The sequence below is a fragment of the Patiria miniata genome, unplaced genomic scaffold (genome assembly GCF_015706575.1).
Source record: "Patiria miniata isolate m_02_andy unplaced genomic scaffold, ASM1570657v1 HiC_scaffold_25, whole genome shotgun sequence".
NCBI lineage: Eukaryota > Metazoa > Echinodermata > Asteroidea > Valvatida > Asterinidae > Patiria > Patiria miniata.
The window spans coordinates 3806274-3876974 of record NW_024037064.1 but is presented as its reverse complement, the minus strand read 5'-3'; the positions used below and the strand labels follow the sequence as shown (position 1 = coordinate 3876974).

The following is a 70701-nucleotide window of genomic DNA, read 5'->3' as shown; positions in this document are numbered from 1 at the left end:
ATATAGCATTTGAAAGTCTCATCAAGAGAAACAATGGGCAGATCATACAGCGTTGCCACATGCATATCACTCATCTTAAAACCACAAATGGCGTTACCAATCTACTCTGTAGCAGACCGTAGCAGTGACGAAGATATAATGACAGAATACTTGATGCGTGAAAATGTATTATAAGGTTTTGCCAATGTTCTTTGTTCTAGTGAAGCATTTTAAAATCATCCAGAACAGCAGTGTGTGGAGTGAAGGGCATATCCCTGCTCATGTTTTCCCTCTCCTAGTTATAACCTCTATGCTCCGTATCAGAGTCTGAACGTCCATACTCATTATTTACTGATGGTACATTTATCATAAGAACCTGTCTGGAAGGGACCCTCATCGTGCCAATACATGTGTGAACTTTGGACAGAGCTCACCCGCCTCCCCAACCGCACCTCCCAGGGTAAGAAAAATATTTCTTTCTTGGGGTTGATTACAGTTAGAAGTCAGTCCGTCACAAATTATAGCAAGAGAAACGGCAAAATGGGGGGCCTGAAAGCTCAAAGCCACAATGGCGTACTTTCAGGCTCTACTGTTTAAGTAAAGAAAACCACCCTCAGCTCACATGTAATTATTCAGTCAAAAAGTTGCAGATGGAAATTAAATTAAAAAGGTTCCTTGATCTTTGTAGTTTCCTTTGCAGAGCTTTTTGTTGATGGACTCTTGCACCCCCTGCAACAATAAAGTTCTACAAGCTTTTAGCCTCCAGATTCAACACATCCTGAAAAGTCTAAATTTCCTCTTTGGTAAATTTCATTATAGCGGGGCAACATGTAATGGTAGAATGAACTACAATTAGAAAGTTGTCAAACATCCCAGTTTGCCTGAAACGATTTTGTTATTTATTACAGAATAAAGTAACATTTTTTGAAGTATAAAGTTTATTTCAGCAGGGTAGCCTTTTCAATTATTTAAACTGTTATTCTTTTACTGGGCCCTGACATGGAGGTCTACATGCACATTCATAGCCAAGTTACCAGTATCTGTGAAGCCAAAACTTGTTTATTTTGTCAAAGAGAAATTACCACTCCTCCAAAACAAAGTACCATGACCTGTATACATGTTACTCAACTCAATAACAGCAACAAAAAAAACACACCTGTATTAGCCACAGAGCACGTACAATCGGTTTATGAGAAATAAACTGAATTCCCAGACGTTATTGTTGATAGTAAAATGGTATTCACCAATAGTTTACCTACAGCCAGCCAGAGAGCTTAGAATCTATTCAAGTTCAGCATTCCTCGATCCAACGTCACTACCCCATTTATTGGGTTTGTATTCTCAGGTCATCCACCATTGACTCTCACAGATCTTGATGCAATTTCTGCCAACAATACTGAATGAAAAAGCTGCCACAAACAATCCCATATTTGGTGCTGCCCCGCTGCTTATGCCTTACGGATAATAATTACCACACCCTGCAGGTGAAAGATACAATGGCGATATGGAACTACATGCATTGCAGGTGCTTTTCATTTCATTTGGAGAACTCACCTCAGTGAAAAATACTGTATTAGGCAAACCATGGACCACAATGGTCCGTGGGCAAACTCAACATTTTTTTCTTTGGTAAATTGGCTCACAGCATTAGCAGCCTACATGTACATCGCCTTTTATAATTTGCACACAGTTAAATTAGAAAAACACATGTACTTTTTGTTATTAAACTATAACTTACAAGTAGAAAATCCATTAGGATAAAATATTCCCACATCGCAGTATACTCAACAATGGTTCTAATTTAACTTCACATTTTCACACAATTGTGACGAGCTCAGTAGGCATCTCAAATAAACTTAAAGTAAATTTATATAGAACCATCATCATATGATTTCACTGCAGATTATCAAGAAACTATGCAGCAGGATGTCATAATTATATGAACTGTTCTCTGTATGTTTTCCCTTGAACACTGCTCATAGTTCATGATGTGGTCTGAATAAGATTTCATTCCTACATGTACCGGTACATGTAGACTTGGATTTAAATAGCTTAATTAGAATCAATCATTTAACTTTGACATGTTTGACTAGAATACAATGTAGCTGGATTTCTGGAAAAAGACCAGACTCAATTGGACTCATTCTGCTTGGCCTCGACTCATGGTGGCCTAGCCTGTACATGTTACTCAACAACAGCCACAAAAACACACACTTGTATTTAATAGCAATAGAGCGCGTAAAATCAGTTTATGAGAAATAAATTGTACCCAGACTATATTGCTGATTGTACAATGGTACATTCACCAATAGTTTACCTACAGCGAGCCAGAGAGCTTAGAATCTATTCAAGTTCAGCATTCCTCGATCCAACGTCACTGCCCCATTTATTGGTTTGTATTCTCAGGTCATCCACCATTGACAGGCATGCAACTGGGAAATCACAAAAAAAAAGGAAATTCAAATTTTTCCCAGACTTTGTACAGTGTTTTTCTATTTTCAATGGCACACATGGGAAGTAAAAAAAGAGGAAATTAGCTGATCCGAGGAAAAGTTGCATGCCTGCATTGATTCTCACAGACCTTGATGCAAATTCTGCCAACAATACCCAATGAAAAAGCTGCCACAAACAATCCCATATTTGGCGCGCTGCCTCGCTATGTATGCCTTATGGATAATATACACGTACATGTGCCACACCCTGCAGGTAAAACTTGTATACACTCAACCAAAACAGAAAGTCCCCCCCATACTTGTTTGTCTTTAACTCAAGAACTACTAGGCACCTCTCGCTCAAATAACGACTAATCAGTACAGAAAGTCCTTAGCAATCCAGCCATACTCTTAATTTGGCTCCAAAACAGTGATAATGTGTACACATTTATACAACTTATGACAAATGATACCGACACAAATTTGCACTTTTGTACAGCTGCAAGTTGAGTGTGAACATTTTGTCTCGAACGCTCTTTCATCTCTTCCAACAAAAAACTGTACTCTTGTAAAAATTGATTTCTTAAAAAAAAAAATTCACTGCATTCTTTGCATGTTCTTCCAGGTTCAGTAAAGGAAAGGGTAAAAAGATAACCAACAAAACTGGAAATTATTTTTATGAAATTTTTGTTGGAAGATTGCGTTCGAGGTGAAATGTTCACACTCAACTTGCTCGTACACAAAACTGCATAATTTTGTACACATTAACACTATATTTTGTACCAAATAAAGAGTATGGCTGGATTGCTAAGGAATTTCTGTACTGATTAGTCCATTATTTGAGCAAAAGATGCTCAGTAGTTTCAGAGTTCGACAAAAAAACTATTGGGGGAGGGGACTTGCTTGTTTGGTTGAGTGTATAATGGCGATGAGGAACTACATATATTGCCTGTGCTTTTCATTTCGTTTGGAGCACTCACCTATTAAGCGAAAAATAGTGTATTTAAAGGCAAACCATGGACCACAATGGTCCGTGGGCAAACTCAAACATGTTTTTCTTTGGTAATGAGTGATTGGCTCACAGCATTAGCAGCCTACATTGCACATGTACATGTACATCTCACGAATTAATTTGCACACGGTTAAAGATATAGTCTATCATTTATAATTTGCGCATTCTGTTCATTTGAAGCAACAAAAGTGCTCAAAATCTTTTAAGAAGGGTGCTGAACAACTAACCTGATGAAGTTTCAGCTCAGCTTCAGCTGTATATTTCAAGAAAAACAACATTCTATGATCTCGATTTCGAATCAAAAGTTGCTACATGTAAATCATGTTTTGAATCAGGCCTGATTTCAGCGTCCGAAACAGTTCTCACTGAGCTGATTGCAGCTACGCGATGTCGAGCACCGATCAGACAAATTACAGCAACTGCGCACGCGTGTGCATCGTGTCAACGCTTGCACGCGCTTCGCTGAATAAACGAACTACTAGTGAACAGAAATTTCCAACGGTGCTTCTTAAGACGTTGGAAAGGCCTTCTTTTTTTGATTTCTTTAAAATGACAGCTTGCCAGAAAGAATAATTTCACAGGGAGTTTAGTCCCTTACTATCTTTCAATCAGTATGTTTTTCACCAGTTACTTTGTGGATAGCTGCAAATGATGGACTCTGGCTTTAAAATAGAACATGTAGGCCTATACTTTTTTCGTTAAATTATAACTTACAAGTAGAAAATCCATTATAATAAAAAATTCCCACATCACAGTATTTGATAATTGTTAAATGACTGCATTTAACTTCACATTTTCACATAATTGTAGACAAGCTCAGTAGGCGTCTCAAATAAACTTATAGAACCATCATCACACTATATTCACTGCAGATTATAAAGCAATTATGCAGCAGGATGTTATAATTACACAAACTGTTCTCTGTATGTTGTCCCTTAAACACTGCTCATGGTAAGTGATGTGGTCTGAATGTGTTTTCATGCCTAGGCTTGGACTCAATCATGAAACTTTGACTTTAATAGCTCGACTTCTGGAAAAAAAGACTGGACTCGATTGGACTCCATCTGCTTGGACTCAACTCGGTGGACTACACTATAATACTGCTGACAGGAGTTCAACCCCATGTGACAACAAAAGTTTTAGCATTTCCCGTACCAAACACGATCACACTTTAAACCTGAAACCCTTTGCCAATTTGTCACGGTGACTACATTTGTACATGTAGGACACCAGCATACGACTAGCTATGATGTCATTTGAAGTGACTGGTAACTGGTATCAAATCGACTGGCGAACCAAATCCTTGATAAATAGATTATCGGTAAATTGGAAACTGCACTCAAACGTTGTACACAATTTCTGACCCTGTAAACAGCAGTCCTACTAGCAGCGGCGGCGGAACGGGTTTGAAACTGGGGGGGGGGGGGGGGGGGGGGGCAGCACCCAAAAGGGGCACTTGCAAACCAAAAGGGGCACTTGCAAACCCGTGCTGAAATGTCGCCACATTTTTTTTCACCGGACACTTGGCCTCCGGGGGAGGGGGGGGGGGGGGCTGGTACCATCTACCAACAGAGGGGGCGCTCTTCAAAACCAATGATTATATGCTAAACATACATTATGTGCCCATTTTCAGGGCGTCTTGTATGGGTTTTGGGACTTGGTTTTCATATTTCTCATTTATATCAAAAATATCTCTACCATTATTGGGAAATGGTTACTTCTCAGAAATAATAAGATACTTTAAGGGCATTTTTGATTTATCTCGAGGGGACACTTTAATGCTCGAAGGGGCACATTTATGGCCGCAAATGGGGCACTGGGGAAAATCTGGGGGGCAAAGGCCCCCCCCCCCCCCCAGGTTCCGCCGCCCCTGCCTACTAGCAACATGAATTGTCACTAAATGATTCCACACACAAAAAGAAAGAATGGCTACTCACCATCAGAAACTCCTCCCCTGTATACAGCACTACACACACAACCGTGGCTGGCCTCACAAACAATCAATGCTAAACACTTCCAGAAACCAAATCTAAGATTGTAATACTAAAAAGGTGCAGTGCGGAATCGACAAGAACAGAATCCAAGTTTACTCTCAAAGGTGAAGGCGCGCAAATGATAGAACCACTTCCGCCCAGCCCCTATTTATAGTCCCGCTGACGTCACACTCCGAGGGATGGGCAGAATTGGGCAATTCTCAGACCCCTATGGGTCCCGGGTCCCACAAAAATTGTAACTAGTTCACTTTCTTTAGCAAACCTAGGGATAGACTGGAGACCTGACCTCAAACACGTATGTAGATGATGACAGGCAATGGCCTTGTGCTTCTGATATCTTATTGGTTGTCATGCGTCTGTGCTGTGCCACCCTGTAGTTTGATTGTCCTATTTCTCCTGCACTTACTCATGGTCACACTGAACAAAGCACCCTAAAGGTGCACACGTAGATATTTAAATTTGGTTGACCCCTAGGTTATTCTGGCAATCTAAGCTTCGCCATAGAGCATGTACAATTGGTTTATGAGAAATAAACTGAATACCCAGACTATATTGTTGATTGTGCAATGGTATATTCACCAATAGTTTACCTACAGCGAGCCAGAGAGCTTAGAATCCATTCAAGTTCAGCATTCCTCGTTTCAACGTCACTACCCCATTCATTGGGTTTGTATTCTCAGGTCATCCACCATGGACTCAAACAGACCTTGATGCAAATTCTGTCAGCGATACCGAACAAAAGCTGCCACAAGCAATCCCATACATTTGGAGATATAGTACACCAGGTTAAAGGAACAATGGTGATATGGAACTATTGTAGGTGCTTTTCATTTCATTTGTGGAGTACTCACCTCGGTGACAAAGTACATTTTGAAAATGAAAAAAAAAAGGGTCTTCGCTATGGGCAATTCCGTAAATTTGAAAGTAAATGTCAGACACTATATGAGCTGCTGTTGGAAAAGTGAATGTGATACATCACTAATAATGTGACATCTAATGAGTAGAAAACAATTACAGACCAAACAAACGTACCACCACCTTAATGACCTATGCACTTTATATCTTACGGTATTGCCCTTATATCAGTCTTTTGGCGTGTTGTTGGTTAAATTAAACAATTAAACAGGTTAATTGAACAGAATACTGGTGAAGGTACAATGTACCCTAAAATAAACAAAGTAAAAGTATAACAGACTGACAGACAAACAAAAAGAAGTTAAAAACCAAATAATTTTCCCACCTACCAACCTGGATAATTGTGAGGCTGTTACCGTAATCATGCACACACATATATTCAGCCTATTGCGAACCTACCATGATACGGGTCTTGACACACATGGCTTGGCCGTGTCAATTCTTGCTGTCCTCTTTGGAGGTTTGTGGCCATGAACTTCCTGTATGCATCTTCATCGATCTCTGCAAGCTCATTCAGTATTGACCAAAAGCACTGTGCCTGCTTCATCAGGTCATATGTTGGACATCTGTTGCCATAGTTTACTGAAATTGAAAATAATTAAGGAGAAAATTTTTTTTAAATGGAGTCCGCGCGATATTCGCAACAGAGCCCTAGCCAACAAACTGTAAATGTTACTTTTCATCCAGATCATAAGAAAACCTTAGTACCTTCAACCTTGATCTTAATCAACGATCTCAACTAATCTCAGGTGGCGTATTTAGTACTGCAGTGTTGTAGTACTCGTACTTGGTACTTGTACTCCAGTACTACTCGAGTGCCATTTTTAGAGTACTCGTACTTGTACTCGGAAGTAAAAGTACTTGTACTCGAAGACCTGTTTATGTACTCGTACTCGGAAGTACAAGTACTCGTTGGCCTACTCGTACTCGGCAACCTAAGTACTTGGTACTCAGAAAAAGTACTTTGTACTCGGAAAAAATTACTCGACTACAACACTGCTTTAAATGCACTATAGATTAATTGTCTGACCTAAAGTTTCATGGAAAACACTTTGATTTGAGACAGCTACTCATTAGGCAAATAAAATAATTTAAAAATGTACTAGGACATGTACCCCGTTCCTCTGAAATACAACTACAAGTACTCGTTCTCGTACTCAAAGACCAGTACTTGTACTCGGGAGTACTCGTACTCATACTCATACTCAGCAACATCAGCAGTACTCGGTACTCGGTAAAAATACTTGACTACAACACTGGAAATCTGATGTTTTGTCCGCCCAGACTGTGTCGTTGCGCGCTACTATTCGTTGAGAAATTGTACACAAAAAAAGCCGTCACATTGCAACTCACGCGCTGGAGCGACAAAATCGATTTGCATATAAACTCTTCCTCCATGCTGCCGTCAACGGACGTTTTATCTCCAGAAAGACGGCAAAATTTCTTGAAGAATTGGATACAAGATAACCTAATTAACCTGGAGGTCAAAAGATGAGACATCATAGAATACAACCGTAAGTGCAATTTCAGGTGCAGAAAATCACTCTCTCCTCGTTGGGTTGGTGACCATGGATGTGTGGCATTGGTACAGCGCAGCATATGCCACACTAGTGCTATTAGAAGTCATGTAACGTTAGGCCTACTTGATATAATAACTTGTACTTGGGTCAGAAAGTTTAGAAGAGGATATTTGTTCTCTACGGGGTCCTCAACTACACAATCCCCGCCTCTGGAGGATTTTTTTTCAAGGTAAGTAAAGTAATATACCCTACAGAATCGACTGAAAGCCAAAGCGATCGCACATCGACCAATCGCACCCAAATATAAAACCTTTAAAAAGGGCGATGATCGGCCAGGCTACTGAAGATCTCACAATCAGTTGAATACCATATGCCTCTGGAAGTTTTCACAGACTTAACCGACAAGACTGTCCCTTTGTGATGAACTTGTTAGGAGTTTCATCCTCAACTTACCGGCCAAGTTTCTATAAAGTAATTATAAGGGAACAAAATCCACTTTTTAAACTATTTGTCCTACCAAACTAGTTGGCGACATTAAGAACATGCAGGTATGTCATAGTTAAAGGGCAGGTTTTTACATTTTTGAGGGAAATCTGGGGGTATGTCAGTAAGTAATGAGCCAATTTTGATGATCTTGGTGTCAACTTATGTTTTTTGGGGGTGCCGAATCTATTTGCAAGGCTTTGAAAACGGTTTTGATATGCACCCAATACTCTGGAAATCATAAAATATGGCCTGGGGAAAAAACACCTTAGTTATACTAATATGTTTAGAGTCATGGAATCGATTGGTGGTGGTTTAGAAGTAAACAGAGGTCATTGTCTTGCTCCAAGGGCACGAGTCAAGGGCATTTTGTTGAAAAAATTAATTCAATGTTTTCATTTTCCATCACTCACATTGATATGGTAATAAAAGCTCAATGTTTTGAACATTTTTTGACCCAAAGAAAATTGTATGAAGTCTTTTTTCATACTCTACACCAAAAAGTACCACAGTAAGGGAATTTCAATGTACTTATTTGTGCATGTCGTAATCCTTACTCACAACACGGCACATATTACGACAAGTGCATAAACGAATCAGTTGGAAATACCTTACATTTTCCACCCGAACAGGTATCTCATTGTTTTTAGTCCTATTTTAAACATTTTCAGCATCATAAATATGTCAAAACATTAAAGATATTGCACAAATGAAGGATAATTCCACAGTAGGCTTACAGTAAAATGTTTCACTGTTTGAAGTATTTGTGCACAAGATGAAAAATGACTACTTTTACATAATTGGCATTTTCTCAGTAACCCAAAGTGCTACTTTCATGATTTGTTTTCAGTATGTGAAAGAAAAACTCTCAGCTTTAATGTGATACCCAAACCATAAAAATCCACCAATCTTTTTTTTTTAAAGGCAAATGTTAGGGTTGCATTTTGTTGGGTCACCCTGTATAAGCACTTTCATATGGAAAGGATTAATTCCGGATTTTCATTGCTTACCCATATCAAATGAAAAAATATTGTCGCTGAGGAGGAAGAGAAAATTAAGTGTGCATGTATGTAACACAAAAACATTCACTGATCATGAGTGTATCCCGGCAACCATGATACTAAAAATTTATATTCATATCAAAAATGATTTCTGCTCATATGCAGCACAAAGCGACTAATGTAATGTAAATCCCATTTTGACCACCCTCAGGGGCGGATCCAGGATTTTTTCAGGTGGGGGGGGGGGGGGGGGTCGTCAACAAATCAATGCAGAAACCGTAGACAGGGATTTTGTCTGGACACTTGTTGGCTCCGAAAAATCAATATAGGGGTCTCGTACCATACTTTCAATGGGGGCGCTGTTCAAATCCGACTATTCTTAACACTAAATTAAAGGATAGTGTACACATACCCCCGTAACCCTGCAGGCTCTGTGCGTATTTTGTGCACTGGTGTAAATTAATACCAGTATAGTTGTTTTGGGGTGTCAGAGCAGGGTGTTTTTTTAGCATTATTTGTCATGAATTTCTATGGAAAAAAAATTGACAGAGCTGGTTTGTTTTTTTGACATCCCCCCCCCCCACGCCTGCCCCTCCCAGGATCTGTCACTGTCCACCAGTAAAACGGATCTTGGTTTTGAAAATTACACTTGACTGCAATTCAAACTTTGTTATACTTGTTCAGATTACCCTATAGGGTGCATACCTGCAAATAAACTCCCATAGACACTAGTGCTAAATGCCCGTACTTCAAAATTCTTTTAAAAATACTCAAAACTCTCACAGGTATTCAAGCTGCACAGAAAAATGATGATCAATGTGTCATCTTTCATTTTCTTTTCAATTTATGGTGGGTTGACCATTGACTTTGAGATATTTTCACGCAAAGAAGACGACCCCTATTTTCCCCAAAGCGGAAAAGTAGCCATCTTGAAAAACGATCCCTCCACAACATGGCAAAATAGCGCCACTTTCGAGCCCAATAGCATCCAAAATGCTCAGAATTGGAAGCCCCAAGTCCGGGCCAGAGGTTCACTACCATATCTCTTCAATTCCCCAATTTTACGGCGCTCAGAACTCTCTAATATAGAATATTTTGAGGGTATAACTTTTATTCATGAGCTTGGCGGATCGATTTACCGGTGTGTACCCCTCCTGTCAACCGATGTTGCTGTTGTATTATATTCTTTTTTGGAAGCTATGCAAAAAAATCATTTCAGTCTGAACATTTCGGTTGACTTTGTGAAAAGGCAAAATGAAACCCGTACATGACGTTTCAACTAAATTATAACGAAATCATAACCAAATAATAAAATATTAAATTGGATATTATTAGTAGTGCTATAAAACCTCTTTTTTTTGTTTGACCTAACTTCATTTCTTCAAACATGGACGAAAACACAACAATACTTGCACTCTTAAGCCCCAAATTTTAACATGCATGCAGCGCTACACCAGCAATTTATTAATAGTAATACATGTAGGTAAAATAGCTACAATAGGTAGCTTTACATTTACTTTTAACGTGTTGTAAGATGTGCTTAAGTCACTACAATTTATATTTAGTAAGTCTAAAAGTATAACCTTCTAAAGATATTACCTTCTTTCTAAATGCAAACCATGTAATTATAAACAAATCTATAAATGTTTTTGGTACTATATATGCTGGAAAATCAATGGACTATTGTTTTGAAGTTATGTTTAAATATGTCACACATGACGGTTGACAGGGTTCGACCTTAACTTTTTTCTCACTAGTCAGCCGGGCTGCTGAATCAGACTGTTTAAACTCATCGCGGGCATTTTCACTGGCCTGCATGTTTTTCTTTTATAGAGTGTCTCACTCTGTAATACTTGCTTTTCTTTCTGTAAAAACAACCCCTCTTTTTTATACATCGCAAATATCAGAATATTTTGCATAAATTTGTATTTAAGTCTCAGAATATATTTGTTTCACTAACAAAATACATTTAAACATACATACGGCCCTACTGAGCAATTTATCGTTTCCAGCTAACACTTCTTCCTTTTTGGTTACAGATCATAAATCTATTGTTTTCTTGATTTATATAATCAAATCTGTGTTTTCCCTTTTTCCCGATGTGATAAAAAAATATTTCCTTTAATAAAAGAAAAAAGTAGTGTGAAGGAAAGAAATACAGATACTCAAACATGACATTTTTCAAACTATGTTTTGCTAGAATTGAGTAAGCAGTAAGTTGCTGTAAAATCATAAGTGTGAAAAGGCGGGAAGAAAATTAAACATACATATAATGTCAATTTGTATAATTGCTTTGCATCTAAAAGTTTTGAGAAAAGTGATGAAATATTCGTTAAAATGGAAAGCTTTGCAGATATAAGAAACTAAAGGATGTAAAGTTACACTTCATTTAAAGCTATTGTAACGAAATGTACTCTTTATATGTTTCGCTTGCCCGCCATAATTATGTGCTATTTTTAGAATGGGGTATAAAAGCAAGCGTTTGCGCGGATTCTGGTCAGATTGTTTTGGCGCGCCGTAGAGTGGCAGACTAAGAAAAGCTTCGTGGAGACAGACAGAGCGTTGTGTCGGGGAGTGACGGCAAAGCTTACCGTGAGTGTAGAGCAGCTGTATTGTTAATGTTACACACTCCTTTTCTTTTATAAATAGTGGTGGAATTGATCCTTGGGTTTACTTGATTAAGTGAAGCTTAATACTCGTTCGATTGAAGACAGCATATTTGGGTTTATTATTGTCACCTCTGTGCAGGAATTCTCCATTTGCTTTCCTAGACATAATTGGCAGATCTTGTTAGTGAAGCATGTTTATTGTTGAATTATCGATAAGAAAATCTCCTTCCCTTAAGGAAATCCTTTCCCTTAAGGAAACCATTTCTCTTTAAGAAACTCACTTTCCCTTACGGAAACCCTTCCCCTAAAGTAAATCCCTTTCCATTAAGGAACTCCCTTTCCCTTAAGGAAACCCCTTCCCTTAAGGAAACCCCCTTCCCTTGAGGAATCCATTTCTAAGGTATCCGGAACGACAACTGCCTCGCGGGAGACGAAGGGTCGAGCTCATCAGGACGATCAGCATCTGCCTTCGAGAGACCTCGGAGGGTCGTCTGGAGCCAAGGAAACCCCTTCCCTTAAGGAACTCCCTTCCCTTAAGAAACCCCTCACCTTAAGGAAACCCCATCTTTTAAGTATTTACTTTTTGTTGAGGCATTCTTAATAAAGGAACTTCAGTTGTTGCATGGCTGAATAAAAAGAGACTTCTTGAAGCTTGAGCTTGTGTGTCTGGGTCCCATTTCTTGTCTGGTTGGGTAGATTTGTCGTTCGAATAATATAAGGGAAAATTAGTTACGCGCGGCGACAGACAGTCTCCAAACGGATTATCGCCCTAGGATCATCTGGACTGCCGCTCATCTGGAAGGTTTTCGAGACAGTCAAACACTCGAGGAAATCGAGATCCGCCATGCGATTAATCATTCGCAGCAGTTTAAAACAATGTTGGCTATTTGTATATAGTTGAAGTTGTTGAAAAGTTTTGACCAATTTCCGGAAGCTCCACCAACACATAATTTCAACATGCAGGGTTTTCAACTAAAAATTATTGTTTTGTGGCCAAATGAGCGGAATCGATTCAATAGCTTTTTGTTTCAATTATCAATGAAAAGTAGCAACTTGTTTTATATTAGCTCTTATTTCAAGAAGTTTGCAAAAATGAAACAAAAAAAAAACGAGTTAAAATTCTATAAAACCAATGTTTAAAACTACAGTTGACTCTTAATCTACATAACTATTTCAAAACAAACTACTTATTTTCAATATATAGCAAATATGTAATGTAAGACTCTTTGCAATTTTCAGAGAATATTTTTCCAAGTATAATAGTAAAAAAAAACTAAACAATTACACGGGCGAAGCAAACTAAAGTACTGTAAAACTGTAATACTTGCTTTTCTTTCTGTAAAAAAAAAACCCTCTTTTTTATACATCGCAAATATCAGAATATTTTGCATAAATTTGAACTGAAGTCTCAGAATATATTTGTTTCACTAACAAAATACATTTAAACATACATACGGCCCTACTGAGCAATTTATCGTTTCCAGATAACACTTCTTCCTTTTTGGTTACAGATCATAAATCTATTGTTTTCTTGATTTATAGAAGTTAAGCAAAAAATAAAAAAAATCGTCTTAATGTATGCATCTCAATTAGCCAACTACAACCACGGCCACAACTTTCGGACACCGAAAACTTATGAAAAACTCACTGAAAATTCATGTGAGCTATCAAGCCTGTCTCAAGAACTGTGTTTTGGACAATCTTTTATGAGGTGAGATGAATAGGGAAACCGAGTGTCACGAAAAGTTATGTCAAGGATTGTAGGTTTGTTTGCTCCTAGTTATCAAACTGCCTTTTCTACAGGCTTTGTTTCAATTCGGAGAGCACGACAATGTTAGCAATCTTCCTTGCGAAGTCCACAGCCGCAAGGACAATGAGGGCAATCTCAGCTATCAGAGCAACCCCGTCGGTAGCCAGAGCAGCTATAATCATGGCGGTAACTTTAGCTGCAGCTTCAAGCCACTCATACCAAGCCATTTCGCTGCATACGGTCTTGATGATGGTCCAGAGGATGCCTGCGGCGTAGCTGTCTTTGATGAGGTTGAAGAGTGCTTTAGCTTTCGAGAAGGCACTACCACCTTCATTCCAGGCTTCGACAAAGACTTCCAACGCCTTCTGCAATTTTGAGGATGCTTGGATCGCGTCAACTGCTTCCTCAACAGCGCGCCCAATCACCTTTGAACTTGGACTGACTGATATTCCCGCAGCTGACATAACAAGCAGTACGGCTTCCACAAGAACACTGCCATACTGCTTGATGGTCGCCCAGTCGATGTCAACAGATGTTGCCAGTGCTCGTGCGGTAAGAAACTGCTCCCCACCACGGGTGAACTGTGCCAAAGAGTTTCCAGCACTCTTGGTTATGTCCATCCGGAAGGTTGGAATGCTTAGTCCCCCTTGAATCAGCTTGATTCTCTCTCCGGACAGGTGTTTTGCAAGTCGTTCGGCAATGTTCTCGTGTGGCTTGTCGGCAAACTCCTCGGCCAGTTTCACACATTCAGTCGCTGCGGAGTTTGCAGCTTGAATGAGTTTGGCCTTTTTATCAGGATCAGCATTCAGTTTGGCGTACTCTGCAGGAGCTTTCTTCTGGATTTCTTCCAGTGCCCCATTGCACGCCTTGGTGATTATATCGCTCTGGGTTGCCATGTCATTCAAACAAACTGTAAGAGGGACAATTTCAACACGTCAAATAAATCAAATAGAAAACAAATTAAAGAGTAATGAAAGGTTTGCGGAAACACCATATGCGAATAATTTCTCAACTAAGAGAATGGTTCTGAAAAGAACCAGAGGTATAAACTCGACGTTCCGGTCAGTATGCTCTGAGCCTCTGACCGTCTTCAGGACTCTCCTGAAGACGGTCAGAGTATACTGACCGGAACGTCGAGTTTATACCTCTGGTTCTTTTCAGAACCATTCTCTTAGTTGAGAAATTATTCGCACATGGTGTTTCCGCAAACCTTTTATTATTCAGTATCTCCACCATGCAAAGCCTCAAATCTTACTTAAATTAAAGAGTCTCAATAAAAAAAATCACATTGAAATCTACTGCGACTGTAACAGTGGCGGATCCATAAAAAATATATAATAATTTCTAAAAACACAAAAAGGCCTGTTTGGTACATTTCTTTTATAAATATGTCCCACCCCTAGTTCATTATTGATCTGCGAACGGAACATATGTGGTGAAGCACAGCATTTTGTGATAAGCAGATATAACTGGACAAAGCAGATACGGTGATATGGCTGTGGTTGCCTTTTCTGTGAATTAGGACAGCACTGTCATATCGTAACCCCTACGATCATGACACTTTTTGTGGTAAATTTGTTTTCACTTGAAGACGTAATGAAATCTAAATGAAATTATTTTGACGTCATTCTGACGTCATCAGCAGCAACACTGAATTGTTACAAGCTCTTAGTGGGGTCTTGTTATATGAAAAATCATAAGATTCCTGTTCTATTACTATTCTAATCTCTTCTGTAATAACACAGATTTTTTATCAATCTGTTTTGTTTGGATTTTTAAAAAATGATGCATTTCTGAACACTTTTTGTATTCTTTACTTTAATGTATTTTGAGAAGGTGTTAATTGTCCTTTAAAACAATTTTGTGTTAAAGGTGTATTTTTGACATTTGCATTTTTTAAGTGCCAGTTTCTGTTAATTTTGATTTTGAATAGTGTATTTTTTAAACTACATGTTTTGGGGTATGGGCTTGTTCTTACGATAATGCCAATTCAGATCACGGCTTGAACACATTTCAATGTTTATTTGACATCATTGGTGCATAAAGTTACAAAGAAATAACTTAATATTAAAAAACGGAACAGCTCTGTGATTATCTGTCAAAGACTCAAGAGAAAAGACAAGACCTCCTGTTTTATTTTATTTTTGACCCAAACTACATTGAACAAGTATGCAGGGTCATACTGTTTCAAATCACCCAATGGGTTCAACCCCACCCCCTTCAACTTGGTTCATATTGATATTTAGCGTATGAGGTAATTTAGAATGAAAAAGCCGAAAGTTCTACTTTTAGTGCCATTGTTTTGCTATATCGGTCAAAAGGAGCTTCACCGTCAATTTCCAAATGATTCTATTTCCATAACCTGTGGGCCAAATTTGTTAATCTTAAGTTTGTTTTGGAAAGGTCACATCATAAGGAATCCAAATTTATCATTGTTTTCCATATTGGAGGTCAATTCCGGCGTGACAGAGGGGACAATTTTCACTACCTTTTTTTTTTCAAACGATTACAATAACCAAAATGTAAGGTGTAACCATCTAAGATGTACCATACAAAGTCAAAGTCAACACTCTATATTTCTAACTAAAAAACAATCAATGAAACTAGAGGATTCAGTGGCTGCATAGTGACAAAGTGAAATCAGCGTGACGGACGGGACGGAAATTACACTCCATATTTTGAAAACGACTTTCATTGGAGAAAAGCTATCTGTTCCCATGGGAAATTTCATGTTTTTTTTCTTTTAAAGTTAATCACTTTTATGCCAATAAGCAGTGAACACTTTACTTAGTAATTCAAACATGGAACTGGAAACACCAGGCTCATTAATGTTGTGACAGACGGGACATGACAGACGGGACATATTTATGCTGAATAAATGTAGGCATAGGCCCTAAGCATTTATTATCTTTAAGAATGGCATGTAGTATATTAAAAACGAGAAGAATCTACAAAAAAATATGTTAAACTTGTTTTTAACCTCGAGCATGTCGAGTTGATTGAAAAAAATTGTGACAGACGGAGCGACAGAAGAGACAGTGTAAAGTAACGGATCACCTTTACATCAAAAGATATTTTTATTTTACATTCTAGGTGAGGTCACCTTGATAGAAGATAAGAATTCAAGTTTGAACCAAAATTATCTTTTTCATGTAAAAAAATACACAACTTTTTCATGCTTTGAGACAGATTGGACATTGCAACGTGTTTTTTTTCTTGAAAGGGTGCAAGACTTTCATGTTTCATTTTTTAGTTTGGAGTAATTGAATCAGCCATTCTGAGCTACAGAATCCAATCAAGGCTACAATGGGTTTTTTTTCAGGGACGAAAAAAGTGGGGGACAAGCGATATGATACCCCCACTTTAAAAAGGGGGATATATGACATTTTTATTAATTTTCAGATTGTACAGGTTGAGTAAAAATAAAGGAAACCCAAATGTCACGACCAATTTTTAACCCTGCGGGCTGCGCAGGGGCTCACGCGCTAGTCCCTTTTTTTGGTTTCTTAACCTTTTTTTATGAAGCTATCGCCCAATTCCCTTAAAACTACATGTAATCTTAAAGTGAACATTGTGGTTTGAGATGGTATGGTCGCTTTTCTTGTAGGAGTTCACTTGGGGGTCAGCCGCCCCTGGGAAAGTTGGGCCTCCAGCCAAAGCCCATTCACTTGTGCACAAAAAAAGTTCTCTGTGTTTTACATACCGCCGTCACAACAATGTCATCAATCATCCTCTACTGCTGGCCCAGTGACAGCTGTCTAGAGCCACAGAAAGGCTGTCTCGACTGTTTCATGTCCATCTTTTTTGGGGGGGGATCCAACATGTAATGGTCGATCCAACATGTTGTGACAATCCAACATGTAATGGTCACAGTGCATGCAGTGTATATGTACATGACTGTGCAGCCACAATGTCTGTGAGTGACCTACTGGAGGGGATTCAATCTTGTGTGGGTTCGGGGGACCTGCATTCATAATATTTAGACCATTAGAGAAAGGTTCGTGTCCACAAAATAGTATTTTATACGCGAAATCAAAACTGCCTCACGCATGAGCACCTCAGCTACACGGGGTAAGTTTTTACACTTCGCAGCTTGCAGGGTTAAATGAAGTTCAGTCCATGGATCACAAAAAGGGTTTTAGCAAGTTTACAGCAAAACGTTGCTGAAAGAATGCTTACCTATTTTTGTGATCCATGGACAGAACTCTAAAACAGTGCTTGACTAAAGTACATGACCAATTTGAATGATTCTTGTACTAGAAGAAAGCTTATTAATTGGGCTTTCATATCCTCCATTTTGAAAGTGTGACATGCAGAAACTCTTTATGAACTTGGTCCTGACATTTGGGTTTTCTTTTTTTTTACTCACCCTGTATACTTTGTTTTATTTACACAATGAACGCACATATAGCTTCCGCATACCTAATTCATTGCCTTCTAATGCTGCCGTTACACAGAGAAGATTAAGCCGTGTCCGCACTGGACTTTTTTTTTTAAGGTTTTACCGAGACGATAGTAAAATGAGAAATGGTCAAATGTGACCACCGTCCGCACTTGGACTTTCGACACGGGAAAATTTACCCAGACCGCGTGGGAGAAGTAACCGAGCTGTCACAGTGTCAGTGAAATGACTCACCGTACACAGAAAACAAATTGCCTATCACATTTTCAGCCGCCGATACCCACAGTAATATTACACACGCCATTTGCATGCACAACATAATCGTTTACACGATATTATTTCATCTTGACACGCTAAATCTTGACGAAAAGGCATATAATTCTGACGCATTTGTGATGCACGTCGTCGAAGCCATGCCGCTGTACGATGTTCCGTGCGGCAGCAGTGCCATCAGTATGCGTTGGTTCCCATCGCATGCTTACAGAATCAAAGCTATGATGTGGGCCAGGAATCAGTGACTACGGCCTACGTACGGTATCGGACCATGATGTTCCGTGCATGACTACAGTAGCGTATCAGGACGAATTTGGATCGTAGAAAATAACATACATCGGTAGAGAAAGAGAATTTCCGCAAATTAATTCTCAGAACGTGATCTCTCTTCTCTGTGTATGTATGTGTCCGTTGAAATATATATTTTAACGAGATTTTACCGCTCGAACTTGATGATACACCGCAGCGTGTTTCTACAAAATGTTCGGCCACTGCACGTGCAGGTTCATGTGGTCTCTGTATGCATAACAGGGCGCTCGGGCCGGATGTACGCTTTCCTGATAGTCAGGTGGCATATGGTCGGAATCGTGACCGACTGGTCCAAAGTACCAAACTTGGCAGATAGATTCTTATAGACCTAGAGAAGATATTTAGAAGGGGTGACACCTGAAATTCTTTTGGGAAGGGTGCCTAATTTGCATAAATCGTTAATCCCTGCCGTGTAATATATTTTTTCCCATATTTGGGTATATTTTAATTATTATTTTTTTGAAAAGTGTATTTTGGTGATTCTACTTGCATATTCTTACTTCAATAACATTTTGTAAAGCATGTAAGTGACTGAATAATTAGGAGGACATAGTAAATCACCAAAATTGCTACTATTTTACCCTAAAGTTACGCGCATTTACCTTTTCCTCAGATATCATCAACTAGTGTCCCCAATCGTGGGTATTGATGAGCTTCAAATTCACAAAGGTACTTACTGGCATAGTTAACCTAACAAAAATAAGTGGGAAATCATGTGAAAATTGATATCATCTTGATGTTTGGCCCAAAACACCAAAAAGGGGAGAAAATGTGGTGTCCGTAAATTGGGCTACTACGGAAAGGGTAACGTGGGGACTAGAACAAGTTCAACAAAATCCCCCAAAATAAGAGATTATTGTTGTTTACAATAATTTTGTCTACGCCAAAACGTTTTCTCAACAATAATTTTGGGAATTTCCTTGAACTTGTTCCAGTCTTCCATGTTAGGCAACCCTTCACCTTACTTGTTAGCCCAATTTATGGACACCTCGTTTTTCCCCAGTTTTTGTTTTCTTGGCTAAATATCACAATGTTCTCATTGTTCACATGATTTTGCATAAGGTTTCAATAGGGTAACTGTACCAGTAAGCTACGTGGTGAATTTGAAGTTCATCAATGCTGATGTTTGGCAAGACTAATTGATGATATCTGGGGACAAGGTAAATGAGTGCAATTTAGGGCATAATCGTAGCCATTTTGGATCGTTACTATGTCCTCATAATTATTCAGTCACTTATATGCTTTGGAAAATGTTATTTAAGTAAAGATATGTAAGTAGAATCCCCTAAATACACTTTTCAAAAAAATAAAAAAATAAAAATATACCTAAATATGGGAATAAATATATTACACGGCAGGGATTAACGATTTATGCAAATTAGGCACCCTTCCCAAAAGAATTTCGGGTGTCACCCCTTCTAAATATCTTCTCTAGGTCTATAAGAATCTATCTGCCAAGTTTGGTGCTTTGGACCAGTCGGTCACGATCTTGACGAAAATTAGATCTAATTATAAGCCACCTGACTATGAGCCGCTTTTACCGACTCGCACTGTCCGCACTGGACTTATCGTCTCGGGAAAAGTGACCTGGTCAGTTTTCCTGGGCGCGTGGGAAGTTTTCCTGGGCAGCAGTTGGCCAGTAAAAGTAACCGCTGGACTCAGGAAAAGTAACCGAGAGGAAAACGTCCTAGGCTGTCCGCACTGGACTTAAAATGGGAAAAGTACCCATAGTCTCGGTTAGTTTGACCAAAAAAAGTCCAGTGCGGACAGGGCTTTAATTAAGCCATTCTTACTTTTTCCATTACTCATTTCAATTCATTTCAATTCATTTCAATTCAATACATTTATTTCTATCAACCACCAACAAAAGACAATTCATTGTACATTGAGGGAAATCAAGCTAAAGCATGTATAGGAAAAACAAATATGGAAACAAAATGCAATGAATGAATAGCCATAATGGCAGGTGCTGAAAGATCACTGAAAACTCAGAAGCAAGCAAAACATTCTCTTACTGTACCACCAGCAGAGAATCAATTACACGAGTACATGAATGTACCCTGAATGCCAACTGTGAAGAAGACATTCCAAATACAATTTCAGAATCGTGTAACTACAATGTACATGTATTGAACCACGAGACTTTCTCATCGGATAAGCAGCTTAAAACTCTTACCTTTCTGGGCAGAACGGCGGGCTATACACTGTAAAGGATGCAAGCACTCCCGTCCAAGTACAGCTCAACGTTTGCGAGCAGACTTCGTAAATGAAAGCATGCAAAGGCTGAATGCCACGTCGTCAATCTGATGAAACCCTCGCATGCAAAATCTTATATATGATGGCTTTGGGTATCGAAATGTGCATGTTGAATGTGCACGTGATCTCTTTGTGCCGCACCCACTCGATATCCACCAATGAAACCGATGGATTTTTAAAGTTATCACCAGCTACAAATGTAGTTGTGTGATACCCAGGGGCCAAGGTCTCAAACTGGACTGAACATTCACTCACTCCCTGGACGTTGCATCCTGCAGGGATGGTACACAGTTCAGTCACCTGACTCCATGAAACATGAAATCGAACGGCACGTACGCTCACTTCAAGGAATGGTACACAGTTCAGTCACCTGACTCCAGGAAACCTGAAATCGAATGGCACGTACGCTCACTAGCTTCCAGGGACGGTACCGGTCCTACCCCTGATCAGCAGTAATGTGTGACACCAGGAACCTAAAATGGGGCGGCAACGAAAGGTCACTGCCAGGGATGGTACATGTACATTGGTTACCAGTAACGTGTGACACCAGGAACCCTATTGCACATTAAACTCGATGAAACGTTCAGTTCCAGATGCTGGTTTTATCTTAAAAGTTGCATACCAAAATGTCATAGATACCAGTGATAAATACCCCAAATTCCAAAAATCAGGAAAAATACTCACAACTCTACAAGGTGTAGAGAAAAACTTAAAGCTTACCTTTAAAAAAAAAATATATTAAGAAAGCCTGTTGTTTCGGTCTTAACAACATCTACACTCTGAAATTGGGAGTCATGTTGGTAAAATGAAGATTGACATCACCAAGTGTTCATGCCATGCATGAGGGAGGGGGAAGGAAGGTTTCTTGATCCCCTCAAGCGTATTAGTAAGAAGAAGTTTCTTCAATACACTCATTAATGAGAGGGGAAGACTGTCAACAGCCACACATTATCTGGGGCTTGAAATAACAATACATTTGGGGGCTGTGTATGGACTTTAACTAGACTGCACCATTTCGTTGAATGTAAACTGATATTCTAAAGGTTAGTTGGGTCAAAGAAAGTCAATCTGAGTAAACATGTTATTTCCCATGTATAGGGATTTCCCTGTACATATTTCCTGTCACAGGCTGGTACTGAAACTGAAAACCAGGCTACGTGATGTCGCGCACTGATCCGACAAATTATAGCAACCCCGTGTGCGTGTGCGTCGTGCCAATGCTTGCGTGTGCTTCGCCGAATAACAAAACGAAGTACTAATTTAAATTTCCTACGGTGCATCTTAAGAAGCACCATTGGAAATGCCTTCTTTCGTTGATTATTTCAAAGTGACAGCTTGCCAGAAAGAATAATGTCACAGGGAGTTTAGTCACCTTAGTATCTTTCAACCAAGTATGTTTTTCAACAATAATTACACCAATTACTTTTCGGATAGCTGCAAATGATAGACTTTTTGAACACGCCCCTTTCAGAGAAACTCATCATTTGCCAACCATGAACTCAGAAAACAACTAAAGGCGTCCATTAATTCAGCCTGTAGACCGCATCAGTTGAAAACATTGTGCCAGACTTCCTGTAACAGCCTGAGCATAGTGTCAATTGTAAGGAAATGGGGGTTGTCCAGAAATCTTATCTCATCCGGCAAATGTTTTCCTTTCTTTTTAACATTCCCTGAAAATGTTAAGAAATCCAGATGTTTATTGACCCCGACCAAAAAGCAGGGCAGCATGACATTAAAAAAGTGTTTTTTTTTGCGCCAATAAACGGCTCAGATAAATTCACTTTCTTTTTCATATTTGAACAGCTCACCCAAGTGCTACATCACGAGATTTAAACAATTTCATAATTTTGCTTTTTGCAGGATGGGGTCACATTTTATAAAAAGTAGGGGGGGGGGTAAATGGTGTTAACAGAAAATCTATCAGTCATAGGCAATCTTGGTGTGTTTTTTCCCATCCAGTATATAGTGGATGGGTGTGGACAGAATGTGAACATGTATGTCATTTCATAAACTTTTTGTTCGCTTTGGGGGCCGGGTGTGTCACAACTTTTTCCTAAAAACAAAAATTTGGATTAAGGCCAAAAAAAAAAAGTCTCCGGTTTCTGGCATGCGCGCGCGTCGCCGTAGCCATGCGCGTCGGCAAAATGAAAAGTTTTTTTTTTTCAATGAAAGATGATGTCTCAAAACCGCCAAACTCACTGGTTTGACTGGAATCCTGCTGCTGCACAATTTTAACGTGTTTTTAGATGATCGAGAATAAGCTTTATGTGGCCTCTCTGGACTCCCATATATTTGCACTAAGTTTAGAAGGGCACCATTTGCAGTCATCAGCCGACATTTGAAGCAAAAAAGTCAGGTAAAAAAAAAAAAAGCCGTGTCGCCGCACCACTTTTTGGACAAGCTCCATACCAGAAACCGGAGACTTATTTTTTTTGGCCTAAGACAGTATTAGCTCATTATTGTTTCCACGAAATCTTAGCTGGTACCGGTAGGCCTACATCATCGTGTTTAGGAGTAAAAACTAAGATTTCCAGAAGTGTCTACAGGAAAAGAGTGATTTCATATAAAAAGCCAAATTGATGTTGTTGTTCGGTCTGAAATCAGTGAAATAATAGTTTATATTACTATACATTTGTAAATGTATCTCAAATTGTTCATTTGACAACTGATATTGACATTCAAATTTGATTGTTACATCAAATTTACTTATTTTCCTGGGGTGTTGTGTTTTTTTGTTCCTTTCCTTTAAATTTTTTTTATTTTTCTTAATCCGCCCCAAATATTCCCATTTTCATGTACCTGATTCGCTCAAACAATAGACATTCTGGCTCTTTTTTTTTTACCAGTAACGTGTGACACCAGGAACCCTATTGCACATTTGACTCGATGAAACGTTCAGTTCCAGATGCTGGTTTTATCTTAAAAGTTGCATACCAAAATGTCATAGATACCAGTGATAAATACCCCAACTTCCAAAAATCTGGAAAAATACTCACAACTCTACAAGGTGTAGAGAAACACTTAAAGCTAATCTTTAAAAAAAAATATTAAGAAAGCCTGTTGTTTCCGTCTTAACAACATCTACACTCTGCAATTGGGAGTCATGTTGGTAACATGAAGATTGACATCACCAAGTGTTCATGCCATGCATATAACTCACAAGAAGAAGTTTCTTCAATACACTCATTAATGAGAGGGGAACCTCTAAAGACTGTCAACAGCCACACATTATCTGGGGCTTAAAATAACATTGGGGAGGGCTGTACATGGATTTTAGCTAGACTCTAGCTGCACCATTTCCTTGAATGTAAACTGATATTCTAAAGGTTAGTTGGGTCAAGGAAAGTCGATCTGAGTAAACGTGTTGTTATTTCCTATGTATAGGGATTTCCCTGTACTTATGATATTTCCTGTCACAGGCTGGTACTGAAACTGAAAACCAGGCTACATGGGAAAACAACACATGATGCTCACAAAAGCTGCAGTTTACGCCGTAAAGCTAGAAAGCTCACTGAACACACTTGTATCTTGCTGTATTGAAGCGCCGATGTTGTAGTATTATTGTGCGGACCTTTTTATACAATCTCAATAGCAACGTCCAAGATTTGAATGTTGGCATGTTTGGCGTTGGGTTTCTTTAAAGATATAGTCCATCATTTATAATTTGTGCATTTTGTTCGTTTAAAGCAACAAAAGTGCTCAAAATCTAAAGAAGAGTGCTGAACAACTAACCTGCTGAATTTTCAGCTCAGCTTCAGCTGTATATTTCGAGAAAAACAGCATTCTAGGATCTCAATTTCAAATCAAAAGTTGCTAAATCATGTTTTAAATTGGGCCTGAATTCAGCGTCCGAGACACTTCACCAAGCATCTTGAACACACCCCTTTCAGACAAACTCATCATTTGCCAACCATGAACTCAGAAAACAACTAGGCATCCATTAATCAGTGTTGTAGGTCTCGAGACCGGTCTCGGTCTCGAGACCGGTCTCGAGACCACTTTTTGCTGGTCTCGGTCTCGGTCTCAGAAGCTGTGGTCTCGGTCTTGGTCTCGGTCTCGGTCCCCTTTGGTCTCGATATTTTGGCTGGTCTCGGGTCGAGACCGGCAATATGTAGCTTTTACAGCTCGATCGATTACTTTGTGCTCTATGAAGCCTGGGAAGGGACAGGGTGGAATTTTTTTTGGCATTTGCTAATTCGTTCGCACGAATTAGTAATTCGTTCGCACGAATTAGTAATTCGTTCGAACGCATTACTAATTCGTTCCCACGAATTACTAATTCGTGCGAACGAATAACTGGAGTTTGCTAATTCGTTCGCACGAAATACTAATTCGTTCGCACGAATTACTTATTCGTTCCCCCGAATTAGGAATTCGTGCGAACAAATTAGGAATTCGTGCGAACGAATTACTAATTCGTGCGAACGAATTAGGAATTCGTGCGAACGAATTAGGAAATTCCAAAAAAAAAATCTACCCTGTCCCTTCCTGGGCTTCATAGTGTTCACTTCGTTCAGTACCGTTGTTATTTAAAAAATTTGCTAGCCCGTAGATCAAGCTTGTTATCGCGGTCGGTTTGGGCTCGACTGCACGTTGGAAAGTCCCCAAAGTACAACTGCAGCAGTACCAGTCACTGAACGATTTGGAACAAGTTCGGCATTTGTCTGTTGAGTCGGCCACATAAAGCAAAGTATAAACTTGTAACAATTTATGCAATAAGGGTCAACCATTTTCGGGGATTGTGTAGTTTAGCCCACCCCTGTGTGGGCGTAATCACTTGCATTTTGTATTCTGATAATAAATGAGGTGCTTCAAATTAGTTATATTTTCGACCCCACACAATGTTCTCTTCAATTTGGGACAGTATTTTGAAGAAAAAGTAATTTTTTTCTACCTGATTTTCCAGCTTTGAACTCACACACTCTTACCAGTTACCACTCACTGTTGCCATGAGAGTGTATGATGCGACCCCATTTTCTGGCTGCTCATTTTAAAGTACCCCATTATTCCTCAAAAATTAAAAATCCCGTTCAGAAAAAAATTAAAAATCCATATCTGGCACATTCTCGCTACCCCCTCGCAACTTGTGGGTCTACATGTACAAGTCCACATTCTATGACAAAAATTAAAAAAATAATTCAACATTTTCTAGCTCCCATTTTTTAAAATCAAGTACACAATTCTTGTTAGAAGTTAAGTCCTATATTTATTTTAGGAAAAAAGAGGCACAATGTAAAATTAAAATTGCATCTTTAAATATCCGTAAGAAGTCATAGCTGAAACCAAATGGGGTGACTGTGGAGTTTAGGATCCGAGTTCCTATAACAGATGAAACATCTACCTTTAACTTTTTACTTTTGTCACGATTGGGTGTAGACAACATGTCAAAGCCCATATTTCTTAAGTGTAACTACTGTTTGCTCAAGTAAGGTGTCATGTATCAATTTGTAAACATTGCCACTGGTCAAAATTTGGTCTGTATTCTTTGTGAATAGAAAGGTTACATTTTTCAACTATAATAACATGTCTTGTTTTTTTTAATTTCGACTATTGTTATTTATTATCAGCGGTCTTGGTCTCGGTCTCGGTCTCGGACCATATTGGTCTCGGTCTTGGTCCGCCCTGAAGGGGCTGGTCTCGGTCTTGGTCTCGGTCTCGGACTATCCGGTCTCGACTACAACACTGCCATTAATTCAGCCTGTAAACCGCTTCAGTTGAAAAAGGAAATGGGGGTTGTCCAGAAATCTTATCTCATCCGGCAAATGTTTTCCTTTCGTTTTAACATTCCCTGAAAATGTTAAGAAATCCAGATGTTTATCGACCCCGACCAAAAAGCAGGTTAGCCCTGCCTATCAGGAATGGGGTATGTAGGGGTTGTCACACTGGTATAATGTTGCAAAAAACAACGATTTGGGCTTCAAAGAAAGGAGAAACATGTAGGCTATAGTGTTCTATAGTCACAGGTTCAAATCCCACTGCAGTCTATTTCCTCATTCAACCTAATAGTCAGTGGGCTTGTGGAGGCCCATGCATATAGTGTTCTAAAGTCACAGGTTCAAATCTCACTGCAGTCTATTTCCTCATTCAACCTAATAGTCAGTGGGCTTGTGGAGGCCCATGCATGTTAGTGTTCTAAAGTCACAGGTTCAAATCTCACTGCAGTCTATTTCCTCATTCAACCTAATAGTCAGTGGGCTTGTGGAGGCCCATGCATGTTAGTGTTCTATAGTCACTGGTTCAAATCCCACTGCAGTCTATTTCCTCATTCAACCTAATAGTCAGTGGGCTTGTGGAGGCCCATGCATGTTAGTGTTCTATAGTCACAGGTTCAAATCCTACTGCAGTCTATTTCCTCATTCAACCTAATAGTCAGTGGGCTTGTGGAGGCCCATGCATGTTAGTGTTCTATAGTCACTGGTTCAAATCCCACTGCAGTCTGTTTCCTCATTCAACCTAATAGTCAGTGGGCTTGTGGAGGCCCATGCATATAGTGTTCTATAGTCACAGGTTCAAATCCCACTGCAGTCTATTTCCTCATTCAACCTTATAGTCAGTGGGCTTGTGGAGGCCCATGCATGTTAGTGTTCTATAGTCACTGGTTCAAATCCCACTGCAGTCTATTTCCTCATTCAACCTTATAGTCAGTGGGCTTGTGGAGGCCCATGCATGTTAGTGTTCTATAGTCACTGGTTCAAATCCCACTGCAGTCTATATCCTCATTCAACCTAATAGTCAGTGGGCTTGTGGAGGCCCATGCATGTTAGTGTTCTATAGTCACTGGTTCAAATCCCACTGCAGTCTATATCCTCATTCAACCTAATAGTCAGTGGGCTTGTGGAGGCCCATGCATGTTAGTGTTCTATAGTCACTGGTTCAAATCCCACTGCAGTCTATTTCCTCATTCAACCTATAACAAATAATACGAATGACTTACAAATTCCAACATTTCTCTACTCATAGTTCACGGCCGTTTCAAACGCAGCGCTTACAGAAAAAGTGCGCCCTCTGTTGGTTGAAACGCTCCAACTGAGAAAACGGCAGTTATGGAGCCGACGGCTCTTTGCTGTTACCGCGTCGGTACTTTTTTCGTCGGGATGCAAATTTTGACCTACGCGATTTCTGGCTGCCTGATTGGTTGAGAGAACCTAATTGAATATGCAACATTTAAATATACTCATGTTTAATGAATTTTTGGGGTCAATCTAGTTTACATAAACGAAGCGTGGTCACATGGGTACAAATTCCTCAATGTGGCGGTTTCCAGAAACGAATAACTCCGGACAGAAATCTGTCCCAGAAATACGAGTTTTAAACAGGTTTCTGGATTTTTCACAAATCCCCAGAGCGAGTGCAGTGGTAAACCAAGACATCATCGTGACTTACAAGAGAAAGTAAGTGTGGGCAATGAACAGTTTTTGAGAAAATTTCGGTTAAAAAAACTCGATTGTTCCTAACCACTTGTGCGCTGCACGTGTACCGTGCATTGTGTACATTGTACAGTACATGTACACGTACAAATGTGTGTACGTTGATGTACATGTACATGTACGTATACGTCGCGGGCATACGCACCCATGCGTGCGTGCGAAAGTACATGTACATGTATGTATACATGTACAATGTTAAAATTACATGCATGTTTTACACGCATAGGGTGATACTAGTACTAGTAGTAGGCCTAGCTAGTACTACATAGGCTGTCGACTGTTTTCCTTGGTTTCATTTCTTGAATTAATTTAAAGACATTCTGTAATGACTTGTACAATTGTGGGTACAACTTAAGTATTAAATAAAGACATAGGGCCGACAGGCCCTACTCATTAAAAACTTTCCAAACTTCTCATTTCAAAGGTAATAGGCCTTTTTAATAATATATCGATACGCTACATGTACAGTACACAAACATGATCTAATATTTACATGGACAGGGCCCGATTTCATGGCGCTGCTTACAGCAGAATCCTGCGCTTACGATCACCATTCTGTGCTAACCGTGCTAGTGGAAAAATTATGCGCTAACCCCGTAAGCACAGAATCCTTAGTTACGAGATGTACGCATGCGCATAAGCCAAAATTCCTCGCTAACCCGTGAAATACGATTTAACGTAAGCACAGAATTTTTTGCTACTTTTTTTTAAGCGCCCATTTTCGCTTGCGGTAAGCAGAGCCATGAAATTGGCCCTGCCTTCTTACTCCTCCATGGCTAGCTCTACTGAGTGGAGCGTTGAATTACGGGTACCCTCGTTTGTATGGAGGAGTACCCGTAATTCAACGCTCCACTCAGTAGAGCTACTCCATGGCATGAGTTGATACTGATAGAGTAACATTAGAGCCTTACAATTACATGCATGTGCATTTTATTTTGTTTTCAATGCCACAAATGAGATTTTAACACACACCTTAAACACATTTCAAGGTCTACATTTTTGTAGCTGTTGACCCTGATATTTTGTACCTGAAAAATGTATGTTTACACGCATAGCTAGCTAAGCTACCAGGAGTAGGCCTAGTACCATACATAGCTTGTTGACTGTCATTAGTTAAATTTCTTGAATTAATTTGAAGACAATCTGTTATGTAAAATTGTGGGTACAAACTTAAGTATTAAATAAATATATATACTCATTAAAAACTTTCTAACCTTCTCATTCCAAAGGCCATTTTAATAATATACATGTACACAAACATGATCTAATATTTACACGAACAGGGCCCAATTTCATGGCGCTGCCAACCACAGAATTCCGCGCTGACCATCACCATTCTGTGCTAACCGTGCTAGCGGAAAAATTATGCGCTAACCCCGTAACAAAGAATCCTTAGTTATGGGATGTGTGCATGTGCATACATGTAAGCCAAAATTCCTTGTTTACCTGTGAAATAGGATTTGCCGTAAACACAGAATTTTTTGCTACCGTAAGCGCCCATTTTTTGCTTGCGGTAAGCAGCGCCATGAAATTGGGCCCTGTCTTCTTACTCCTCCATGAGTTGATAGAGTAACATTAGAACCTTACATGCATGGGAATTTTTTTTTTTTCAATGCCACAAATGAGATTTCAACACACGCCTTAAACACATTTCAAGGTCTACATTTTTGTAGCTGTTGACCCTGATTTTCTGTACCTGAAAAAAATCTTGTGTACATATTTTTCCTAAGCCTATAGTTTCCGTTTAATTATTTACAAACCGTTGCCTAGTAATCAAATGATACATATAAAAATCACTCTTCTTTGCAGGTCTTCTTGACACAAGCTGCTCGAATTTCTGGAGTGGTGGTTGTATGGTGACGTCTCATGACGCTGAGAAGTTTCTGCAGTGGATCCTGCATCCCTTGAACTACCCTCCCTGACCGGTTGAACTCTGTATGCACCAATTCACCTCCCTGCTCATTTAAAAGACCAAACCCAACCTTGAACATTCGGAGCTGATCTACGGCATGGTCTTCCAAAAGATGCATTTTGGGACTGATGTTTGCCTTGGGGAAGTGGGCCCTGAAACACCGCATGAAGTTTTTGATGCTGATGTCTGCAGATGTAAGTAAATTTATTGTAAATTAATCAATCCAATTCATTAAACATATTGGAAAACAATGTTTCATAATATGGGAATGTGTACAGTACCGATTTGCTGGATTCCATCATCTGTCAGGGGATTGGAATGGTTGATGCCATGATGAACGTCGGCAAATTGCAGCAACACCTCTTCAAATTTCTTGCTGATTACTGCTGCCTCTCGCTCTAACCTATTCAAAGCAGCTATGGAAATGTCTTCTGATTTGGCATTAGCAATCACTGATCGTGGAACTGACGTCAAGTCAGTTATGACTTTCACCTGTTGGGGGGAAAACCAAACCATTGAGTCAAAAGATTTGAATTAGTAATTAACAAAATATAGTGACATTGTACTACAATGTATATATCTACAGCTGGCAACATGTTCATGTGATTTACCTGGCAACACTTATGCACGTGATTCCCCACGAATGATTTACCATGGTACGCTTGTCTGCAAACGTTGTGCTTTTGCAGTACTGTGTCAAGACCACAGGCTACTGGTCCCGTACCAAAGGGAAGGTCGACAGCTGCAGCACGAGATTCCTTAAGAGGAGAAGAAAATAGAGAGATTTTATGTTAATTTTTTTGTTTAAGTATGAGCTATATTAGTCATCTAAGCATGCAAGCACTGCAACAGTCGTACATGTTATCAGACTCTTTACCAATTCGGTGATATCAGTGTGTAGCTGCCCAGCTTTACATATCATCTCCCTGTATTCGCCATGTATTTGTTGTGCCTGTGGATGACTTTGCAGTTGAAAAAGGGGCAGTTCCTCTTCTAATTCTTCAAGGCTTTCTCTTTTCTGTAGAAGTTGGTGTTGTAGTTCCTGCTGCCTCCTTACTTCTGCAACTACTGCTTGGTCGAAGTTAAATTCATCATCATCATCATCTTCATCTGCTCCCTCTACTCGCAGCTTGAACAACCTGACGTCTAGGCTGTGGCAATCGGACTCCAGGAGGTCATAGATCTTCTTGAAGATGCCGAGCGAAATGTGGAGACTTGGCAGGATTACCTTCAAAACACATGGTACGAGACACGTTATGTATTGTATACGAGTCATGTACATGTACACATAAGCACATATACATGTATATGTACCACACATGCAAAAGATTACTTACGTGGTCAATTTCGATTGGCAGTTTTGGAGTGTCGACAATGCTAAAGGAAACGTCTTTGGCCTTCTTTCGTCTGCTTCCATCATCTACAAATTTGTTGTAGTGATGCTGGATTTGGTCGAGTGTTCTCTTGGTGGAAGAACCCCTCTCAGCTATGGGCACCTGCATTGTATCCTTACTGGCTAAGCAGTAAATACAGCAGTATCGTGCTAGGAAAGAATTGACAAAGCCAATCAATTATCTAATGTTGCCCCTCACCTAGATTTTTTCTGCAAACCTCATAGAGTACTGAGTACACAGTGCTTGTAACTTTGCAAAGCTATGCATAACTAGGACAACATTATTATAAACCTAACCAAAAAAGACATAAGTACCATTGGGTCCATTTGTGCCATACAACTTGGACAGGAGTTCATAATCACCGAAGCAGAGCAAGCGAATTGTTCGTCCTCTGTTCATCATGTTCAGGGAAGAAAGAAACAGCAGAGAATAAGAGTTTCACAAATAATATGCATATACAAGCTTTTGAGCAATAAACGTGGTAATTTTAATTTGTTTATGTTTAAGATTAAGTAACATATACGTTTTCCTTTTTAAATTTTTGCTCACCTCCATTGTTGTTTAGAAAGCGTGGTGATCTGGCTTATGATTTTGGGAAGTGTTCTCTTCAAATTTTGAGATGTGTCGCTCCCTTCAAAGCACGCGAATACCACCGTGTTTTGGAGGCTGTTTGGATGGTTCACGTTAACTATTTGATAAGCCATCTTAAACGAAGAGCCACCTTTGTCACCTCCAATTTTGACCCAAATTTCGTTTGGTGGGATGACACCACTATGCCAGGTCAGGGAATTGCACCTATAAAAAAACATGTATATATTTGTAAATGCCACATTTTGTCCATTTAAATTGAAATTTATAACACATTTTTTGATTTACAGGTGAAGTACTTACTCCTCAAGTCCGTCCAGATAATCCAGCACCATCATGCTGAGGTTGTTCACAGTGACATATGGCACCATTCTACCCTCAAACCCATGAGACCCATCAGACTTGGCACTTGGGAACATGAGCTCTACGAGTTCTCCCTCAAGGTAGTCTTTCAGAAGACGTTTCTGCTGTGTCCTCATTGATCGTTCTGATGCGATGGCGGGACCTACATATCTGTTTTGGTTATAAATTATCATGAACATTGAATTCATCTCATAAAATGTTTTAATCGAAAGCGTTAATAATTTTCAAAAATGTATTTAACTAAAATACCTGCGCAGTTTTCTCAATTGCTCCCATGCAAGATTGCAGTCCCGCATCATCGCCAGAGACCGGTTCACTGGTGGCACAGTTGGTTTACATGACGGGGGACTCGGTGTACTTTCAGGTTTTTTTGGTGCTGAGCATTGTTCCTTTGTACTTTGCGGGGCAGGGGATGAGACTTGATGAACATGTGCTGGCTAAAATTCAACATAGAAAATACACCATAATTGTAAAAAAAAGTACAATGAGCTATATTGATTGTATTGTATATAATGTATATACATGTATGTAAATAAGTAAATATTAAGTTAAACAAGTATCTTGGCCCAATTTCATGGCACTGCTTACTGCATGCTCATCAGCAACATTTCCTTTTTAACCCATAAAATACGCTTAAACTTGGAATTTTCTGCTGCCGTAAGCACCGATTTGTAGCCAACAGTTAACAGTGCCAAGAAATTGGGCCCATGTCACTGTAAATATTAGAGAGGGGATGTGCGGCAAAATCAATGAACTTGTAACAATCAGATCGTTTTTTATTGTGTAGAGTTAAGGCACATGATATGTATTTTATCATTTTAATGTTACAATACAAAGGTTAAACTTGATTTGTCAGGAACAGTGCAATTTAGGTTTTAATTGTAAGATGGTCATTTAGAATAGTTTCAGTTCTAATATTATTTATTTAATGGATTGAGCTAGAGGGATATTGATACCATTATTTTTCACTTGTTTATTATGATCTTACTAATCTTACCCGTCCGCCTGTGTTTAGAGTAGCTGCTCTGTTTGACTGTTGTAATTTCAACCATGTCCATCTGTCTGTCGCTCTTTCTATTTCATAAGGGATTGGCTGTCCCTTTGGGTGTTTGAGGGCCTCTTGTCGTAGGATCCTAGCAGCATTTGATATGGATGACTCTTGTTGATTTGTACTATTATCTACAATAGGCCTATTCGTACTTGAAAAACAAGTGCCTCTTCCCTTTGTTGATGGAGTAGAACAAAGTACACAATCATGTGCTGTGAGTTGACGGAGTTTTCCTATTTTACTACACTTGGAACAAATCAAATTCAAATTGTTCAGCTGCACTGTAAGAATACGCGAGCTAAGAGATACTTCTCTGAAATTGAAACTTGCTTTACACACTGGACATGGTACCTGAGACAAGTTCTTGAACTGAAAGTACTTTGTTAAACAGCTGACACAAAAGTTATGTTCACATGGAGACTGTACACATGGTGAAGCCAATAAACAGAGACAGATTGGACAGGTAAATAAGGAGTGTTCATCCTCTCTTCCAAGTATCTCCAGGTGGGGATCTGACTCAATTGTAGTATTAACAATGTTGGTGAAAATATTGCTGGTCTCAGGGGTTATGGCAAAAGGCAAAACTTCAGAAGAAGAGGATGATTTTCCAATGACTCGTTGACACTTTTTTGGACGACCTGGCCTTGAAGACAGTAGAAATCTCTCACAAATTGTACAGTTTCCAGATCTCTGGTGCTTTATCCAGTCAATATGTTCAATATGCAACACTGTCACTTTTGTAATCCTGTGTTTGTGCCTTGTAGTGCCTTATCTTTCTTGCACACTTTTCACAAAGTGCTTTAGGATGTTGATCACAGTTATCGCTCCAAGTGTTAATGTCAAATACAGCCAGTATTTCCTTACGATTGTCTGCAGACAAGGTTGGCAATCTATAGCCTTTGTTTATGTCTGTTCTTGCACCACAAACTCTACATAATTTTGTAAGTACGTTTTTGTGATAGTCAAAAGTTAAAGCTCGGAACATTGTACTGTAGCTAAGTTATATAATAAATAAAATACCTGATCAACCAAGTGCGAACTGTGCGTCGATCATCATTTTGCTTCTGTATCTTGTGTTGATAAAATATTTGGGGGTTTGGACAACTCGACCGTTTGCCAACTAGACTCGGGACAACTCGACCGTTGAGACATCATCGATGTCCGTGTGCTTTGTGCCGCGCGCGACGTCGCGCCACCGAGCCTAGCCGCGCCGTCGCGGGCAGCTCCGGCCCCACGACCCCGGCCCCACGCACGGTCATCATAAAGATGACATACCCTCAACGCAGCACACGCAAATACTACGCACTCCGATCCGTTACCCACATTCAAGTACAAGTACATGTACGTGTACAACATCTCGCATATATTCGAGTTGATTCCATGTCAAAGTCGACTTGTCTCAGCGGTCCGTTGTCTCAACGATCGAGTTCTCAACGGTCGAGTTGTCCCGAGTCGAGTTGATAAACGGTCGAGTTGTCTACATCCTGCACGAATATACTGGCTATCTGACAACTCGTATTTCGCGGGCTTTGCGTACGCTCTCAAAAGCAGACGACCCATATTTAGTTCCCCCAAAACTCGATTATATTGGGAATTTGAGCCATTGCCCACACACAAAAGTAAGTTAAAAGTACGAAACATTTAGTTTTTCTCAAAATAATTGACTTCTTGTAGAGATAAAAATTAAAAAAAAAACAATAAACAGGAATTTTACTTCGAGATGGAAACATGACGGACATTATAGTTCCGTCATAATTTTTCATCAAAAAAGCATGACACAGACCCTTATTTTATTTACATTTTTTTATTTGATAATCGCAACTTATAGAAATTGTATTTGTACATTGATATTTGATGGAGGATATAATAGTTTAGGACACTGAGGGTTGATATCTTGTCATTATTTGATTTTATGAGCGACGGAATTCCTGGCGGCGCGCCGCCATGTTTTTCTTGACTGGCTGCGTGACGTCACGCTTCATTATTGGGGTAGCGAAACAAAAACAAACAAACAGTAGAGAGTTTATTTACGCACGGTCTATGGGGTTGAAACGGCCGTGAGTTAACCAATGAACTTACTTCCGCCAAACGGTGCAAATATCAGATATTTAATTTTTACTTTCAAGTTAAGACAAGATAAGTTTGCGGTAGCACCGTGTGAATCAATCTCTTTTGTGAGTATGTGTGGTTCTGAAAAGAACCAGAGGGACTCAACGTTTCGAACAGTATGCTCTGCCCATCGTCAGGAGAATGAGGGATTCCAACGATGATGCGATGTTATAAGGATTGGTGCGGTGAGGCGTGGGAAGGATGCAAACTGGTGAAGCTCCAAACCGGTGAAGCTGAGGAGGATGCAAGTTGACTGATTTATTCACATGGTGCTACCGCAAACTTATCTTGTCTTCAAATCTTCAAATCTTATTTTCAAGTTAAAAAAAAAAATTGACTGTAGCAGGATGACCGTTCCGGATTACCGTACAGGAACAGGAATCCGGAGGTCACAGGGTCAAACCAGCTCCAGTCAATTTCTTTGTTCAACTTTCAAGTTATTATAATGCACCGAGTCAGTTCTCCTTTGTGGTTTATTTTTATGACTGAAACCGAACAATCCAGAAGTCAGCAGATTATCTTGACTTGGAGTCCGTGCCCGAGTGATGATCTCATCTTACAGAGTTGCACATTAATGATCACAAGATATAAATTACAATTATGTAGTTTGTAAACCATGGCTTAAAGGCATATAGGAACATTTGTATTTCATGCATTTTGTTCGTTTCCAATACATGTAATCATCACTGTTCCACAGAATACTCAAAACCTAACATGTTGAAGCTTTGGATATTGCAGTTTTTAAGAAAAGAGTGAAATATCCATGCACAAACTTTTGATTAATAAACGCGATTTCATCCATAGAACTCTTATTTCAAAAATCAGTCGATTGACTTATCATTGGCAATCACCTACATTTCTTGATTTGTTCTAAATGACAGCAAGCCAAATGGAATAATTTCACGGGTGTTTGGTACCCAGTACAATCTTTAATCCAAGTGAGCTTTTTGATTACAATTCGGTAGGTTACTTTTGGGATAAATGCAAATGATCCCATCCCATATCCCTTGAAATGTGTAAATTAATGAGTTCAAAAATCCCCATCATTTAAAATTGCAATCAGTTAAGCTTTGCAGTTACAGTGTGTAAATCTCATTTTAATCGAAATCTTCTTTCATGTGTCATGCCAGCAACAACAGTTGAACATTATTTACATTCAGTATACATTTCCAATGTGAATAAATCAAAACGTTGATTCAAAGTATACTTTATCTCTCCTGCAGAACTGCTTTTACCAAATTGAATGGTTGCATTTGGGCATGTTATAAAATGACTGCTATCACCTGGGCAACTGCAAAATATCAAAACTGTTAGAAACAAAAATGTCAGTTATTGATCATACTTGGAACAAACAAATCTAGTGTCAATCAATACTTTGAAGAGGCTTGCAATGATAAAAACAAGCAAATTATTCGACTTGTACCTATTTCAACATAACCAGAAACACAGAAACATTTTCGTGTATACAACAATTGCAACGATTGGTCCTGAATGAGCAAACATGACTGTCCCCTGACAAAAATGCACCATTTGGCAATGCAACATTCTACATGTATATATTATACATGAATTGTTTGACAGTATGAACACTGGTTTAGTAACTCTCAATATGGACATAGGCCTATAGTTGAATAGTAAACAAAATCCATGTTATACTGTCCTTACACAACTGGACCACTATAAAGGAATATTACATAAACAGTCAAGGTTAAAGATCTATACAAAAGTTAGCAAACTGGAATCAAAATTTTTGCCATTTATTCGTAATTTACATTAATTTACACAAACTATTTGATAAAGAATGAAGCACAAACACTCAAAAGAAACGTCTGTTTGAAAGGCGTGAAGTTGCGAGAATTTTCCGAATTTGTACATAAGGCAAACGCAAAACAATTCAAAAGTACCCAAGGTTTGGGGTATTATTCTGTATACTAAGTTTTGCACAGCACTGGTCTATCGAAGGGTGTCGTGCAGCCATTTGCGTGTGGTCACATTAGTTTGTGTGCATGCCATATTACTACATTGATCGGATAACAGGGTAGGAGGAGGCCTTTGTCACAAAAGTTGAAGACATCTCACACAACTTTTCCTTAAGATGATGCGATACAAGATATTTTCTCAAAAGAAATGGAAAGGAGAGGTGGATTCTCCTGTTTAATTGGCGATTAGATTGTAGATTTATAATAGAACTCAGAGGTCACCCAAGATAAAAGGTAAATTTAATATCACTTTCAAGTGACACCCAGAATGCTTAGTGCAGTGCTATTATGTTTGAAGATTTCAATGAATCATTTTGTACAGGAATTGTTGATTGACTTTTCACACTGATTGATTGATTAATTGATGGATTGAATTTTGGGGGGATGGAGGTTCAGTTGAATAAAGAACTATGCTGGGTATATTTGTATTCATAATGTAAGAGGATTCCGAATACTCTATTTGTATTGAAACTGTTTTGTTGACCTTTTCATTCATTATCGAGCGCCTTATTGTCCTCTGAAAGTAAAGTTTTTGTTGTTATTGATTGTTTTTTTTGTTGTTGTAATTTTCTGTGTGTGTGTGTGTGTGTGTGGGGGGGGGGGGGGGGGGGTTGCAGAGCATTGACTTTACATAAAATGACCCATGATAGGTGCTACTTGTTTCAATTTAATGCCGCTTATGAGAGTGGTGCATTCATAGGGAACAGGGTGAGAGTTATGACTTGGTGGGAGATTATTTAGTCTTCGAAAATTCCCTCTTCTATTTCCTCCAGGTGAGGGAGGTCTTGACTGACAGCTTGTCTGATGCACTCAGCATCGAGGCCGATGTTAGTAAGTCTCAACCCTCTTAACTCAGGGAGACCTTGGAGATGTTGGGTGAGAGACCTCACTGCATCCAAACTGAATGCATTGCCATCAAGGTTAAGCCCTTGTAAACCATGCCTAGCAGGAAGGATGCTGATCAGGTCCTTCACATCATCATCTACCAACCTGCATGCACTGAGGTGCAAGAGTCTAAGGGATGACAGGATGTGGCTGACATGTCGCACCCGTGCATGCAGGTTGGTGCCACACAGAGTGAGCGAATACAACCTGCATCTTTCCAGTGCCTTCAATAGATCAACAACCTCATCCGGTGATTGTTGGTTCATAACCAAACCAAGCTCGCCTTTTTGTTCCTGCATGCGGAAAAAGCTGTGTGATACACGCCCCACGTCAAACCATGACTTTGCCTCAATGCAAACCACAATGTGTAATTGAGCACGGTGCTGTTCAACCACCACACCAAGTGTTTCCTCAAGGAGGCTAAGCTCCTCCCTCTCCTGCTCAGACAAGAAGTAGTGAACCATTATCAGCCCAGCTGACTTCATGCTGTCACTCAGAAGAATTCCCTTGAGAAGGGTAAGCTCCTGCTTTCTTACATATATGTAAAAATCTGTACCGTCAAGTGGCGGAGTGACATGCTGTAAGTAGTAGCTCAGTGATTTCAGGTCTTCTTTACTCTTGCAGTGTACATTAGTTGGTCTGACTAGTTTGGTAGCCAACTCTTCTGAACTAGACTCGAACAACAGCAGCCGAGCCAATCTCTGATGTTTCTTCTCATCACCTTGCATCTCTTGTATGTGATCCAGAATGAGACCAGCAGCCTGCTCTGATCTACCACAACAAAATCTCAGCAGGTATTCCATCGCAAGAACATTGCCATCTCCAATCTGCTCCAACTGATGACGGAAATTGTTTTCGTCATCGTCTAGCAATTTCACCAGGTGACATGCTGCGAAGTATTCTTGGATGGACTTGTGGGGGAAACTGAACAACTCTTCTTCACCCGGACCACACTGAAACTTTTCACCTTGAACAAAACCCACTGCACGGCCCTCATCTAAGTCAGACTGAAATTCACTTTCTTTGAACATGAGTCTTTCCCCTCTACAGTCTAGTAACCCTTGCAATGCAACACGCCCCAAGCCATCAATGATGGACATCATGTTAGACATCACCTGTTCATCGCTCATATCTTTATTGCGGCGCTTGAAAAGAGCAACCGCAAACTCTTTGTACAGCTCGGTAATTCTCTCAGGCAGTGACTTGTGATTCTTCCAAACAAGACACAGCATCTGGGAAATGATTGGAACAACAGCCATTTCCCGGAGATTTGCATTGACTTTGAGATGTGTAATCAATGCCTCTCCCATGTCAGCATCATCAGCAAGGTTTAATCTGATGTATTGATCTCTATCATGTGGTTTGAAGCCAAATGTCTGAATATGGGCGTAATTTGGGTGACCTTTGAGTATATATTGTTTCCTGTGTGGTCGGGTGGTAACCAACACAAAACTTCTTGTAAGGACTCTGTTGTGTAAGATATCCTGAACCCTGTACACGCCCTCCTCAGATTCCAAAACATGAGAAGGAATTTCATCTACTCCGTCCAAAAGCAAAGCAATGCCTGATTCGTGATCATCAATGAACCTTTTCACTATGTGTTTCGTCAGTTTGGTGTTACGTGCTAGAATTTGGTCAAATATGTAATCCAAGACACAACTAGATTGCTGCATGTGCCTCAGCTTTATCCAAAGTACAAGATGGAATCTACCATGAAGAGGTTTTAAACCAAGTGTGATGCAGGAGTTTGCAACTTTCACTAACAGGGTTGATTTACCCGTCCCGGCCCCACCACAAAGGAGAATCTTGATTTCCTTAACTATTTCCTGATTGAACAAATCGTCTACAGATTTGAGAATTATCTGTTGTGCTTCATCCAAGAATATATTTCTTTCTTGTAATCTCACCGACCTCACTGATTTTGTTTTGCCTGGAATGTTCTTTCCAAGATAAAGAGGAATAAAGAATTCCTCAATACCCACATTACATGTCTGCAGTGTAGGGTGTCCAGGAATAGTCGTTGCAGTTTGCTTGTAGTTGTTAATAATTTGTTGTTGAAAATATGCAAAGGTATACGGCCCCTGGAGTCCGGTGATTTCTAAAACAAATCATACAATTATAATGAGTAATTTACTAGAGAACAGATGAACATGATTCATTACATTTATTCTTTTGAGCTCAAATTCAAAAAATGCCGACCAATCTGCTGGTCTTTATTTCCAAGTCTTCGTTCCACCTATAATATTGTTTCCTGCATTCAGGTTTTATATCGTTATCCACAGAAGTATTGAAGTAGTTTTAGTTTAGTTTGTAAATTTTCAATAGGAATGAATGTCACGTATCTAATTTTTTTTCTTCAATTTAGCATTCCTGAGATCACAATGTTAATAAACCATGAGGCGCATGAGATTGATGTTACACACAAATAGCCAGTCTCTTACACTCTTCAAACAAACACAGCTGTGATGAAATAAATACGGAAATTTTGGTCACACCATAAACTGGACAATAAAGCGATGGCCTAGCATGCTGGAGGTAAATTTGGAAAAAAGGCAAAACTTGTGACAATACTGTGCGCTGTTTTCATGGCCATTTTTTAATCACTCTTAGAAGAAATGTCTCCTTCAGGTGTGAATTTACGTTTATCCAACACCCACCAAACCAACCAAACACTTAAACAATTCATTCTCCAATGTTCTTCTGTGGGCAGATATGGATGCATGGATAGGAGGGCATGAACTTTCTCATGAACTCCCACTCTCACACCCCCCCCCCCCCCCCCCACAAAAAAGGGATGCATGCAGAAAACCAAACGGAATATACAGTAAACTCCGGCTAAACCGACATCGTACAACTCGTCAAATTGCTCAAGTCGTCCGTCTAATTAAAGTCCCGATTGTCCGTAATGCATTACCACTGAATTTTTTATTTCTAAGTCGGCTTTTATAAGTCGCCATTTCACTTAAGTTGTCGTGTTACTCTCAGTCCCCTTTCCATAAAAAAAAACATTACAAAAGGATTTTGTGTAAGTCGGCATTCAACAAATCACGCATTGGCATCAACTTCCTGTACTGCGGTTGGCAAAGTGTCGCTGCATGCATCGGTGCATGCATCGGTGTCACAAAAGGGTGTCCTTCTGCATACATCGCATATGCATCGTGAGCATATCTATACCAGTGCCCCCTCTCGGCTGTACGCATGCGCGCTGTCCATTTTGGGGGTCGTCTTATTGAATGGTTTGCTCGTACCCCCCGCCCTCCTGTTTGTAGGGCGGGGGGTACAAGCGAAATTGAATGACTATACTGCTAGCATGGCAGTGGTATACCCGACCACGCACGCATTTAATTTGTTACTGTGCACGTATTATGTATCGTGGTCTCCACTATCAATGCCCCAAACGTGATGATACAATTCAAGGATTAATTTGCTGGATTCAACTCAAGCATTAAGGAGATAATCCAGGGTAAATCGAAGCCAATTAGTGCAATGAATCATGTGTATGTAAGTCGGCAAAATGACGACTTACAGCAGATATCGGCATTCACATAAGTCGTCACAAATTCTTGGGTCCCGAGAGTGCCGGTTTAGCCAGAGTTTACTGTACCTGTACCCTTTTGTGAATACAAAAAAACCAAAAAACTAGTTTTGCTCATCTCTTAGGAAATTCCTAGGAGATTTCAAGATGTTAGTGTGAGCAGGGAGGTTGGTGTAATTACAATGTATTGTGTCATTAGAGAGTGCACTATGAACGATCTGCTGTCTATCACAAGTGTCTTGGGCCAAAGCTAGGGTTTATTAAGCACATATGTACCGATTTCAAGTCCAGAAAACGGTGTTTTGCTTCGGCTTTCAATCATTTACCCAGGCTACTATGTCATGCAAAAAATGATTGTGGTTCATTATTCTGATACCTACCTATCAGGTCTTCAACAATATCCCTTCTGCCGATCTCCATCAGAGCTGTGCATAACACGTCCCTCTGATCCGTGCTAGTGGATTGTTGGCGCATCCATTTGACCAGCATGTTGAAGATCTGGTTCTCTGTCTGGCCTGGGTCATCCATCATGATGCGCTCGATCTCAGCAGCGCTTAAACCGAGATGTGTAGCCAGCTTTTGCCATTCGGAGCCAAGCTTCTCAGAGATCTTGCGTAGAACGGGCTCAGTGATACCTGCAAACAGATCAGAATGAGAATAACGCTGACTCAGGTTGGCAGGATCAGGCTGGCATAGCGGTACTTTCCTTGCCTTCCATTGCTGTGACCCTTCCACTTCTGTGAACCAGGTTCGAATCCCGCCTGGGCCAATATGTGGCTTGGTGCTTCAGTCCCCGCCTGATTCCGTGGGTTTTCCCTAGAGTATCATTCTGGGTTTTCCTCCCATCACTTATTCTGTAATTTCCTTCCACATCCTCTACCAAGGAACCCAACTGGAAATAAGTCGAGAGACTTTCGTGGGTTATCCCGGTCAATTGCCGAATAATTACAGACAGACTCACAGTGATAAGTTGGTGCACAGTGTTTCTTCTTTTGTAGACATGAACGTCAACAAGTAATACAAAACGTCATACAATCCAGCCTTTGGCCACTCATAAAACGTTTCATCATCTGGCAAAACGGAACGTTAAAAACTACAATATAATAAAAAAAATAAAACACGGTATGAGGGTTGATAGTCGATATTAGCTCCCTGAGGTATTGGAAGTTGACAGACTAGTTCCAGAGGAGAACCGAACTAAACTACATGTATGGTTTATTTGTTTTGGTACACCTCATACATATTCACAAGAAATCCCATAAAATTACGTATACGTTTTCTCTGTAAAATGTTGTGCCCAGTTTTTTCATTCTACCCATGTGTGCTAGTTCCATGATTGCTTCGTAAAGCGCATGCATATTAGACTACTGCACTGGTAACCAGCGCAATTGTCTACTACGCATGCATATTTAACTTGTGAAACTTCGCGTATGCGCTTGGTAAACAGCAAAACTAGTGGCGGTCACATGATGGTGAATGGACCGGTGAGAACTCAGCTTTCCATTATGAATATGTATGAGGTACAGTAAAAGGCTTTGTAACTTACCTGGAACTTGGGGCTGCTCAGAAAATAAAATAATACCTGCATTTGTCGTTACTGTAAAAATAGCACAACACTGTGAAAAGAGGCATACAAGTCAGAAGAACGCAAAATATGGATCAATAGGTCAGTTAATAGAGCAACAGAATGGCGATTCAGAGGATGTCTGTTCAAATCTCGCTCCAGTAAATTTCTTTACTAATTTGCCTAAAAACAAGTCAAAGACAATTTTCATCAGTACTGCCTGGCAGCAAGCAGCCAACAAAAATATACAAATACTCATTCTGTTCAAGGATCCTCCATACAAGGACAAACGACTTCCAAAATTTTTGGTTCGAGGCCTGATAACGGCCTGTGCGCGTATAGAACATACAATGTGCGTGCGCGAGACTAGAGTCGGCACATGACTGCAGTTGAATTTCTGTCAAGTCTCCCGTGATTGGGTTTCATGTTGGGCACGTGCCCCGAGTCTCGAGGGCGCTCGTGCATTTATGTTCTATACGCACACAGGCCGTTATCACGCCTCTAGACAAACCGTTCCATACACTTTGTACACAAGCTCAGATGAGTCCTTTGTCCTTGTGTATAAAGGATCCGAGTTCTGATTCTGATTGTTTCCTCTGTCTCAGACCAATATTAGAAATATGCTGACTCACGGGCATGGGAAGCAGGAATGTCTTCAAGTGGTGGTGAAGATGTCTCTTCTGAAATTATGGGGGAAAAAGTAAAACAGATTAGTCTACACTTTTAAAACCCGTTTACCGTCTTTACTTTCCAAATCATTGACACATGCGCACGGATCATTGACTAAACCTGGTTGTAGAAAAAGTAGTTGACTTGAGCAATGACAAAGGAAATTAAAAGCGTTAGTACTAAGAATGACTTACGCATGCGCACAACGATCATTGACTCAATATCGTACACAAATACCTGCCCACTGTCATGGCACACCATGCAAAGGGTCTGTTAGGCTCTATACCTTTAACTTGGGGCTTCCCATCATCCACATTTGTTTCTAAAAATGAAATAATAAATGTACCTGCATTACGGTTTTTCCCCACTTAATGTTATAACTGCATGAAATTGACCATGATTTCCAGCAGGAAAATTGTGTTATTATTATTAATCCTAACTCCCTGGCATGATTTACTAGGAACCATACCCGTCCTGGCAAATTCCAACACCATATGGGAAACTGTGCACACATATGTTTCTGACTTTTTATCTGGAAATGTGCCAACCCAATGTTAAAGACTGTCATCAGTTTAGGGGTACTGTACCCATCCTGAGAAATTCCAACAAAACAAGTTGTTGGGGTTTGATGGGTTGAGTTCTGTTAGGGTTAAACTTCAAACAAGTCAGTGTAACAATATTTGATGTAAAATATTAACCCCCTCAAATCCATCCATTTCTGGAAATCACAGTAAAAGCAAATGTTGTATTCCCTTTAAATGTTTTTACTGGCAAGCTGGAATGATTGGCTCCAAACAAGACAGGACCATTATGATCTTGAAACTATGACAAACCCATTGTCTCAAAATAATCTGTGTAACTCACCTGGAACTTGGGGGTTCTCATTATCCAATCTTCTTCCTAAAATACACAAAAATGAACTTTAAAACAACACTGTACTGACAAATTGGGAGAGGGCCAGCATTGGGCTTAATTTTTCCAGTTAACAGAGCAGCACTGGAACGGTGTTTGAAGGTCGCAAGTCCAAATGTTGAAGCTGGATGCAGAAGCAGTAGTTGCATCAGGACAGTTGCTCTGTAACACAAGTGTCCAAATTCTTTCTCCATTGAAGGGGACCTCCATTAGTGATATCGTGGTTGGAAGGATATGGTGAACTAAGTGAGAAACGTTGCATTTATTCTCCACCCAGGAGTAAATTGGACCGTGTGATAATTTGGGAGGCTAATCATCCTTACTCGCAGCTGGGATGCTGAATTGTGAAGGACTCGGCTACAACGTGGTCGGGCCGCTGGCACGTAAAGGTGCCTATGGCTGCCGGCCACATCGACCCATATATGACCATGGAGCACAGCCTGAGATCGAAAATGTTTGATTTTTCCGGAGGGGGGAAAACCGGAGGGCCCGGAGAAAAACCCTCGTGGCACAGGAGAGAACCAACTCACAAGTGATCGGCGGTCAGGATTCGAACCGTGGTCACTTTGGTGAAAGGTGAGCGCTTTACGCACAAGCCACCCATGCCACCTATAGCTGGATACTGTGAGGGAGTTGATGATGAAGTTCAAGATTTTGTCTGAGAATCAACAAACATGGACCTGAATAATAAAGCATGAATTAAATTTTGTTTGAAGTCACACAATAATGCTGACAGTTGTCCATCTTCAACTAACCTCTTCGAGCGAATCTACTCCGAAGATTTCCCATTGTTGGTCAGACTGGGACCTTGCTCCAACACAAGCAAACTATTTCCTGCAGATAGATAAACACAAAAACAAAAACCCACCATGAGCGATAACAATCAATGCAGAGGTAATGACAATAGCAACATCACATCTCATCTCGCCTTGACTACTGCAATTCTCTTTTATACGGCATAAGTCAAGGAGACAGAAACAGGTTACAAAATGTTACTGTCTGGCCCCTTCCTACCTGACCGATTTACTCTCTTTGTATCAATCAGGTAGGGCGGGGCTTAGGTCTTCAACAGACACTTCCCGATTACATGTTCCTATTAACACTAAAACCACAGGTGACAAAGCTTTCACGATTGCTGGCCCCAGGGAGTGGAACAAGATCCCTCAACACATCCGACTTGCATATCAATCATCACCTTCAAGAAATCTATCAAAACACATCTGTTTCTTTAATCAAATCACCTTCATCTTTACCTCTCATTATCTCCTGGTTCCCTTGAGTTATTCTTAAATTTAGTTTTTTTTGTTTTGTTTTTGCCTTGTTTATTTGTAGATTGTAGTTTTGTAGCTTTGTACAGCGCGTTGATCTTTGTTAAAAGCGCTTTATAAATGCTCCATTTATTATTATTATTATTATTATAACATGGATGCTGTGTGTCCTGATACATGCAGCATTTGTTTGTGAGCAATCCATTTGTTCGACACCAACATTGGTATGTTTCAACATGAAGCCATTATGTCTCCGTCATTTTGTATCCATGAGGGTCAGTGCTGGAACTGCTGCCCATCCATGACCTATTGTTATACTTCATTTAATTATTGCACTTCCATACTAGGGTACCTATTCAATTAAATGATAGATTACCAATATTGCCTAATGCCTGTACTGTATTTTAATACAAAGAAAACAGATCAATCGTAAAGCAAGATACACTTTGCTGATAAACACCTGTGTATGGCTAGGAGATGCCTGCCTTGGATAGGCAAGAATTGGCAAGCCTTGCCAACCTAGTCCTGGTCCAGTCACAAGGGACACATTAAGTCAGTCCGTCAGCTACATGTATCAAGATGATAGTGAGCGGACCCTTGGGGACTAGGAATAATGTCAACCAATTTCACGATAAAAGTCAAAATTTGCTTCTTATTCTTAGCATCTTGGAGCTTAAAGCTTTAAATTGAAATCCTCCATAGGTTTTAGGGATCATTTTAGTCACAAACGTTTTGGAAAAAAAGTACATTTATTAGCCGACATGAAACCGAGTCAGAATGTGCTTTGTGAAGCAGGAATATGCGGCCGCGTTATTCCAGGCGCGGATCCAGGGGTGGGCCGCGGGGGCACGTGCCCCCCCCCCCCCCCGTCAAATTAAGTCCATAAAAAAAATAAAATGAATAAAACAGGGGGGAAAAGATGGGCAGGTGAGAGAAATGGAGGGAAGGAGGAGGGCAACCTTCTAACAAAAATACTGGTGCCGATATTAAACATCAGCGGCCGGAAACATTGTGTACTGGTCGTATGACACAGGGAACTCGAGAAGCTTCGAAATAAACCGCGATCCCGACCACCGTACGTACTCCATACGTAACCCTGCATAGTATCGGTTTATGAAATGCGATTCATATGGGCGTGCGTACCGGTACGAAAAACACGCACGTTTAGCGCGATGAGCGCGACATACACATTGTACGCTACTGTTTGTACTACACTATTGGTCAAGGGTACGGTTTTCGTAGGAACACTTTGCCAGCATTTCTTCGGCGCTTTTAAGGAGTCCAAAACATGTCCGTTTCCGTAGAAAATTTCCATTGAAAATCTTATCTTATTGATAAACTGAAAATTTGAACTTGATACAAAACATTAGAAAGCATCATGCAAAAGTTTACAAACTAACTCTATACAATTCCCTTTCAAAAATAAAATGCACGAAAACAATTATGCAGACGAAAATGGTTATCAAGTGAAAAACAGACGAAACTTAAAAGGCTTGTTAAAGCAAGAGTATATATTAAACCAATGAAAAAAAATCCTTATTTAACTTCAAGCATTTTGCTCAAATAACTCAGCCCTTACAGAAATGTCCCATGAGCATCCCATGGGATTCCCATGGGGAGTAGGGGAGAAGGGCGGATACCAGACTTTGCCATAGGTCTGGGGGTAGTACAGGGCCAATGGGGAGAAGGGCAGGTACCAGACTTTACCCCTCTCCCTTTCCCCCACCCACTGGCCACGCCCCCACCCCCTTATCCCTCCCAATGATCTCCCTCTCCCAATGATCTCCCTCCCAAATATATCTCTCTCAATATCTCAGTCTCGAAATAAGGCCAGGCCCTCTATATTTATATTTTTCATTTTTGATCTTGTGTTAAATACGACTCGTACAAGTCTACTCCAACCCTGACTTGCAAAATATGAAGTGACTCAGGGTCACGGTGACACAATTTTGCAGTTGGGGTAAACATCTATTGAAATTCAATGGACCGTGATGAATTGCTTTTGTTAGTTGGGGCAGCCAGGATATGACTCATCGCAACGTCAGAAGCAAACAATGGTTGCTATTTTTAGTTTTTATATAAGCCAGATACCCTCACAGCGGATGGCCAGTCGGATTTATAAGGCGGAGTTCAGTGGTATCTAATCATATCCAGACTCGACAGCACTGTACAACTGTATAGCTTCATTTCCGAATACGAGCAGCTAAACTACCAACAGACCAACTTTCAAAGGTAATTATAATACGCTTATAAAGTGTATTTTTTATACATCAGGTGTCCAATATGTCGGGGTGATTTGTGTGTAAAAGGCGAAAACCATAGGCGTCTTTACTTGTCAGCGGCCCCGAACACGTTGTAGTTGCGTCTTTTGCAATTTAACATGCCAGATACGAGTAAGGATGATTAGGCCCCAAATTATTATTACTGTATGTTTGTGTGTAACAAAATTTACTTATTAAGGCCTATTTCTCCTTTTTTTCAGATGAACTGTCCATCTAGTGTTGTAGATGTTACATACGGGCAAGATTTCGTCACATTGGCAAACAGCATGGTCAACACGGTGGGTGAATGGATCGTGGTCAAAATAGGAGATTTGACTCAGCAGTTAAAGAATGCAAAAACCTTTTGATATATGACAAACCAAAAAGCTATTTAAATGAGCTAATTTGAATGACAAAGAAAAAGCCACTCGGAGTGGTTTTTTACTGTATATATTAAGATGTCATAAAAGCTATTTAAATGAGCTAATTTGAATGACAACGAAAAAGCCACTCGGAGTGGCTTTTTACTGTATATATTAAGATGTCAGAAAAATTATTTAAATGAGCTAATTTGAATGACAAAGAAAAAGCCACTCGGAGTGGCTTTTTACTGTATATATAAAGATGCCAGAAAAGTTATTTAAATGAGCTAATTTGAATGACAAAGAAAAAGCCACTCGGAGTGGCTTTTTACTGTATATATTAAGATGTTAGAAAAGCTATTTAAATGAGCTAATTTGAATGACAACGAAAAAGCCACTCGGAGTGGCTTTTTACTGTATATATTAAGATGTTAGAAAAGCTATTTAAATGAGCTAATTTGAATGACAACGAAAAAGCCACTCGGAGTGGCTTTTTACTGTATATATTAAGATGTAATAAAAGTTATTTAAATGAGCTAATTTGAATGACAACAAAAAAGCCACTCGGAGTGGCTTTTTACTGTATATATTAAGATGTTAGAAAAGCTATTTAAATGAGCTAATTTGAATGACAACGAAAAAGCCACTCGGAGTGGCTTTTTACTGTATATATTAAGATGTAATAAAAGTTATTTAAATCAGCTAATTTGAATGACAACAAAAAAGCCACTCCGAGTGGCTTTTTACTGTATAAATTATAATATATGAATATCAAATAAAGAGAACGTATGAATGATAGTTTTATCGAGTCCAAGTTCAATTATAATAAAAGAAATCAACAGAGGGCGCCATTCATTGGTGGTGAGGTATTATAAACAGAGGGCGGTATTTAATTTTATGATAAGGAGTTCATGTACCGATAAAAAACAGAGGGCGCTATTAACGGGCACTAAGAGATCTGATTTCAATTATATAAAGAAACAGAGGGCGATATTTAATTCTTTATTTAAAAATGCAATCATTTTTATTTAAAGTTTATTAAATAGATGGAATACTTTGGGACGTCACAACTTGGGGATAAGTGCGATCATCATATAATCATCGAGAATGGTTTTTTAGTTTGTGAAACGTGCGGTGAAATAGTCTCACGTTACTTTGATTTTTCGGCAGAAAATGCGCAAGAAGATCGTATCAATTGGTTAATTTTAAAAAGAAACAAAAGAAAAACTGTGGAGAAACTTATTTTGTCTGTTTGTCCAGAGTAAGACTTAGAAGATGTCCAAGAAACAATCAATAAATATAACGAGCTCGTTAATTACAAAACATTGAGGGGAAACGGATGTGTCAAATGGTCGTTAATAGCGGCGTGTTTTTATTATGTAGCTGGAATAGACAAAGAACGAGTTAGAGATTTATTTAAAGTGACTCAAAATCAATTTAATAAAGCACTAAAAAGATACGATGACCACTACAATAAAGGCGGGGCCGAGGGTGTAGCCCTAAGAGGTGAAATAGAGGTATAACTCGGTGGATCGCTTTCATAATGTTTATTTACCGAGAATTTGAACTTGTAAGTTTTTCGATAAGAGATTTTTTTTCTTTTGCCAGCCGTTCGTCTACCCGTTTTTCAACTTCTTTTTCAAAGTCTGTATCGTTTTTAATTTTTTGAAGCTTTGTGCTGGTCTTTGTTCTAATTTTTTGTTTAAGCTCGTTAAATTTTGCGAGCTCTCTCGTAATCAATATAAACTCTTCGTGCGATATATCTCCGTCGTTGATGGCTTGAGACACGTATTCTTCAATCGTGTTAAGTTTGGAGTCTGCTAATATTTTAATCTGGTCGTGCTTTTTCAGCTTGGCGGATAATCGCTTAGACGCGATTCTAAGCAGAATATCTACACCAAAAGCGCCTATAAACGTTCCTTCTAGCACCAATCCAACGGGGGCTGATATAACACCCAAGAGAGAGGGAATACTGACAGCCCCCGCTATAGCCCCCAATCCTTCTAATCCTATCTCTACGTAATTAATAGTGTCGATCACTCTCTTTATTTTTTTATAAGTGCGCTCTCGGTGGTCTCTCTCTTTCAAGATTAAAGATCGAATCTCTTCAATCTTTTTAAGTCTGTACACTTTTGTTTCTTCGTTACTATTTAATCGGAGTACATCTCCAGAAATATCGGGGTATAAAGCCTTACCATCTACAATCATGTTTTTAATATAAAAAGATTTTAAAATTAAAAGATCTCCAACTCGATAATGATACCCTCACCCTTGTTGTTGAATACCTGTCCTTTTTCACCGCTGATAGAAAATGTCAGTTTGTCGATTATACCGTTTTTAAGATTTTTGAATCCCTCGGCTCTATCAATATCGGGTTTGCGCGTAGCCACGGGTACGATTTTTAAGATGTCAGAAGGACGACCATTAAAAAAGTTTTCACTCGTACTTAATTGCGGGCAGCGAATAAACAAAAATTTAAACGGATTAACGTCGTAAGACCCCGTATACACCACTTTGGGTACCAGTCTTCCTTTGGGTAAATTGAGTAATCGAGATACTTCTCTGTTCAAGCGCAATTTGAGATTTACGTCGGTTATCACCAATGTCACCTTTTTAGATTCTCTAAATATTCGAAAACTTACCCCGGGTATAGAATTTAAAATGAAATCGAACCAATCGACGTCGTACCACCCCGGTGCTATGATGACCGAACCGGTGACTCCGAGTGGTAACGGCGCTAAATGACTCGGAGGAATAAAATCTAAATCATCACCCGTCACGATAAGACTTCCCCTTATAATTACCCCTGCTTCTCTACTATCTCTCAACTCGCTCAACTCGCTCGCACCCATTTCTCCTTCAATAAACTTTGAAGCCAATTCCTCACCTTCAAAGATTTTCCTTTCTCTAACATATAATATTCTTACTAAAGATTGAAGCGTATTAAGTTCTAATTCAGTTTTTGGTATTTCTGAAGACATGGCGGCTAAAATCAACCCTCGCCGTTCAGCTATAATAGCTCTTTTTCTTTTGTTTGATTCTAAAACGGATTCTAGTCTATCGTCTTCGTACGCTTTTATAAGATCGTTTATAGTTTTTTGTAAAACATTTTCATCGTTAATTAAAAAGTGGTATGGTATATCGGGTAACAATCGCTCTATAAAATCTCTATCTGGCGTTCTTATGTGTACATCTGAAAGAAACTCCGCGGGTATGGGGGGAGGTTTATCTGTGGTAAACGCGGGTCTCCCATCTATTTGCGTAAACCAATCAATCTCCGTGGCGCTGGAAATATTAAAATATCCGGGGTCAAACATTAGCCTTTTTACGCGTACAGATTTTTGACCGTTTAAATTATCTACGACGTTTTCTAATTTAAACGTCTGCTCATTTTGAAACAAGTGAAACGAATGCATTTATTTTAAAGTCTTTTTATATTAAAACTGAAACTAAAATAATGAGTGATTTTAAGTCGTTAAAAAAGCAGATACAATCGATAGCCGATCAGGTAACGAAACAAGTAAATCAAAATGTAGCCAAGGCAACCGAGCTAAAGCATCAAGCTGCACCCCAAGCAAAGTTTTTAAACAGCACTAAACCCAGTGAACTGGAAGTTATAGTTAATAATACCAACGGGTTTTTAACCTTGTTCCCCGACTTAACCTCAGACTATAAATTGCCTCGCATCACAACGGATGAGGATGTAGATCGTTGGAAATCACACCCCATGTCGTTTTATCAAAATCAGTTAAATTTTGCGATCTACTGCGCTACTACGGGCTGCGGTGTTGGATTCGATCTTTTAAACGCGAGCAACCGTTACGTTTGGGCCATCTTTAACTTTCATTTATATTTTACGGTTAGAAAGATCCTGTACGACTTTGCCGCTCCTTTACCGGGAGATGACGCATTTAAAGCTCTAGACAACAGTTATAATCTCAGAGCATTTACCGATACCTCTTTGTTGTTTGGCATCGATCAAAATAAATCTTTTAAACAGACGAGAGACACAAACTCTAACGGTTTAGGTATAGCTTATTACTGGGACACGTCTTACGTACCCGTACCCGGAAACGATTATGATACAACCGACCTTAATCTCGAGTATAGTGAGTATCGTAAAGATATGATGAGTGGAACTAAAATGGGGTTTGGTCTGGACGATCCACCCAAGGGTTCGGGGCGTTACAGCGATTATACCGTAGCCTTTATCGAACAAAATGAATCGGTACAAAAGGCTTGGTTAGATTTTATACCCGCCAAGAGTTCGTTTACCCCCGCGGGAATCATAAAGATCAACGAATCGATCAGATCTTACGTGTACGCTTTACTCGGTGCGCAGGCTCAAACAAAAACGAGCGTATTATCACCAGGCACCGGATTAGACGCTCAGAGACAATTTAACGTCATCGTTGAAGATATCATCAATGCAGTAGACGACATGGAAACGAGTATCAATCAATTTCAAGACTCTTTGCAGTATGCCAGAACGCCTTTAAATTTTGTCGTGAAACCGGGGTTGTATTTAATTCCATCGGATATGAACTTGAGGGTTGGAACGCACGACGGCTATAACAACAATCTTCAAATCGCTACCCAGATTATGAAAACTGGTTTGGTGCCAGATTTAAACTCACAACCTCAACCGGACGACTCTTTTGATGACACCGATGACGTCGCGCCACCAACACCCCCAGAGCCTATGACCGATGTTGTATCACCAACACCAACACCAACACCAACACCAACACCATCACCATCACCAACACCAACACCTACAGTTTTAACCCAAGAACCCACGAAACTACAAACTCACCAAGACGAAAAATTATCGTTGACGGTAGGAATATTAGCTATCGTTGGCATGGGTATTTTAGCTTACGAGGCAACGCGATAAGTCACACTCTAATCTCACCAAAAAAAATAAGCCTTACCAACTTTGTGCTGGTAAGGCTTATTTTTTTTGTTTAAACTTGATTACAACTATTACTACCATCGTTTTTGCAGGTACGCAAACACCAAGGCTCCCACACCCAAAAACAAAGCCCACACATGTTCGGCCAACCACGATACGGACTTACTCAGCGCGTTAAATATCCAACTTAGTACGCTGCCTATGATACCCGGCAGAGCACCCAACGCGCTCACTCCGAGTTTTTGAAGAGCAGATGCAAAATTAGCGAGTTGTTTTGAAATCCACTCTTTGATACCGCCTTTTGGTGTTGGTGCAGGTGTTGGCGATGGCGCGGGTGGGGCACCCACACCTCTCACGCTAGCGACGATGCTACTCACTATCGTGCTGATGGCTAAACTCAAAGCGGCTAAAATACTCACTACGGTCACACCTTGTTCTCTAAACAGAGTTCTAATCTTTTCCGCCAGAGTCGTGTCGTCGCCTAAAATTTTATTAATCGTTTCTTTGATTCTAGCGATCTGACTTTTGAGTCCTCGTTCGTTGGCTTTTGCGGCTTCTAATCTGGCGGATCTTTCAGCGTCTAAGTCGCTCAATTTATCGTTTAACTCTCGTCGTTCTTCTTCGCTGATCCTATGATCACCTAATTCATGTTCGGCATCAAATATCTCTTGGTCTAGTTCTGTGAGACGCGCTAAATTAAGTTCTAGGTTACCTCTCAACGTCTGAAGACTTTTGTCTAAACCCTGGAGTTCTCTGTAATTTAATCCTTCCGTTTGAGCGCTGGTGTCGCGTTGTAAATCGTCTATAATCTCGGTTACCTCATCGGTGGCTCTGGGTAGTTCTGTCAAGGGGATACTCTCGGGTTGTACTTTTTCGAGTTTATCTTTTAGTTTGGCAAGTAGTGTTGGTTTATAGTCAGCGATTTTGAGGGTGTCGCGAATAAATGCGGTACCATATTTATTTTGTAAGGTACTTAATTTGTAATATATTCTTTGACCACCTCGTCTATAAGATAATGGTTCTCGACCTTTATATGTTTTAACGTATAGATTTCTGTCTTTACCAATTTCAAAATCGTTGGGGTCGATAAACGCGGGGTCTATATTATTTTGTTTGTAAAATGAATCAACATCTTCTTTTATTAGTTCTATAGATAATCTGCTTATTGTTCCCGTGCCGAGGACGCTTTCTGTGTCTACCGGTGTATCAGGAGTATCAAAATCGTCCCAATCCAGATTGGTCTCTGCTACATCATCATCATCGTCGTAATCATCTGTTCTTTCGTAGTCTGGATCTATCTCAAATCCTCCATCCATTTATTTAATAAACCTATTTAAATTATGCCGTTTTCATTATACTGCCCGGTAGTATACCCTGGGTCACCAACCAATTTTGCGTGGCCAGAGCTCCACTTATAATGCCTGTCAATTTAGCCGCATCTTCTACGCTTAGTTTGCTTAAATCCGGCGCTTTTATTTTGAGTAGTTTAGCTCCTACCATGGCGTATCCCATCACCAGACCCGATATGACGGCTCCGTGATAAATCGTATTAGCTATTCCGTTTGTGTCAAAGTTACTCATCGTTTTTAATATAACAATTTTTAAATTGCTGTTTATTCCATGTCTAGCGTTTTGGGGGCGATGGGTGTAGTGGGTTGCGTGACTACCGGCACTGGCTGTACTACCGGCGCAGTCACCTTACTTTTTAGTACCAGCAGCCCCACTCCTATTATAGACGCTATAGCTCCCCACATCGCCCAAGAGTTGTAGTCTGGTGAGCTCGTAGCTTCGTCCGATGTTACGTTCATTTTTGCTAATTTTAATTTCATCTGTCTATTGTGCTCGGCTAAAGCTTTACCCTGCTGAATTCGTTTAGGATTTTTAGTCTTGGTCACTCTCGTTACCGTCGGTGACGACGTTGTTTTTATCGGTTGGGGCGTCTCTGTCTCTGCTGGTTGAGCTGCAGGCGTTGCTGTCGCTGCTTTCTGATCTTCCATTTATTATATTAGGTTTATTAAATTTTAAATGTTTTGTTGTGATTATCGTAGCAACTAGGGGTGATATAAAAGTTCCGTACTTGTAACAAACGTCGCTCAACATACCAGCCATACTCGCGCTTATAATAGGATCGGAACTCAAGTCGTTGGTGAGTTCTTCTTCAGAATCTATAGTGACGTTATATCCTAAAACTTGTACGGGTGTAACCACAGCTAACACTCTCGAAAATAGACTTAAAGTGTATTTACCAACGGTTTTAACAATTTCATTTCCAAATTTAGTTTCGTACAGATGATACAGCTTTTCGAGTTCTTTACTGTCAAGAGCTTCGATTTGTTTAACGGTGTATTCCTTTCCCAAGTAATTTCTAGAGTTTCCAGCTGCTACGACACCGCACAAACGATCTTTATGTTCTGCGTTGTGATCTTGTTCGTTTGTTAAAGTCAGTTTTAGGTCTTCCATTTAATTAGAAAGGAGTTTAATTTTGTTGTGGCTGTTGCAACTTTGTTACAAAGGCAAAGGTACTCGTAGGTGTAAAACGATAAATTAATCGATATGACGATAATAGCCAAAAACTGCAAATACTCGAATATTGCTATCATTTACTAACAGCAAAATATAATTTTGTTGACGTTTGTTGATTAACAAATTGTAACGCTTGTGTAGTTTGTTGAATAGGTTGCTACTAAGCTAGTTATTAATTGTTACTCACCTAGTTATTAATTGTTACCCACCTAGTTATTCATTGTTACCCACCTAGCTATTAATTGTTACTCACCTAGCTACTCAAGTAGCTCGTAACTAACTGGAGGTTCGGTGTATACGACCAATTTACTATATTTCACATCTCTCAAACGTCGTTTTATATAATCTCGTTCTTCAATGGGTACGACGTCATTTTCGTCTAACGCTTGATCAAACGATGTTTTATCTTTGCAGTAAAATAAAGCCAACCAGGCCGTGTTTTCTCTATAATCTTTTAAAACGCTGTTGTACTTTTGGGTCAGTAACCAACAGCTGTGATTTACGTGTCTTCCGCTAAACGCCATCTTGCTTAAAGCGCACGTCTTTTTACGATATTTAATCTCTTGATCCGAAGAGCAATCGTCCACGATAAACAGCGTGGCAACACCTTCGAATATTTTACTGTAAAAATCGATCGCTTCGTTGAGCGTCATCTTGTACAATTCCGGATCGCAGAGGTATACCTCGAGATCTGCTTGAATCCACTTTCTTTCGATGTACGTTTTGTTTTTAAATATGGTAGGGCAAATGATGACTATCGCTTCAAATGTATTTTTATAGTCTGACTCTAACAGATCCAAAATCCATTTGGTTTTACCCGAATTTGTTTTGCCGACGATTAAAGCGCAATGCGGTTGTGTCATTTTAACTTAACAGAGATTTAAAATTTCCGTCTTCCAAGTTCAATTGAGCATCCATGACCAAAAATACGTACATCGTGAGGTCACCTTGACTTTCGGCTTCTCTGTTAAATTGAATGTTGATGCCTCCTCCGTCTCCGAGTTTCCTACCGGATCCGTGAGCGGAATTGTCGTCGTTACTTCTAAAATCGAGCCACAGACCGTACTTGTCTTTTAGGTAGTCTCCGAGGTCAAAACCCGTCAAATTCAAGTCTTTAGCTACTCCGCGCCCGCTTTCGGTATCGCTGTCTCCAAAGAACTTGCTAATTTCATTCCAGTGTTGATACTGAAACATGCCTTGACTGTAGAGTTGATTGGGTTTACCTTCTACGGTCACTGATGTTTTGGTTATTTTTGGATTGTAAAATCGCTGCGGGTTTTTGACCGCGGGATCTTTAAACAAAAACAAAATACCCTTGAGACTCCTGATGGGTTGATTGACGCTGACGTTCCAAAGCGTGTCCGATTTGTTGACGGATCTAACTTCTAGCGAGTGGATTTTATCAAACAGATATTGCATTAACCCCTTGTGTTTATTCCTGATGGTGATAGCTAGGTCTCTGTTGGTCACCACTTCGTATTCGAGAGACAAGTCTGAGATAGAATACATCGCCGCCGTATCTGAACTGTTGACTACTTTTTCGTGATCGTTAAACTTTATCTCGTACGTCAGAGGTTGTTTTAAACCGCTGGGGTAAAAAGGGTGATGCGAAGTCAGTATGTCAATGTCTAGGGGAATACAATATCTGTTACCATAGGCATCCGCGATAGCCTGATCTTTACCGCTGTTGGCGCCCGCGTTAGCATCTTGAGCCCCAATTCTTAGTTTAGACACGTTTTCTTTTTCTATGCCCGAGTACGCCATGTTTCGAGTTGCCGAGCTGTTGATCCAATTGTCTTTAAAGTTGTGATACACGTCGGCGTGACGATAACTCACGATTTCGTGACCTTGAAGCCTGACGCTGATTTCGCTGACTAAATTTCTGGCCAAATTACCAAAAATGGTTCTATTGTCGTCGCTTCCACCGTCGAGTTCTAAACTAAAAGCTAGTTTACAAGTGCCGGGTACGATCACGTCGTCTACGCCCAATTGAGGAAACTTAACTCTCAGCGTTTGCCCCGCCGATATACTACTGGGATTGTGGGTAATGACCACCTCTTTTCTCTCACCCTTGATAGATCTGGGTATTTTTAATAGTCTACTGGGATTGAGCTTTTTTCCGTACGCATTCATTTTATTTATACGAGTTTTAAATTTAAAGATATCTATAAGCCAAGAAACCCACCAAAAGCGTTCCTCCCGCGATAAACACCAGTTCTCTTTCTATTTGTTGGTCGCTAGGCTCGTAAAAATCTTCGAGTTTGGGTTCGCGTTGCAGTCCTACGGGTAGTTTGGTAGATTGTCCACTCACCTCGTTGTAGTAACGCAACGCTCGGTCTACGTTGGAAAATGTTTCTTTAGAGGCATTTTGTTTTCTGATACGTTCGTTGAGAAAATCTAGATATTTCGTTCGTTCTCGTTGCCACTTATCTTTGGCGGCCGAGAGTTGTTCTATCGCTAAATCGTGTCTCTTACGCTCCTCGTCGGCATCACTCTGTTTCAGACTTGAAAATAAAAAGTTTGAACCCGTAAAAGCTAAAGCGTTGACGATCGCGCCTCCAACCATCATAGCAAAGCCAGACATATTATTATTATAAACGTCTTTTATATTAAATAATATGCAAACATTATCTAAACTGTATTATAGCCCGAGTGGTTATTGGAGAGGTGAAAGCGCCGTCGACCATTTACACGATAAAACAAAAATCGATAAAAAGGTAATCAGAGATTGGCTTAAAAAACAAGCGATCTGGCAAATTTATCTACCGGGTCCCGCGTATGTACCCAGACCTACGAGTACATCGCAAGAGTTTGAAACACCAAACGATTTTCACCAAATGGATGTGCTATACCTACCCTGGGATAAAGTAAAACGCAAGACTTATAAATACGCTTTGACGGTTGTCGACGTAGCGAGTCGATACCACGAAGCAGAACCTTTGGTTTCTAAAACGGCGGATTCCACCCAAGATGCTATCGTCAAGATTTACGCGAGATCTCCTTTGAGTTACCCTAAAACGTTGAGAGTAGACGCCGGTACCGAATTTAAAGGCGCATTTAAAAAATGGATGACCTCAAAAAACGTCGAGATTATCGTAGGTGAACCAGGAAACCACCGATCGCAGGGTATCGTAGAAAGATTTAACCGAACGCTAGCCGAGAGACTGTTTGGTCATCAGTACGCTCAAGAAATGTTAAATCCCGAGAGTAGAAACACGCAATGGGTCGAGCGATTACCCAGCGTGGTCAAGGCAATAAATGATGAAACGACGAGATTAATAGCTAAAGCACCGTCAGAGGCGGTTAAACTTGAACAGGTCCGACAATCGCCGGCTAACCCCGTTAAAACAAAAGAGCAACAATTACCGCAAGATGCCATGGTTAGATATTTATATTACCCGGGCGAGCAAGAGGGTGGAACCTCGAGAAGAGCCACGGATCCCATTTGGAGCGTAGACATCTTCAACGTGGAAAAAAGAACGAGTCAATTTAAAATGATTAACGGTAAAAAAGTCACGACGGGTCCTACTCTTTATTACCTTCAAAACGGCCCAAAAAGGAGTTTTGTGAGACAAGAGCTTCAAGTCGTACCCGAGGACACGCAATTACCGCCTAATTAATATCTAGATTGCGGTGACCATAAGCGAGCGTGTGTATTCCATCCGGTAAAATGTACCTCTTTGTGTCCAACGGGCTCAACGATAGTTAATTTTGAGATACGGTGTAAAGGATGTGATTTTCCGACCTAATGTGAGTCATGGTTTCATAATGAGATTTCTTGTTTAAGATGCAGTCGTAATAGTGTCGGTGTTTTAATTTCTTAGAGGTGACCGATTTTGTGACACCCTTGGCTTTTTTCAGGTTGATGTCAGCGGTTAAAATCGAGTACATTTTAGGTCTTATGCAAACGACTTCTTTGACTATTTTACCTCCAAACTCGTCTTTAAATTTACCGATCACTTTCTTATTGGTTGGGTCGTACAAAGGATGATCCGTCGGATAATTCGAAAGGTCGTATTGTTGCCCGTTTTGCTGCATATCTTTGTACACGTCGTCAGTGTGCACTACGAGTACCAAACTGTCCGTATCTGTGTACATCAACCTGATTTTCTCTTTGTACTTGTCTTTCAAATGGTTGTAATAAAAATCATACATCAGCGTCTTAGATAGATCCAAGATACTCACTCCGCAATAGATTGGTTTGTTTAACACGGTTTTAGTCTTGTACTTTTCGACAAATGACAATTTGCATTCTGAAAATGACGTCGTCGTTTTGTAGCTCGGTTTCTGTATAATTTTTTGGTATTTATCTCGATCGTCATCGTTATTGTCTCTGAGCAGGTAACCGTCAATCCGGTTTCTGACGTTTTCCATCGTCTTACCAAACACGCTGTTATTCATGAGTTTAAAAAAGTCTTTCTCAAAATCAGAGGTCGCTTTTGTTCGGAGTTGCGTGTTTTTGTCTATGTAAGATGCCATCCAAGGCGCTTGTTTAAATTGCAGCACTCGATGTACCTTTTTAAGTTTCAAGCCGAGTTTGAGATACAACTGCAACGTGACGTAGTGCAAAACATATTTTTGTTTAGGATTAAGGGTACACGTTAATTTTTGCACGTTGCTACTAGGTTCGGTATCCAATAACTCGTTTTGATAATCAGACATCCATTCTTTTGGTATGACGATATTTTCTGGCGCTAGGGGATAATCATTGTGCAGGTCGTGGAGATTGTCCGGGTAATCGAGGTCTACTTCGAAGCAGTAACCGGTGTTTGACGTTTTCCTGAGAGATAATATCTTGGACTCGGTAAACGTTTTTGTAGACGCCCATTTAAAGTCTTTGTACGGCAGGTATTGACTCATGGCCCAGCCGTACAGATTGTTTGCATCGAGGTAGGTGATGTAACTCGACGGCTCATTTGGATTATGGTCGGGTAGGTATTTGTTGTTGGCTTTGTGGTATCTCATACCACCCACGCTTGAGATACCACCTCTTTTTGCTTTTTCAAAAAATAAATGTTTGTCTACGTCTTGCAATAGTTCGAGTTTAATTTCCGAGTGTTTTAACAAGGCATCCCACGACAATCCTGGTGCTGTATAGTAATTAGCCGGATCTAACGCGTAGTTTGTAATGCACGTTTTCCTAAAGTTTTCAAATACGCATGCCAGTAATAACGTATCGGTAGTGACGTACAAATCGTGATATTCCCCCATGTTTTTAACTTTAAACTCGTTCCACGTCAGTTTAGCTCTGTCGTAGTCCTCTCGCGATATATTTTCGTCTTTTAGGCTGCTGTAAAATTGTTCGATGGGGGGTAGGCTGGTCTCTTGAAATCTGTCAAACGAGTCCATGTATTCATACGGATAAACTCCTTTTTGTAACAACGAGTCGATATTTTGACGATTAAAATGTTCTCTGAGTAGTTTAAACGACTCTCTCGGACAAGCTTTAGATAATCTATCCAACGAAGACGCCATAAAATTAAACGAGTCTATAAATCGCATATTTCCGATCGAAAACGAAATATACTTTTCTGAATTTCTAGCGATAACTTGTATTTCCTTTTCATCGTACTCTGAAATACTCTGCATGATCAAGTGAGAGTCGTAATTTTGCAGATTGTGAAAGACGACTGGTATGGGGGTAAAACCTGGTTTAACTTGTAATTTTAGATTGCAGTAGGCGTGCGCGGTACCTCTATATCTACCCGTGACGTGGCAGTGATCTCTCACCTTTCTAAATTTGTTGATTTTCTTTTTGCATTCGAGGCATTTAGACTCTGTAAATCCATTTTTGTTTTCGTACTGATGTTCTTTTATTTGTTTTTCTGTTTTTGGTTTTTGGGGTTTCTGGCACTGACAGTTGCTCGAGTAATTGGGATAAATTGGTTTCTCGCAAATCCAACACGTGTTTGTTGTATCATGATGTTCTTTAGCTCGCTCATTAAATTTCATGGGTTGGGGTTTTTTAAATATGCAATTTATGTCGCTTTGTATTTTTAACATTTTATTTACAAACTTTGATACAGCATCTTTACCTCTATAAGTCTCTTGATACGCATTGGTGCCGTCGCATCTAACTACTACCAACGAGTAACCGCTAGCTTTGTGAATGTTTGTCTTTTGCGTGTTGTTCTTTTTATCGTCCGAGTTTTTTTCTAATATCGATTCAAAGTCGGCGTAAACTACAAACGGTGCTTTTTGTTTAAACCTGTAGTTTTTAAATTCTAATGTTGGCACATCGTTTTCGTCGACTATCCACTCGTTATTTACATATTTTTGCTTAGCGGTAGGAAATACAATCTTTGACGGATGTGTATCTATACCGTTACAATCGGCCATGTGTCTATCTAATTTTACTTGCGTTCTATAATGACTCAGGCACCTTTGACAAAAATATTTCTTACTTTTATCTTTTGTAACGTTGTGAATCAATCTCGAAAAGTTATTTATCCAGCAGTAGTGATGCTTGTCGCCCTCAGAAAACAAAAACAGATCGATAGGTCGTGACTCTGGTTTGTAGTTTTTAGACACGTATAACGGATATATTTCCCCCTCATAACCGTATACGTTTATCGTTAAATTATTTTGTCTTTCTATCTTTGGTATCTGGTCGATCGGTGTTGGAAAGTCTACGCCTTTAAATTTGAGTCCGTCGTCTTTGGTGTATACAACAGGTTCTTCTTTATGAATTTTATATTTAGGATCGTTTTTTATGTTATTTTTTACTTTATCCGTATACAACCCAAGAGCAGCTCTCAAACACCATCTCAAACACTCGTCGTCTTTGTTTTTAATGTTAATCATCGCCGTTTTCTGTTTGATACATTTTGGTAGGTCAATATAAGAACTACCTCTCACAGGGTTAAACCTGTTGATGTTGATATACAACGCCATTATCTTTTTTAAAACCCAACCCGATCCTTGATTCGTATACCTTTCATCCTTTTTAAATATCTGGTCGATGTCTTCTTTTAAAACCTGTTTTATTTGACTTTGATTTAAAACGACTCTCTGATCGGTAAAATGTGTAGCTTCGATCGTTTCGATCGTACCATCGGGTTTGGTTTTTTCGTATTTTATTTTGATTGTGAGCTCCATTTTTAAACCTCTCAGCTCTCTCAATTCTGACTTGATTTTATTTACAATTTGATCTTTGTGCGTATCAAAAAACTTGACTAAATCGTCGTTAAAAAGTCTAGGAATCAGTTCCCAGTTTCTAAAGTTATTTCTAAATCTCCTCGTCGCTCTAAACTCAGCCTCTTGAAAATACTCGGGTTGCCTAGAGTTTTGAATCGCCGAGAGTAAATCTTTTTTCAAAAATCTACCCTTATAACCCGACGGGTTATATTCTAGATCATAATCGTCTACAATCTGTTTGAGCTCATGTAGCTTCTTTTTCCTCAAGTTTCTAAATTGAGCTTCGTATTTTTTTATCCCGTTGATGTAGACTTTACGCATAAGAGCAACATTTTGATCGTACGGTATATTATATCGCTGGACGTAATCGCGCAGCGTGGCTTTATTCCATCTAGAAAATCCCTTAACGATTGGCTTGATCATACTCATCATTTATATATATCAATATAATTTTTTTAAATTTTTTTTAAGAGGTCAGACTTTTGGATTTATAAGCAATCAGACTCACCGGCTGGTGAGGGAGATCTTCAAGACGAGAGATATTGAGCCCCGGTTTTGGCTTGGGGCTGAGATATCGGGAGGGGCGGGTGGGGTGGGGGCGTGGCCAGAGGGTGGGGGAAAGGGGGAGGGATAAAGTCTGGTACCTGCCCCTCTCCCCATTGGCCCTGTACTACCCCCAGACCTATGGCAAAGTCTGGTATCCGCCCTTCTCCCCTACTTGGGGTCCCATGGGATTCCCATGGGACCCCATGGGAAACCCATGGGGTCATCAAGAACACCATGTAAGTTAAAATGATCATCATGGGAAACCCATGGGAACACCATGGAGATCGCATGGACAACATGGGAACACCATGGGGATTTTACGAGCTCCATGGGAACACCATGGGGATTTTATGAGCTCCATGGGAACACCATGGGGATTTTACGGACAGCATGGGAACACCATTGGGATTGTATGTCACCATGGGAACACCATGGGGATTTACTGGACACCATGGGAACATCATGGGAATTTACTGACACCATGGGAACACCATGGGAACACCATGGGGATTTTATGGACACCATGGGAACACCATTGGGATTGTATGTCACCATGGGAACACCATGGGGATTTACTGGACACCATGGGAACATCATGGGGATTTTAGACACATGGGTACACCATGAGGATATGGGGATTTTAGACACATGGGTACACCATGAGAATTCGGACGCCATGGGAACACCATATAATGTGGGTGATATAAATTATGGATACAATGGGAACACCATGGAGATTTAAAAGGCAGCACGGGGACACTGCCGGGTTATACTGGAGAACATGCATGTGCCATGAAAAACCATCATAGACCCAATTGCACTCCCAAGTTATAGGCAAACCTTTCTTTGATTTAATTACTTATTCGCCTAGCTGTAAATTTGAATTCAATTAAAAATATTTCCCTTGTGGCCATAGAGGTTATCAAGAATTTTATTTGTTAAGCTGACCATGGGAAACTCCTGTGGATGTTCACCAATTGAACACAATGGGATAAACACCATGGGACACCATGGGAACACCATGGGACCACCATGGGACATTTTTGTGAGAATCTCTCACAATAACGAGTGTTGTAATTGCACATTTTTGAATTTTTCTGTTGATAAGTGAAGTTAAATGATGCATACAGTATTTTTTTATGTGGACAATGTGTCATTCAAACGTTGGATAATATTGATTCATTTATTATTATGGTTGGAAACATTTATGAGAAAATAAATTGAGAACACTGTGATAATATGGTACAACTTGACAAGTGGTATGGGAGCAATCATGTCATATTAGTCATAAAGTGCACAAGCCACTCCTATTACGTGGAATAACCCCCATCGGAGTTTCGTGATGTGCTTTACCTATTTGGTGAATAGCACTTAACACACAGGGTTAAAATGTATAGGAAGTTGTAATTGAAAAATACCATGGAGCAATAATTTTTTTGAGAAATGAAAGGAAACCATACATGGGAAAAAGCCCATACAAAATTTCCCATGGGAAAAAGCCAATGGGAAATTTCCCATAGGAAAAATCCCATGCTACATGGTGTCCAATTCACCATGCAATTCCCATGGGGTCCCATGGGAAAATTTCCCATGGGAATTACATGGGACATTTCTGTAAGGGAGGGAAAGAGGGACCAGGAATCGCCTCAGATTGCACCACAGAGCATCTAATTATCAAAAAAAATCCCGGGGCCCTTAAGCGGGCCCCGGACCCCACGCCGAAAGACATTCGCGCTCCGCATTATTAGTCCTCGGGACAGATCTCCCTAGCCCTACGCATCCTTAAAACAGTTTACTAAACAGCCTATCCAATTCCTTTTCAAAAATAAAATGCAAGAAGCTGATTATGCAGTCGAAAATACTTAGTTATCAAGTGAAGAGCAGAAGAAACTTAACTAGGCTTGTATTAAGAAATACATGAGTTTAATTTTAAACTAATGAACAAACAATTTAAAAAACACATTGTGTTACCGCAAACCGAAGCGATAATGGGAAAAAATTATAATAATCTTCACAACATTTTGCTGAAATTGGGCCAGGAATCGCCTCAGATTGCACCACAAAGCAAACCCCACGCCGTAAGACACTGCTCCGCGTTCGCATTAGTCCTTGGAGCAAATGCCCCAGCGCATCGCCCATTGCAACAGTTTTCTAAGTCAATACAATTCCTTTGTTTAATACAATGCTTGAAATTATGCAGACGAAAATACATGGTTTGCAACTTTGAAGTACACAGTAGCTTAAAATTTGTAAAAACAAAAGTATATTTAAAAAAAAAATCCTTATAAGCTTAATAACTTTTGCTCAAATAATTCAGGAGGAAAGGGGCCAGGAATCGCCTCAGCATGCACCACAGAGCATTTATGATACAAAATTTCCCGGGGCCCTTAAGCGGGCCCCGGACCCCATGCCGTAAGGGCTTCGCGCTTCGCGCTTGCTACATTAGTCCTCAGAGCAAATACTCTAAAGGTGTGCCCCCCCCCCTCGAAAGAAATCCTGGATCCGCGCCTGTATTCATAAGTAAAATCCATGAAATGACCATTTTGACGATTGCACCAGCTGATATAAGTTATGATTGCAGCTGACAGTGCAGTGACCGAGATCACAAGTCCTTTACCGTTTGGTACAATGACAGAATACTTGATGCATGAACAAGGATGTAAGGTTTTGGCAACGTCCCTGATTGAAGTGCAGCGTTTCTCAAAACCTTACATCCTTGTTCATACATCAAGTATTCTGTCATTGTACCAAAGGAGCTGCAATCATAACTTATATCAGAACATCCAGAACAGCAGTGGGTGGGGGGAGGGGCATGCCCCGCCCATGTTTTCCCTCTCCTCATTCACCCCCATGCTCCATATCAGAGTGTGAATGTCAATACTCATTATTTGCTGAAACTGTCTGGAAGGGATCCTAACTGTGCCAAATGTGGACAGCAACACCCACCTCCCAACCACGAGCGTCAAAGGGTTCAACTCCCATTCAACCCCACTTCTATTTTTGACTTTGAGGACACAAATACTGTAAAATGAATGTACATGTAGTGGTCAGCAAATATCCAATCTTGTCATACCATAAATCAGTCCCTGCAGTAAGTGTAGTGATGAGATTCACATCACTGAAGCAAACACCACTCAGCAATGACATTTGAACCGTCTGTAATTATCAACCTGCATCTCTTTATGTAGGCCACCTTTGTGGGTGGTCTGTATTCTGTCCACTATTTGAACTGATATCGGTCCAATCCACCCACAATAAACATAGTTAAAAAATCATATCACTAACAATCATACCTAATTTGACAAAAGCCAGACAAAAAGTAAACAAACAGAACACTTCAAACCATCCCTTTGACACTCTTCACACACAGTAACAGGGGCGGATTCAAGAATTTTTGCTGGGGGGGGGGGGGGTTCATCAGCAAAAAAATCTGAAAATGTACACAGGTTTTTTTTCTCCGGACACTTGGTCTCCGTAAAATCAAAAACAATAGGGGGCGCTGTTTAAATTCGACGATTATTAACACTAGATTACAGAATGGTGTACCGTATTTTGAACAGGCGGACATTATACCGTTATAATTTTTTGGGGGCGTCACAGCAGGGGGGGGGGGGGGGGTGCATTAATTTTTGGAATTTGTATGATAATTTTTTTTTTGGACAGAGCTGGGGTGTTTTTTTTTTACCCCCAACCCCCAACCCCCCTGGATCCGCGCCTGAGTAATTAAACTAAATTACTTGCAGGAAGCCAACTTTAAGTGTCCGTTGATAAAAATATCATTTTTTTATCTTCTCTTTAAGAAATAAAATGGACCAATTCCAGGGCAGTTGTTTGATAAGTTACTAGTCCATGTAAGGCAAGCATGTGACCATTAGTCAGAGCCTAGCCATGGCCAATTTATCTACCCCCCCCCCCCCCCCCCCCCCCACGTAGCCACTCGCAACGTGCCTCTGTGACTCGTACCTTACAAGCTCAAAATGTTTTGAGGAAACTACAGGAAATCACACAGATTTCACACAAAAATCACAAACCCTGACAATTTTGGTCATTGATTGTATATTCTTTGTAGAGTGTCATTATATGTAATTTTGTGTGTATTGTGTCAGGTATTTTTCTTCAAAATCAAAAGACGCCCAGAATAATCAAGATTTTATCTTTGAACCAAATCGAAAGAAATAGGACAAATGCACTGTGCAGTGATGCCCGGCCCCCTCACTACACACACTCTTTATTTTAGCAGTATGACCTTAAACTATTATTAGGCCAACATCATGCCAAATTTTATAGGCCCAAATTATTTCTATGCACATGTACATGTATAACTCTACGGATTCAATCCTGGGTTCTGTTGTTATGATAGCTTAAACCGTTGCTATGACGTCACACTATTGTTAAAAGTGTGGATTCGGATCTACGAATCTCTTACACTGGTCACAAAGTGTGGATTCGGAACGACAAATCTTTAGTAAAGTGTGGATTTGGTATTACGAATCCACATTTTGAACATGTCGGACAATTGTGCTCCATAATGAGCATGAATAGGACCGTCTGCATGAAAATTTGCTTTCCGAAAATTACCAATGCATCTTCACTGTCAGATTCTCCGCCGTCACTGCAAAATATACTCTTATTCAGAAAGAAATCGTCGTCTGAACCATCCATTTTGACGTAAGGAGCCTATACACACAAAATGACTTGGTTGTACGGGTGTGGCGATACACATGCAAAACACGCCAGGAAAAAATGTTGCAACCTGACGCCACTTTTGCGCTTGTGTACAAAGTCTATGGAAAGTCATTTCAAGTACTTCCTAACAAAACTGGAAACATTTCTCAGTCCCAGATTCATGTCTTATCATCAATTTTGCAATGAATGACCTTTATTGAGATGATATAAGTGGCGTCAGGTTGCAACATTCTTTCCAATACTTCTGTTGACGCAATGGTTTAAGTCGAAGAATACACTCTTAATTTACGAACTCACTCGACGCTTCGCGCCTCATGAATTCTTAAATTACGTATCCACACTTTCTCGTGTAAAACAACTACCATTGGTTGATCTTTCTTGAAGTTTATTTTTGCCAGATTTAGATTGTCTCTCTGAGCTTAACAACTAGCCAGTAAATCAAACGAATATGAGAACCAGGAAAATTAGGACGAATGGGGACAATTTGTGTGGTGTTAAAACAAAACCCATTTATTACAAAATTTTACTAATTTTAAAAGTAAAATTTCAACATGGAGTCAGACAAAATAACAAAATTCCACTCAAAGAAATTGATGTTGTGTTAAACTATAGTTAGTCCATGTACAATCATGTCCCCAAACTTCGGTAAGCTTCATTGTAGGGGGCATCAATTACTTTATTGCGGAAACAAACTAGTCTGTCAATATAAATCAAAACCTGCAAAAGAGATCAATCAATTCGACAATTATTTTCACATTGACATCCTCGGTAACAATTCAGACAGGAAACAGTATAACAAAACATTCTTCACAGACAGTATGTAATTAAGTGTAAATATTAAATGATGTCAACATAAAGGAAAAAGGTGAAGCACTGCTGTTGTACCTTTCCCTGGGACAGGACAAAACTTAATCAGCTACACACGGACTAAGACAGGACAATAGGTTTAAGAGTGAGACCCGGTACAATATGTAAAATAATGACTAAGCAAAGCAGAGAAGAAAATGTTTTTTAAGTAAAAGTATAAGTATTGATGATCGATTTTTTCAATTTTTTAGCAAATGAAACCACAGTAGTACACTCTTTTAAACCAATGTTGAGTTCATTCCAGTATATGACACCACGTCGAAATGGACTGTTTCTAAAAAAGGAAGTTCTATTTTTTCTCACAAACAGATCACCTTTCGATGAACTACGTGTTTCATATGAATGAACAGAAGAAGTAAATGAGAATAGATGATTAAAAATTGGAGGGAGCATGTTGTGAGTATATTTAAACATAAGTATACCCAGTCGGTGGTGGTATAGATCATTTTGTTTCAGAATATTAAGTTTGGCAAATAAAGGAGTGGTATGATCAAGGTAACCTGCATTATTTAGGCCTACAATACGAACAGCTTTCTTCTGCAACTAAAAAAGTTTGTTGGAGCCATGTACAGTTGAAGATCCCCCAAAAGAAAGTAGGCCATAATTCAAGTATGAAAGAATAAAGGAATTATATAATGTTAAAAGAATATTTTTAGGTACAAAATTCTTTAGACGATTCATAACCCCAACATTTTTAGAAATTGTACTACATAAAACATCACTGTGGCGATTCCAAGTGAGATTTTCGTCTATACAAAGTCCAAGAAATTTAGTAGTCTTGACTTGATTGAGTACAGTACCATCAAAACTAAGAGA

General features: G+C 39.8%; 4 protein-coding genes across 4 annotated transcripts; all 4 read right to left on the bottom strand.

Annotated features, from left to right (window-relative positions):
- Positions 1–13742: 13742 nt before the first annotated feature.
- On the bottom strand, positions 13743–21094 carry LOC119732824. The gene is made up of 2 exons (XM_038206426.1): positions 20856–21094; positions 13743–14605 (listed from the first exon to the last, which is right to left on the bottom strand). Exon 2 carries the CDS (start codon positions 14589–14591, stop codon positions 13743–13745), a length of 849 nt encoding a protein of 282 aa, XP_038062354.1. The 5' UTR covers positions 14592–14605; positions 20856–21094.
- A 9061-nt stretch (positions 21095–30155) lies between these two features.
- On the bottom strand, positions 30156–31550 carry LOC119732823. The gene is made up of 4 exons (XM_038206425.1): positions 31152–31550; positions 30886–31032; positions 30556–30766; positions 30156–30460 (listed from the first exon to the last, which is right to left on the bottom strand). Exons 1-4 carry the CDS (start codon positions 31548–31550, stop codon positions 30156–30158), a joined length of 1062 nt encoding a protein of 353 aa, XP_038062353.1.
- A 663-nt stretch (positions 31551–32213) lies between these two features.
- LOC119732822 lies at positions 32214–32951 on the bottom strand. Its single transcript, XM_038206424.1, has 3 exons — positions 32869–32951; positions 32560–32769; positions 32214–32463 (listed from the first exon to the last, which is right to left on the bottom strand). Exons 1-3 carry the CDS (start codon positions 32916–32918, stop codon positions 32214–32216), a joined length of 510 nt encoding a protein of 169 aa, XP_038062352.1. The 5' UTR covers positions 32919–32951.
- A 5541-nt stretch (positions 32952–38492) lies between these two features.
- On the bottom strand, positions 38493–43509 carry LOC119732820. The gene is made up of 3 exons (XM_038206423.1): positions 43491–43509; positions 42556–42912; positions 38493–40738 (listed from the first exon to the last, which is right to left on the bottom strand). Exons 1-3 carry the CDS (start codon positions 43507–43509, stop codon positions 38493–38495), a joined length of 2622 nt encoding a protein of 873 aa, XP_038062351.1.
- Between the last annotated feature and the right edge of the window lie 27192 nt (positions 43510–70701).

Excerpts from the sequence above, each read along its gene's own strand:
- LOC119732824 (XM_038206426.1), bottom strand. The coding sequence starts at position 14,591 with ATGGCAACCCAGAGCGATATAATCACCAAGGCGTGCAATGGGGCACTG.
- LOC119732823 (XM_038206425.1), bottom strand. The coding sequence starts at position 31,550 with ATGACTCGTATACAATACATAACGTGTCTCGTACCATGTGTTTTGAAG. Across the intron at positions 31,033-31,151 it reads ACACTGATATCACCGAATTG|GAATCTCGTGCTGCAGCTGT; the intron begins GTAAAGAGTCTG and ends TCTCCTCTTAAG. Across the intron at positions 30,461-30,555 it reads TGATGGAATCCAGCAAATCG|ACATCAGCATCAAAAACTTC; the intron begins GTACTGTACACA and ends TTACATCTGCAG.
- LOC119732822 (XM_038206424.1), bottom strand. The coding sequence starts at position 32,918 with ATGATGCGGGACTGCAATCTTGCATGGGAGCAATTGAGAAAACTGCGC. Across the intron at positions 32,770-32,868 it reads CAATTGAGAAAACTGCGCAG|ATATGTAGGTCCCGCCATCG; the intron begins GTATTTTAGTTA and ends TAACCAAAACAG. Across the intron at positions 32,464-32,559 it reads TATCTGGACGGACTTGAGGA|GTGCAATTCCCTGACCTGGC; the intron begins GTAAGTACTTCA and ends GTTTTTTTATAG.
- LOC119732820 (XM_038206423.1), bottom strand. Across the intron at positions 40,739-42,555 it reads TATTGTTGAAGACCTGATAG|AAATCACCGGACTCCAGGGG; the intron begins GTAGGTATCAGA and ends GATTTGTTTTAG.